The sequence below is a fragment of the Ostrinia furnacalis genome, unplaced genomic scaffold (assembly GCF_004193835.3).
Source record: "Ostrinia furnacalis isolate ACB-3 unplaced genomic scaffold, ASM419383v2 OfSCF7395, whole genome shotgun sequence".
Taxonomy (NCBI): domain Eukaryota; kingdom Metazoa; phylum Arthropoda; class Insecta; order Lepidoptera; family Crambidae; genus Ostrinia; species Ostrinia furnacalis.
The window spans coordinates 1-65,821 of record NW_021137634.1 but is presented as its reverse complement, the minus strand read 5'-3'; the positions used below and the strand labels follow the sequence as shown (position 1 = coordinate 65,821).

General features: G+C 40.6%; 1 protein-coding gene across 1 annotated transcript; it reads left to right on the top strand.

Moving 5' to 3' along the window:
• The first annotated feature begins 18,420 nt into the window (after positions 1-18,420).
• Positions 18,421-19,092, top strand: LOC114364398 (uncharacterized). Its single transcript, XM_028320545.1, has one exon. The coding sequence runs from the start codon at positions 18,421-18,423 to the stop codon at positions 19,090-19,092; it is 672 nt and encodes a 223-aa protein (XP_028176346.1).
• Positions 19,093-65,821: the final 46,729 nt, after the last annotated feature.

The following is a 65,821-nucleotide window of genomic DNA, read 5'->3' as shown; positions in this document are numbered from 1 at the left end:
AGAAAGACTATCGGCATTTAAGCGCTCTCTACCAGCCACTGACAAATGGGAAACAAATCGAAAAACCACCGAGTGCGCGGAAATTCCCCTGGGCGACGAATGCAGTGACTTCAAAAGTTCAAATCGTGAAATCGGAAATGGCAACCTCAGTATTAAGATGCATGTTCATGCATGAAGGTTGATGACCTTTGCTTCTCTTGCGCATTTTTTGACAGAGAGCACACTGTTTCTATCCATGACACACAATTTTGACTCCACTAGTTGCAGCGTTGGTATCTGTCCCACGGAATCGAGGGAGCGAAACGTGTTCGTGTATTTTCCTTTAGTAGATATCATCGACCCAAATCGGTCGGAAGCATCATATTTAAATTGTAGACACGTAGGTGACACGTTACGTGCGAAACGATGAAGATAGGTCTTCAGATATAAAGATTTGGCTCCATGTTGGTATTACCTGTATCTGGAGTGAAACCATTTTCAAACTAAGTATAAAAACCTCAATTGATAGTAACCTCAATACATAATGTAGGTTGGAGTTTCATACCTACTTTAATTTTACTCAAGAACATGCAGTACTTAACTGTACAAGTAAAATCAGTTTTATGATTTTGCTGCAAAAATATAAAGTTTAGTTTTATGTATCTGTGCTAGGGGGTTCACTCAATGCAAACGACCTGCAAACTGCAATCCGTTCAGCAATAGGTGAGCACTAACTGGCCAAGTGCATGCCTCGCGTGCTTTCGTATTGTTTCACGTTACTCGAGTCGTTATTTTTACTCCTGACACTTGCGATTTATTTTCAAACCTTCCGTTTTTACAATTAGATGACGTATGTAAATAAAAAAGTTACGTCATTTTAGTTGTTTGTTCGTATTAAGTCAAGTATTGTATTAATTTTGAAATGAAAGTGTAGGTACTCGTAACTGAAGCTTTCGAATGAGATAAGTTTTATCTATCTTTGGTGCCCAATTCTGAATCAAACCCTCGTTATTTTCATATCCACGTAACGTACACGTAAGAAGATGGAAAACGAAAGAAACAATGACAAAATCATGCTCACATCGGCCTATCCCATAACAGGAAGATATTACATCCTGTCTTATTACGTCTGCTCCGGATCGGCAACAGATGGCGGTAGCAGCCAGTGACTTGTCCAATATCATTCACAAGAAGCAGCGAAATTTCTCCACCGACGGAGGCTTTCAATAAATTTCGCCGTCCTTCTTACAAGAAAAATATTTTTAATTAGGACTTAACGCCCACTCTCCGCATTCAATCTTGACTACGCTTTTCCAATTTCTTTGGGAATGATTTTCTTTGTAAACACCTTGTTTTTATCTGCTACATTGAACAGAAATAATGTGCGTACATGCATTTGCTTACGAGTATTGGTATACGCAGAAAGTAAGGCATCATTATATTTATGCATGGTTGCCTTAACGTATGCAAAATTTATATTGCTTAATGGAAATGGAAAATTTATTTTAACCCATACACGAAATAAATAATAAGCAATTAATTTTACAAAATTAAATATCAGATGATAGAGATAGTAAAGAAAAAAGTTAATTAATTAATGCTAGTAAAGTACCAGTTCACAACCAAATCAAAATCACACAGATTGTTGTTTAACAACTCCACAAATCTACTAACAAAATACTTGATAGAACCTAAACAAATAGCATATGCTATTCATCCAACATTTTGTTGCTTCAACCTCATTTTACCACTTTGCATGAAATATTGGCATTGTTTTGACTGAGAACGAAACAACACAACTCCTCAACGTCAACTTTCAAGTTCCTCGCATAAACAAAAACATCTCAATTTGTTTTCCAGTTTGCCAATATTTCGTGAAGGGTCGGAAAACGGCGGGTCACTTGAGATTTATGTCAATTGTATAGAAAAGTTAGTGCGTCAGTTTGAAAAGATCACTCGCTTAGTGGATTCAGAGGCGGAATTCCATCTGAAGAAAAAAATACGTATGAACAGTAGCTTCTTCTTGCCTATAACGCGTATGCTTAAGGTCTACTTGTTTTGCTTTTGATTTCAGTTCTGATGTTTGGTCAGCTAGAATTCACAAAATGAAGTCTGAGCATCTTATTGGAGCCAGAAGTTAATGGTCATTCGTTTTGTCTTTTTCCCAAAGTGAATTCGTCAAGTTTGGGCTTAGTGTAGGTGATCCATTAGTATCTTCCTTGTTTTCGTTCCGTTAATTTTTTTTTATCTGCCACGTACCTTTACGCATCTTTAGTTTACGTGGTAAAAGCGTTCCTTCTGTTTAAATCTAGTGTATGTCCATAAAGAATGTGACTCTTATGTTCGTGTCTAGGGTTGGGTTCCTAGTATTTCCTTTCCTCACGTCGGAATTTACCTCTATCTAAGCAAATAAGAAGACGCCACTATTTTTATCACATTCAAAATAAAATTATATTTTTTCAAAAGTCACACCTGCTTATGCCCAAACTTGAATCTGACTTGCAAATGCTCGTATTAATCTCACTTAAAGCTCTTAGCGGGATTTGAACTCGGAACCGCCTGGAGTTGCAGTCCGCTACTCGAACTACAAGGCCATGCAGCTGTGTTACTCATTATCATTTACTGTAAGCCAAGAATTAATGCGTGAGCCTATAACGTGTACTGTACAACATTCTATGAGTATTTCTAAGCAGTATATTTATGGCCAATACCATACGTATTATTAGGCAGAGAGCATGAGTGCGTCGCGAGCATTAAAGGTTATTTATGGTGTATTACTGTGCGGATGCCCTATGGGATTTTCCATCGGAAACATCTTGAGTCAAAGTCAAAGTCAAAATTTCTTTATTTGTTTGGACTAATAAATAGTTCTTACAAATCGTCATTTTGCTCTTAAGGAGCCTCTACATGTCTCATAATCTTTTTACCCTACCAGCGCTTTGAGACCAACATTTGGCAAGTGCTGAGAAGAAGCGCCGCAACAAACTCAGTCACCACTGACTGCCGGTTAATATAAATAAATAGTAGTAGTAGGTACATTCGATTCAGGAGCAGTTCACTGAATTTACCATGCATTCTTGAACAATCCGACTTTGTCTAATGATGAAGTTTATGTTCATAAAAAAATATATGATAAAGTAAATAGTTTTTTTTTTCGTCAAGTCGTTCAGTATCTGTTAGTCTTTAGTCTACTATCCCAACACTACGTCACATCATAAGCTTAGGTCATGAGAGGTCTCCACATTTTTGTCATTCTCTGCCGCTTTTTACTGAAGTAGAGTCGATGCTAAACTTTATCCCGATTAATTCTGTGGCAAATGCAAAAACAATCCAGCACATGAGCTTTCCAAAATGTATTATTAGATTAGTTTGTTTCTGAGAATACGAGGAAAACGGCGAATAGAGTGATAAATGCCATATGTATGAATCTCAGATAATCCTATTAAGTCTTAATCACGCTATTGCGTCACCGGACCCACATGTTTTGTTAACAAATGGAATATAATACAAAAATACAGAACTATTAAGTAAAACGTTGAAACATAATACTCGGTTTGTCGTGGCTAGCGGGTCGGGTTTTCGTTTTGTGTCGCAGAGGGATGGTCGACAGACGTATCCAAAAATAAACAAATAAGATAAGATAAGATAATACTTTATTGCCTCGTTTTTACATGCTTTACAAACAAAAAAATTACAAATACATGGCCGATCAATTAAAATGTAAAAACGACATAACACAAAATATCTTCTCTAGAAAATTAAAACCACTATAAGACTACTCAGCCCAAAAAAACTGTAAAAAATAGTTTATTTTATGAATTTTAGTTATAGATAATTAAAAGGTAAACCCCTGAAATTTTTAAAGATAACTCGCCTCTGCTCCCACAAAAATAACGTTCCATTCCGTATCTAGCCGTGCAAACGAATTACCCAGAGTAGGGTAGTATGAAACTAATCGCATAACATCACCGAACACGGAAAAAACGATTAATTGACTACTCAAGCGTTCAGAGGGAAAACACGGCTGCTTTTCCGCGATGAGACGAGTCATAACTCAAGGCACTTTGACCCGTATTACTAAACGATATACTCAGTCGTGACACTTTTTTAAAAGAGGGGAAAATGTCAACGCTGAACTGACGTTCTTGCTCGGGAAAATTGGACGGTTATGCTCAAACTGCCCTAAATTAAAGTCCGAATATTAATCGATACTTAAAGTTATAACTGCGGTCGCGTGCTACCGCAAACTGTTTTTCTAGAAGTCCTACGCAATAATACTATTTGACTATTTTACCCAGTTAGTTTTTACGGATTTCTCTCGTAGTTGAGAACTAAAAGCCATCTACTTTGTACTCACAGATGCGCGCGTAATAATGATGTTCTTTATAAAACTGGAATTGGAGTCTTACTTTATCCTAACACCCTAGCTCGGCTTACAGGGTACAGACTTTTATCACCTAATCTTAACTAGACTGTACTAAAAAGAATATGTATTTGATATTTAATCAAATAAGACAAAATTAAGATATGAAAAAACTAAAATATGAAAATTGATACTATTTTTTGACAGTTTTGTAAATCAATAATGCATTTAAAATACAGTACTTACTAATCTAAGAAAATTATATTCTCATAATTTAATTTTATAATATGTACTACGATTAATCCTGATTACCGTTTTGTGATACGGGCCGCAGCAAAGTATCACTCGCTGTGTGCTCCTAGTTAATACTCAATCTAATTTTCTTAAGCTAAACTTAAAGCTGGCTTTCGGATAAGCTAAATGATAAAAGTTGACTTCCCTCGGTTGTAGACTTAGGGAATTTCTTTGTCAAAAAAATTTGGCCAAGATTTAGTACAGAAGTATAATTACTTATGTCGTTTCGATTTTATATTTCTTTTACTTGTCAGTTCAAGTGTGGTATGCAATAAGAAGTATCTCTATCTATCTACGAGCATCTGATGAGTAGGTACCTACTATATTTTGAGTACTGAATACCTACAAAATATATAGTTTTCATCAATAGGTAGTCATCATCACTATTTAATTGAATGTAATGCGGCATCCACAGACGTGCTTAATTAACGATTGCATTAATTAGCAGTAATAATGAGCATTTCTGTGAAAACATAAAGCCGTGGTTAAGACCCACTCTATTTAAGTATTACTTAAGTTATTCCTGTAGTTTTATGACGGGTACACGTTTTATATCCCAAATAGGAGTAGTGAGCTATCATAATTTCAGCTCACGGACACCTTTCCACACGCAAAAACTCTTTTATGCTGATGTTAGTGATGTTACGAATATTAAAAGTACTACTTTCCAAAATTGGTCCCATTTGACGAAAATATCTGACACTGGCATTGGCATCTTTTTTAATGTCGGTTCAAAAGGAAGCAATATTTTTAGTGAAAGAACAAATAATATTTTTGGCCAACTATAACCTTCTTAACACAGCTTTTGTCCAGCAGTGGACGTCTTTCGGCTGAAACGAACGAAGTTGTATTTTCTTTTACACCCAGTTGATATGGAAAACAATAGATAGATGGTAGCAATGAAGGAGCTACTTATTTGTTTGGTCGACATAACATTCAGTGTATTTTGGTAACATATTTAAATCCCTCCTGTGACATTTTACATATACCGGAGATGAGATCGTAACATCCAACTTCCAAGAGTCTTCGCGTGAGCCATGAATACAGATCCGTATCTCTAGCACGAACAACTTTTGTCTTCGAATCGTTTGCGTATTCGACAAAATTTGGGCGAAGGCTGGGCTTCAATTTCAACGATAACGTGATGATCTAGATTGTCAAAATTAGTTTTGTGCTACCATTTCTCATACTAAGTTCATTTTGTACTATCTTTGCGTTTTTTGTATTGTCTATGAATGTATGTCTTTGAAAAAGCTGCCCAGGGGGTCGGCCAAGAAACACGAATAAAACAAACTCAGTATTAAAACTCAGTCTTTTAATGATCTACCTTTTCCTACGCATAATAACACAGTTCTCTTTATGTCAGGTCCACAGGGGCATTGTTTAAGTTTCCATATAATTCTTGATGGCGATTCGAATATGCAAACGTTTCGTAGTCGAAAGTTTTTCGTGCTAGAGGTACCGTAGAATGTGAAGAGTTGCGGTTTTGTGGTTCACTGATGTCTTTATGTCCTACAAGTAATACAGTGAGCTTACAAAATTGTGCTTTACGAGCATATGCAACTTTGTAGTCATATTTGGAGACAACGGGACGCGAGTAAGCAGAAAATTGAATGGGATCTCTACTAGGAGCTTTAGAAAACACGAGTAGGTACTCTAAGATTGTAATTAAGAGTTATTTTATAACTGCTTGAAACTGAGTAGGTATGTCAGGCATTCCGTAGCATCTTTGAATACGGTAATAACTTATCTATTTTAACCTTAATTGAACAGTCGTCAGTTTATAAAGGCGATATTCTATAATCATAACTGATAAAATTCGACATTACAGTACCGACAGTAATTGTTTGTTAGTCAGTACGCTCTGGTAGCTACCAGTAAAGTTTTTTAACGTAATTATCTAAATTCTACTTTTAAATAATAAAAAAACTCAATGTTGGAGTTAGTAGAGTAAATAAATTGCTACTGCATGTTTATTACAGCGAATCTTAAATCTTCTCTATCTGTAATCAAACCTAATGATTACCTCTACTAGTTTAAAACAGATTTAGGAACATTTAATTAAATTAATTGTACGCAGAATTAAACTGTTCCCAAAACAGTTAGCTTTAGCGTCGTACTCGTCGGAACAACTAGTTTAACTAGACTAGTGGTCACCGCGGTTATTCCCCGACCAAGTTTACACAAACGTACGCAACTGGAAGGAATTTGAATCAAGTATTTATGTAAGTTATCAGAAATTTTAGTCGTTGCCACGTAGGAAAATTTTTTTTACAAACACTACCACTGCTTCGGGTTGGTTCACTTATACCTTTAGCTAATGCTTTGAGACAAGTAGCTCAAGAAACTCTGTCCCATTATTGGCAGCCTGAAAAAAGCGCATTGAATTTATCTTCCCTCTTTCGTTCTCCAAACGATAGTTGCTTACTTTTCTATCGCACAAAATTAGGATGTTTGCGACGTGTTTTGAAACGAATACCGTCTGTTCATTCCGAGTCAAGTTTCAAAGAATTTTTGCAGCAAAGCAGGAATTTTTCGAGTGCATCTCTGTCTTGTGCAGTCCAATTCGGCCACCGCACGAAGTTTAAGTGCGATTTCGGGCGCTCGGTTAACGTCACTCGACATACGCTCGTAGTTAGGTAGGTACGTTTAACTCGGTTTACTTAGGGCTGCAAAAATAAAGAAATAATAAAAATTCCAGATTTTTAAATCACATTTTTAGTTAAATTGTTGTTACAGCCAACAAAAATCTTTGTGAATTTCCTAATTGGAATAATATGTAATTATGGTATTTTTTGTAGGTACCAAATAAATATTTATAATGCCCATGAAAATATGTAGTTGTTTGGTTCTAAGTGAATATACCTACATAGTAATAAAGTACCTAACGAAATAGAAAATAGATTGCATTATATGGATTGATGTATAAAGAGCAGTTCACACAATATTTCCTACACATTTATTCCTAATGGCGTCCACTTTTCTTTAAAATAGGGAAATGCATTTCAGTATACAATAAGGAAAATTATTGTTATTCAGATGCTGGTAGCCCTATTATATTGCCCGCAGTGACCACAGTTCGTTCAAGTGGACGCTATTTCTTTATGGTTACGTAGTTCTGCACAGACGTTTATACAAACATACTCTAGAAACATATGTTTTTGTAGTTAGGTGGATAATCTACGTATGTATTCGTATGAGTAATTACTTTTCATGTTTTGTCAGACATTTGGATAATTGAGCTAGGACTAATACAAACGTGGGCAGAACAAAATGTGCCTAAATAGTGCAGTCTTTAGTTTAACCGACCACAAAAAGGAGGTTATCTATTCAACAAAAGGTAAATCTACCTACTGATAGATTTGCAGTGTCTTTTCTTTCATTTATACTACTAAGTAGGTGGGTACTTCATTAAAAAACTAGTTTTTGTCAATTTTAATAAACTTCAAACCCTCGTTAAACAAATAATAAACACTTTAGGTGCCAAAGACCCTAGGTATTATGTTTTACACCGTTGCTGATAGCGTGCTCAATAACGAGTTATTTGCTCGTATACGTACAACAGACGTGAACAGGATCCACTTTGATAAAAGCCTCTGCCGTAAGTTCGGTGTTAATCAATTTCGACACCACAAGACGTGTGCTTTTCTATTTATACGTAGCTACTTAAATGTTCTTTAAAATATCTGATGAACAAATAGACACTTGAAACACTATAAATTTGCACCACCTCTGATGAAAATTGAAACATCTTTAGTTTGCATCAATATAATTTAACAATCCTACTAATATTATAAACGCAAAACCCAACCCACAACCACCACTTGAACGGATTTTTAAGAAACTTTACAGTACATATTATTCTTTATAACCCATAATAACATATAGGCTTTAATTTATATCGATCTGTGACAAAAGCTAGTCTTTATAAAATGGACAGTGTTGTCCATAAAATTAATTGTCAAGTAAAAAAGGTGCATTAATTTATAAATTTCAACAGATTATTATCATATTTTTGTTGCAAAAAGCTCTAAAATAGTATCTTGGCACGGGCTACAGACAGATACATTTATTTACACTTCAAACTATTGACATTTTCGCTTCTATAGTAGGTACTCTTAAATCTCCAAAGTTACTTTTAATGTGGACCATAAAAATTTTACACTCCATTGAATTCTGCTTTACAGTCCACCTATTTTATAGCGTGTGATGTCACACGGTCTCAGCTTCGCGAAAGGAGGTCAAAAGTCGGGGGTTTTCATAACAACTACAACGTTGTTGTTAAAGTTTGATATTCATGTACTTTTAACTCTCTACCGACTTAATTAACAATTCTATTGTGTTTACAGGACTTTGAGGTAATAATTAGTTGTGAATGATGACTGTTAATGAACTGAAACTCGGGTTTCTCGAATTTTCAGCAAAACCCTACCTACTCGACTAATGGTTACATAAAACATACTTAAGTCCTATAGTAGCTGAAGTAATGATTGAAAGATTTAAAGTACGTATTTTAATATAATTTCACATTTATTTTTATCACTTCATCAACGAAAGCAGGTTTATTTATAGAAGCTGGGCACCTTTAAGTCTGCATCGTCATAACACGAGCACACTTTAATTGCCATTTCTTAAAAACCTACGCATTAAAATTATCACAGTCACGCACGATATGAATGAGTCATATTGAATACCGTTTTCACAAACACGCGTCGAATTTATCGCTATGTAAACGTGTCTTCAAAATCGTTCCATTTTTACGACTCCTCGAATATGCCGAAGCCATGAATACAGAAATGTGTCACAAGTGAAAAACTTTATTCGTAATTTGTGCCGATCTGACAGCAGCAAAAAGTTTACTCGGTCCCCTGAGTGGGGCAGTAAGCGTGCTTAAATGGCAGCCAGACGTCGCTTGCATAAATTCAATCGCTGCTATTACACGCAACGTTATAAAAGCTACAGATTTACGTACAATGTTGCAAGGAGTCTTCCAACGACTTGGCCCACTTTTAGCTTGGTCCACGGGCCAAGTATTTTAAATGGTTTTTCTTCCAGGGACTTGGCCCTATGCTAAGATTCTAGAGAAGATTTTGGTTGATTTGGTGTTCATTTTTTTAATAAAACATTGAATGTTGGCCCAGTCACTGGAAGAATAAGTAATTAAAAATTCAAACCAGCGACTTGGCCCGTGGACCAAGCTAAAAGTGGGCCAAGTCACTGGAAGACTCGTTTACAAAGTAAAAAGTAATGTGTGTAGGTGGGCGAAAAGTAAAATAATGAACTTCTTATTTTACTTTCATAGTGATATAGATTTTCACGTGTGTGAAGGAAACGTATTAAGCCGTACGTAGTCTTTAATTTCTGGAAAAAATATAGAGTACGCTGTTCATATATGAGTAGAGGGCGTTTAAATATCACGACATTGAAAAAGTATACAGGGCTTTTAGTAGCGACATAAATTATTATAAAAATTTATCATGTAATGTAAGTACCAGTAATAAAATTTATCAGGTCGGTAATGAACTAGGTAGTATCAACAGTTATCATGATTACAAAAACTGAGATAAGTGGGAAACTATTTCCATACGTGCCAACAAAGCGACAGTCCTGCTAGATAAATAAAAGTTCAGTTGTTTTCGACATCGATAACACAAATATAACGTACACGTTACGTATACATAAAGTATACTGAACATAACGTGTATGAAGTATGAAGTAGACTTCACATTCCTATTTTAACTACTTTTAGCCAATTCCCGCGGTCCTAATTAAGTTTTTTGTTCTTTTATGGTGATTGTATCACCAAAATGTTGGGACAAAAAGAAATTAATAATAAATAAAAAACTTACATTCTGTCATGTGAACGAACATACTGTAAGTACTCGTAACTACCTACAAAGTGTTTTATTGTATTTCATTCTTATTGCCAAATGTTTTTAGCAGGTCAATACTCGTAGGACCAAAAAGAAACAGTCTGTTTGATTACCCACTGTCCGGAAAGCGAATAGGTACCTATTCGCTGTAAAACCTTTTCTTACAGTAGGTATTAGACGATAAACCACTTCGCTATAAGATTTTTTCGAGGATAGAATAAACTTTATGGACACTTCCAGTGCTAGAAGGTTTACATTCGTACGTAAACATTTGCGTAGCGTATAAACTCGGTCCAGCGGCCATTGTTCGCTTGAATCCGAAGGAAAGATGTTTCACACTTAACGCACTGGCTCTACGCTTTCATGAGTTATAGCCCTATTATTCTGCGAAGACTTTAATGGTATTCGTTTAGAAAAAGTGGCTGAGTTGAAGTTATTACATTACACGTTTTCGGCGCGGATAAACGCAATGTTGCCTTCGTTAAATTTTGTTTTGCGCGGACTTTAAGTGGGATATTCGAATAATTTTTTGGATCGTAATAATCTTGGAAGAAATTCAAAGTCAAATTGTACCAACTTGAATTTTGGTAGGTTTGTGAATTTCAGTTTGCTATGAAAGATGCTAAGTAACTGCTGTAGGCATTTCTCATTACATTGTTTTCAAAAAGGAATCAAAACCATTCATTCATTTCAATTTCAAGGAATAGTAAGTGGCAATCTAAATACAAGAAAAACAATTCATACCTATGCAAAAAATATCTATTTGAATATTTACGAACACATTTTATTGCACAATCATTTGCAGTTTTGTCATGTGACTTGCATAAACTCACGCCATAACATGATAAATATTTTTATTGGTATGTTTCATTATAAACTTGCAGAGAAGTTCAACTCTTTCGCACACGTCATCAATCATACCGCGTGGTGGAGCAGTGTAGAGTGCCAGCACTTAGTGTGGCATACGTCACACAGAATGTAGTGTTGCCATTGCCAGCTAGCATTTGGCAATAAAACTGTAGAATTCTTTTAGAGTTGCTTTTTCTACAAGAAAAATGTTGGGATACACAGTAAGTGAAGAATTGTGACTAGACAATAGTAAAGTACACATATAGAACATTTAAGTACTAAGCATACGAGTACGTACCTAACAGTTTAGAGCAGTGTTTTTCAACCTTTTTCATGACACGACCCCCCTAGCATGAAAAAATTTTTGGCGACCCCCCGACCGTTCGCTTTTTTTTCATGCATTTTATAATGTTGCAAAGATGTTTGTAGGGACCGAATACTTCAATCCACACAACATTTGCATAATTAGATTTCGGATTAATCTGTCTTTATAAGAATTTTTTTTTACTGAGGTAGTTTTTACGACCTCTCGTGACCCTCCAGGGGGTCGCGACCCACAGGTTGAAAAACACTGGTTTAGAGTAACTTTTTCTACAAGAAAAATGTCTGATACTCAATAAAGTGCGACTGTGATAAAAAAATTAAGTTTAGATGAATGTGTGTTTATTTGATTATGTTTATAGGTTATCTAATCTAGTACTAACTCTGTTTGGGGCTATTATGTAATAATTGTAACATTTAGAACAATTATTTGTATTAATTTGATAATTGTCGCCGACCGCAACCCGGTCGCGACTACTCGGTCGGTTTAATAGATCCCACAATAAAATGCATGAGAACGTCCAGGCTATGGGACCGCAATTGCTGACCACCATAAGGTGTAATTTATATTGCAGCTGTTTTTTCTTATAATAAATAAGTAATTATTTACAAGCTTGCAAGTAATGATACAAATATAGAATAACTAGCGGCTGCCCGCGACTTCGTACGCGTGGATCCCGTTTTACCCCGTTAGGGATGAAGTTTCGTAAAATCCGTTCTTAGTGAGCACCAACCCCCATGCAAGAGACTCCTAGCACTTGTAGTTTTTGAGATTTCGTGATAAGTGAGTAAGTCAATCAGTGAGCTGTCGCTTTTATAAATAAGTATAGATAGTTGGAAGATAATTAAATAAAAATGTTAAAATTGCTATAATTTCGACAATAGTGTGATAATGGTGGCAGACCAAAAAGATTTATGAGACATGCTCATGCGTAAAGACTCAATTATGGTAACACCTTAAAAAACTCTCTGGTTTTAGTAGTATTTAATCGTATTAGTAATAAAAATCTTAACGAACACTATTTATGGATAGCACAAATTGAAGTTTTATAAAAATACCAACTCTTTCCCAGAAGAATGGGATAGAAGTGAAAGAAATCACGGCATTCAGTTAAATAAATGAAAGGGGAGCAAACAAAGCTTATTAACTATGACAAAAAGTAAACAGCAGTCGACATCAGCATGCCCGTGCTCGTAATTAATGAATATGAATGAGCTAAATTTTTGCTCGCTGCCCTCCATGCGAATTACTTGGACCAAGTAATCAGTCCTACACTGGTTGTCAGTTTGGATAAATCATTTGTTTTGTTTAATTAAATCACATTTGATTAACCATAAGATGAAGTATTAGATATTTTTGAAATAAAAAAAGGTTTATGTTACACTCTTTTCAACCGACTTCAAAAAAGGAGGAGGTTCTCAATTCGACCCGTATGTTTTTTACAACAAATAATTTTATACTCGTAGGTTCAAATATTTTTCCTATCATCCTGCATTTTAAGCTAATTAAAATGGAGGATCATTAAAGGTTATATTACTGAGATTTAAGACCTAGTGTTTCATATAAAAATAAAGGAAGAAAAGTCTAGTCAAGAATATTTGCTAAAAATTATAATCCTAAGTAACTAAATCCAAACTTTTTCCAAGATTAACTGACAAGATTATCTGCTACACAAAAATCATCAGCCATCTCATAACACTATACGTGTCCAACGAAACGTCATAAACAATATTCAATACTTGCCTCGCACGTAAAGTTTGGGGCAGCAAACACAGTACAGTCGCCGTGAGAAGTGAGAAGTGGCGCGGTGAAGCAGCGCGCGGCCGACTGCTACGCGCCGCGGTGGCTCACTGCCGCCTTCGTGGTAGCCGCGACGCTACGCGCTACGAACGGTGCAAGAACTGAGATGCTACGCGGTTATGTACACTGCATACAGGGTGTATATGTTNCGCAGGCGCCCATAACTTAATTTTTAAAGTTTACCACCTTCCTAGCCGCGACGCTACGCGCTACGAACGGTGCAAGTACTGAGACGCTACGCGGTTATGTACACTGTATACAGGGTATTTCCCGTATCTGATTCGCAGGTGCCCATAACTTAATTTTTAATTTGGAAACTGATAAAAAATCACCCTATATTTAACAACTAGCTGTGCCCCGCGGTGTTACGAAAAACGTAGCCTATTTGTTAATCCAGGGTGTCAGCTAACTTTATGAAATCTCTCCAGCCGTTTAGACGTGAATAAGTAACAAACATACCCTCTCACACACTCACAAACTTACGCCTTACAATAATAATGTGATGGTATGCACGCACGTATGATACGCACTACGAACGGTGCAAGAATACATTGAGATTTGAGATGCTACGATTGTATTTATCGTCTATAGACTGTATTTTTAACAATAGAAACACTTGTAGTTTCAGCTTATATTCAGTTCTAATAATGTTCGCACCGCGAAGCTTATTGCTGCTTTTCGTAGTAGTAGCAATAATATCGTATGGGAAAATTATGCGATTTACTATGTGAAACAATTACAGTTTGGACATTTCACTAATTTACCCCGAGCATCGAGTTAAACNTATATAAAAAAATGTTGAAAGTCTAATTCGCAGGCGTCCATAACTTAATTTTTAAAGTTGACCACCTTCCTAGCCGCGACGCTACGCGCTACGAACGGTGCAAGTACTGAGACGCTACGCGGTTATGTACACTGTATACAGGGTATTTGATTATTTAAATTGAGAATCTGATTCGCAGGTACCCATAACTTAATTTTTAAAGGTTTATAATTATTTTCGCGTACTATTATGTCTACAAAGCGTAGATAACTGTGTATACGTATTTTTCAATGAACGAAGCAAATTATCCACGTGAGCCAATTTTGAAACCGCGCACAGCGATTAATAATAATGAAATATGAAAAAGAAAATTTGTTTTCTTTACGTAAATCGATTAAGTTAATGATTCTTAGTCGCTCCTAAAAATTTGGAAACTGATAAAAAAATCAACCTGTATTTAACAACTATCTGTGTGTTAATCCAGGGTGTCAGCTAACTCTATACCAAGTTTTATAAAAATCGCTTCAGCCGTTTAGACGTGAATAACTAGCAAACATACTCACTTACACACTCACAAACTTTCGCCTTTACTTATAATATTAGTGTGGTGTGATACTCGCTAAGAATGGTGCAAGAATACGATATAGACTGTATTTTTAACAATAGAAACTCTTGCAGTTGCAGCTTTTATTCAGTTCTAATAATTTTCGCACCGCGAAGCTTATTGCTGCTTTTCGTAGTAGTAGCAATAATATCGTATGGGAAAATTATGCGATTTTCATTGTATTTTACTATGTGAAACAATTACAGTTTGGACATTTCACTAATTTTCCCGGAGCATCGAATTACATCGTCAGGAGTCTAGGGAGCGTAGAGTTGGTTTTTGTAACGGTTGTTGCATTTAATTAGTATAATAAGTTTTCTAGTTAAATTATTCCAGATGCGCTTAGGTTACTTTTATTCGATTAAATGAAATCAGTAGTGTAACTGAAATCAACAAACTTGCGAAAAAGCCGTAGATAAACGCTATTATAGTTAGTAATATTCCGTACTCTACATTTATCAAATACGTATCGTGAAAGGCAAAAATATGTGTTGTGCGTAATTAACCAATGAAATATCATCCAGATAAGTAAATCACACGCGGGTTGCGATAAACGTAATCCGTTAATGTAACCCTTCAATCAGATTTCATATTTGAACATTAAATTGGGAGGAGATTAGTAGCGAATCGTCACAATCAAAATAAATCATCCAACTCATTTCATGTGAATGCTAACCTTTCACTTTCATTATTATGCCGAAGATTACCTAGATAAGAATAAAGATCACAAAAAAAAGACCATAGTAAGCTAACCTCATTCAAACCAAACATGACCTTCATTAGTTGGTTTTTATGGGCGGCGAAGTTGTAGATCCTGCAAGCTTATCCAACTACTTAGGAGTTGCAGCGATGGGAACGCGATGTGAGAAACGTCCCGTTACCAAACCAATTTCATAATAAGCGACACATTTCTTTATTAGCAAATAATGTTGCTTACTGTTCTGGTAAAACTGTATTCAGCTGGGCAAAGCTGTTTGTTTTGGTCTTCTTATAACCCAAAATAATGTATGTGAGTCCATTATAAATGTGTGTTTTCATCAGGCCAGAGAAAGCAAATTATTCAAATGGGTTAATTATTATTTTATCTAAAGGATATTTTTAATTACATACAAAAATTCAGCGCATGGTGGTGAAGCTTAGAAAAGAAAAACTAATACTAAAGACGAATTTAATGCAGCACTTACAAGACTCGACTAGACCTGTTTAGGTTCATACTTACCCTATACTATAATATTAAATTATTAGCAAGTAATACTTATTACATTATTGTATTTCACATAAGCGTACCTACTGCAATGTTGAGAATCTTGGAAGCGGAGAATCGCGAGTGACAGCTGTGACGCTCGAATGCGTACGTCACAAAGCACGTAACAGAACATCCATGCCCATTCAGCATAATAAATTATTATGTAGTCGGTACATTACCTGTATGTAGGACAAGTACCTACTTATTTTTTTACTTATTACCATAATAACTCTCTTAAATATAAACTTCAAAGAAAGAAGAAGCGATCCGGTAACTCTACAAATATAGGTACTCAATCAGTCCAAAAGTTCATACAGAATTTTCATTAGACCACTGGGTATGTACCACGTGGCAATTCAAGTTATTAATGATACAATTTTATTCTTCGCAGGCGTCTTACGTCCATGATTTATTGCTCAATGAGTACCTACTTACTCACTGAGTGGGTATTGTCACTGGTGAAAGAACATACAAAACAGCCTAACCCATATTGCAACGTGCCCTACATCACACCTCTTCCATGTAAATAATAAATAAAAGCAAGTAACTCTCACCGTGGGAAAATCTTAAAAGCCAAAGGAAATTATTCATGGAAATGCCTCCAAATTCGCGACTTTTGCCCCTCGACGGAGCTCAATGGCGATTTAGCACCAATTGATCTACGATTTGTAACTTTTATTTATCCTACACTCACTTTACAGATTTGGAAACTTCCAAGATAATGGAAGATGCAAGAAAAGTTGGTGCGATTGTGAATTTGATGTATGACCAGTTAGCCAGTTGGTACCGCTACCGCAATTTGACAAATACTATTGTAAGGGGTACTACCCATCTACGTTTATGGTTGCATAAAATATGCATAGTACATAATACATATAATCAAGTGTGTATAAATGTATACTATACCATAAATGATAAAAACAATAAAATGATAGGTACCTACAAATATAGCAAACCCTAATTTTTTTATTAAATACACAGTGGTTTTAATTGCAAACTCAGTTACCAAAACGAAAAAGATTTCTTTTAAAGATAGTCTCGTGATTCTATTAAAACATTTGCAACAAACGCTGAGCTGATTGCCGCTTAGAGCCGGTGAAAGGGTGTTTGCTCTCGGTAAAAAAATATTTTTCTCTCTCCAACTAGAAATCTCGTTTGTAAAGTGATTTCATAAAATACAATCATCTCTAGACTTACCTAAACAGCTGCTTGTTAGTGCTGCAAAAGTTTTTCAACAGAGAACAAAACTTCTTTCAGAACAACGGTAAAAATTGTGTTTGTTGAAGAAATACAGTTTGGTAACGATGAAGTAGAGTGCAGTTTTTGTCGTCCATTAATAAAGTTGCCGAACTAAAACGCTTTTTAAAATAATGATGAGTTACACAAGAATCGATAAGGACATTTTATTATTTTNGTTAAAAAGGGAAAGACCAACGGGAAAGCTGGTCAAAAGCCGACTCCTAAAAACCAGCAGAAAAGGACGGCTCAGCCTAAACAGGTGAAAGCACGCCCACCCAGCTCGGCAGCAGTGGTACTGTCGGTACAGCCTGGAGCTGCGGAAAAGGGCGTCACATATGAGAAAGCAATCGGTGAAGCCAAAAAACGGATCGATATTAGCGAATTGGGTATCGAAGCTGTTCGCTTCCGTAGGGCGGTCACCGGCGCCACGATAATAGAGGTCCCCGGGGCCACTAGTGACGCAAAAGCGGACTCCCTAGCTGAAAAGCTCAGGGCTATTTTCAAGGATGAGGATGTGCGGGTGTCCAGGCCCATAAAATGCTCCGAACTACGAGTTTCGGGCCTGGACGACTCGGTCACGTCAGACGAGGTGGCGGCTGCGGTGGCGAAACTTGGAGGCTGCCCAGTCGAAGCGGTGAAAGTGGGAAACCCTCGCCGCGACTATACAGGACTATTCGCTGCCTGGGTGCGTTGCCCAGTTATGGCGGCGAAGAAAGTGGCAGAGGGCCGCCTCCTGGTCGGTTGGGTGGCCGCCAGGGTAAGGCCTCTGCCAACTAGAGAGATGAGGTGCTATCGGTGCCTTGAGGCCGGCCATGTTCAGGCTGTGTGTCCGGCAGAAGTGGACCGTAGCCGCCAATGCTTTAGGTGTGGACAAATTGGCCACGTTGCGGCGACCTGCGAGAATGAGCCTCACTGCTCACTATGCGCAACAGCGGACAAACCGGCGGGACACCGGGTGGGCAGTAAGGCCTGCAAAGCTCCTGCCACAAAGATTAGTAGGAGGGCGGCGGCAAGTGCTAAAGGCCAGCCAAAGCCATCCCATCCCACCGACGGTGGGCCCGAGGAGGTGCACATGGCTGGTAGTTAATATGGCCCATAGATTTCTGATGGTGAACGTCAACCACTGCGCCAGAGCTCAGGACCTCTTACACCAGAGCATGGCACAGTGGTCGACTCAAGTCTGCATCGTGACGGAACCGTATTTCGTCCACGAGCGGGATAACTGGGCTGGTGACTCGAATGACAAAGTCGCGATTATTACCAACCCAACAGCCGACTCTCCACCATTTGGTGCAGTTCGGAGAGGTCAAGGCTGTGTAGCTGTTCTCGTCGGAGAGGTGGTGATCGTGGGAGCATATTTCTCGCCAAACCGCTCCATCGCCGAATTTGAAGCGTTTTTGGCGGAAACTGAGACTTTGCTGTCTGGGTGGGGTCGTCCCCACCATGTGATAGTAGCTGGGGACCTAAATGCCAAGTCGGTGGCGTGGGGCTCCCGCATAACCGATCTACGCGGCGAGTTATTGGAGGACTGGCTGCTAGCCAACGGGCTAGTTGTGCTGAACCAGGGGACGGCCGAAACGTGTGTGCGGATGCAGGGCGGGTCGGTTGTGGACGTGACGTTCGCGAGCCCCGCCCTGGCACGCCGTGTCCAAAGCTGGGAGGTGCTGGAAGAGGTCGAGACGCTGTCGGACCACAAGTACGTGCGTTTCGACATCTTCCCCGATCGACCGGCGCCTGTAGCTCAAGCCGTTCCCCGTTAGAGATAGGCCCACGGTGGGCACTAAAGCGCTTGGACCGTGACACACTAGTGGTCGCAGCACTGGTTGAGAGCTGGTCGCCGTGGTTGGACGATACTGAGTCAGACCGCGAGGTCGAGTGGTTCCGTGAGGCCATGACCCACGTGTGCGATGCGGCGATGCCTAGAGTAAGGGCGTTGCCGGCTCGCACTGCAGTGCACTGGTGGTCTCCGGAACTAACTCGGCTCAGAGAGGCGTGTGTTGCGGCAAGGCGCTGCTATTCCCGGCACAGAAGAAGACGTAACCGCGATGAAACGCGGGATAGTCCGCTTTACGCGGTATACCAGGACGCAAAGAAAGCGCTGAGGGGTGCGATTGGGGCGGCCAAAAACGCCGCCTGGGAGGAGCTCCTCTCCACTCTTAACCAGGATCCGTGGGGGAGGCCGTACCGGCTCGTGATGAGCAAACTACGCCCGTGGACTCCCCCGCTCACCACCACCATGGATCCTGGTCTTCTGCGCAACGTTGTGGAGACACTGTTCCCCGAAAGAACAGAACATCAGCCTCCGGTACACTTCAGCTCAGTGGGAGCTAACGCAGATGAAGCACCGGAAGTAACCGAGGGAGAGCTGGGAGCGGCCATCTTACGCCTACAGGCGAAGAAAACTGCTCCTGGCCCAGATGGCGTACCTGGGAAGGCGTGGGTGCTAGCACTCAAAAATGGAATGGAACCTCGGTTTCGGGCACTCCTTACTGCTTGCCTGAGGCGAGGTCATTTTCCTCGGCAATGGAAAATAGGGAAGTTGGTGCTCCTCAAAAAGGGAGGTCGACCTGCTGACTCTCCGTCGGCATATAGGCCGATTGTACTTTTGGACGAGGCGGCCAAACTGCTTGAGCGTGTCATCGCTATGCGCCTCAACAAACACCTTGAGGATGCAGGTCCGAACCTAGCGGACAATCAGTTTGGCTTCCGACGGGGAAGATCAACAATTGATGCCATAGAGCGGGTGAGGGTCCACGCTGAAGACGAAGTAGAACGCGGGGGCTGTGTGGTGGCGGTGTCACTAGACATCGCCAATGCGTTTAACACTCTCCCCCACGCATGTATTGAGGAGGCACTTAAATTCCACGGATTCCCCTTATACCTGCAGCAAATCGTCATGGATTACCTAAGAGCCCGGGAAATAATCTTCCCGACCGCAGATGGCTGGGGCAGGAGGCCCGTGGCGTGCGGTGTTCCACAGGGTTCGGTCCTTGGTCCGCTCCTGTGGAACATCGGGTACGACTGGGCCATCCGGGGCTCAACCCTGCATGGTGTAGGGGTGATTTGCTACGCGGACGACACCCTCGTAACGCTCAGTGGGAGCTAACGCAGATGAAGCACCGGAAGTAACCGAGGGAGAGCTGGGAGCGGCCATCTTACGTCTACAGGCGAAGAAAACTGCTCCTGGCCCAGATGGCGTACCTGGGAAGGCGTGGGTGCTAGCACTCAAAAATGGAATGGAACCTCGGTTTCGGGCACTCCTTACTGCTTGCCTGAGGCGAGGCCATTTTCCTCGGCAATGGAAAATAGGGAAGTTGGTGCTCCTCAAAAAGGGAGGCCGACCTGCCGACTCTCCGTCGGCATATAGGCCGATTGTACTTTTGGACGAGGCGGCCAAACTGCTTGAGCGTGTCATCGCTATGCGCCTCAACAAACATCTTGAGGACGCAGGTCCGAACCTAGCAGACAATCAGTTTGGCTTCCGACGGGGAAGATCGACAATCGATGCCATAGAGCGGGTGAAGGTCCATGCTGAAGGCGAGATTGAACGTGGGGGCTGCGTGGTGGCGGTGTCACTAGACATCGCCAACGCATTTAACACTCTCCCCCACGCATGTATTGAGGAGGCACTTAAATTCCACGGATTCCCCTTATACCTGCAGCAAATCGTCATGGATTATCTAAGAGCCAGGGAAATAATCTTCCCGACTGCAGATGGCTGGGGCAGGAGGCCCGTGGCGTGCGGTGTTCCACAGGGTTCGGTCCTTGGTTCGCTCCTGTGGAACATCGGGTACGACTGGGCCATCCGGGGCTCAACCCTGCACGGTGTAGGGGTGATTTGCTACGCGGACGATACCCTCGTAACAGCAAAGGGTAGAAATTATAGAGATGCGGCCATCCTAGCGACGGCAGGAGTTGCCCAGGTGGTGGACCGCATCCGAAAATTGGGACTAAAGGTCGCCCTGAACAAATCAGAGGCGATCTGTTTCCACGGGCCTAGGAAAGCACCGCCAGCCGGGGCGAATATCGTTGTGGGTGGCGTCTCCATCGGTGTCGGGTCGACTATGAAGTACCTGGGACTGGTCCTCGACAGCCGGTGGAACTTCAAGGCCCACTTCAGATATCTCGCCCCAAAACTCATGAGGACGGCATCGGCATTGTGCCGAATTATGCCGAATTTGGGAGGCCCGCACATGGGGTGTCGTCGCCTCTTCGCCGGGGTCATTCGATCCATGGCCTTGTACGGTGCTCCTGTGTGGGTAAACTCCCTTCACATACGGGAAAACATGACGGCACTTCGGAGGCCGCAACGTGTGATGGCAATAAGGATGGTGCGTGCCTACTGCACTGTTGGCCGGGAAGCGGCCTGTTTGCTTGCTGGTACCCCTCCCTGGGAGCTCGAGGCCAAAGTGCTGGCGGAGGTTTACCACCATACTGCTGACGCAAAGCGCAGCGGCAACCCGCCGGCGCCGCGGGAAATCGAGCACTGGAGGGAGGAGGCCCGCAACACTATTGTGGACGAGTGGTCGGTCTGTCTGACGGAGCCCAACGCGGGTCACCGGACGATCGACGCACTGCAGCCTTGCATGCGAGAGTGGCTGGAGCGGCGTGGCCGATCTCTCACTTACCGGATGGTGCAGGTGTTGACCGGGCACGGCTGCTTCGGTAGATACCTGCACAGAATCGGTCGTGAGAGATCAGCCGATTGCCACCACTGTGGTAACAGTGACGACACCGCAGAGCACACCGTGGAAGTGTGCAATGCGTGGGCGCCGCATAGGACAACACTCCGTGCGGCAATTGGACAGGATATTACGCTGCCGGCTTTGGTTAGGGCCATGGTCGGCGGCGATNAAGTTATAGAGATGCGGCCATCCTAGCGACGGCAGGAGTTGCCCAGGTGGTGGACCGCATCCGAAAATTGGGGCTTAAGGTCGCCCTGAACAAATCAGAGGCGATCTGTTTCCACGGGCCTAGAAAAGCACCGCCAGCCGGGGCGAATATCGTTGTGGGTGGCGTATCCATCGGGGTCGGGTCGACCATGAAGTACCTGGGACTGGTCCTCGACAGCCGGTGGAACTTCAAGGCCCACTTCAGATATCTCGCCCCAAAACTCATGAGGACGGCAGCGGCACTATCTCGCATCATGCCGAATTTGGGAGGCCCGCACATGGGGTGTCGTCGCCTCTTTGCCGGGGTCATCCGATCCATGGCCTTGTACGGCGCTCCTGTGTGGGTAAACTCTCTACACATACGGGAAAACCTGACGGCACTTCGGAGGCCGCAGCGTGTGATGGCAATAAGGATGGTGCGTGCCTATAGCACTGTCGGCAGAGAAGCAGCTTGTGCGCTTGCTGGTACCCCTCCCTGGGAGCTCGAGGCCAAAGTGCTGGCGGAGGTTTACCACCACACTGCTGCCGCAAAGCGCAGCGGTAACCCGCCGGCACCACGGGAAGTCGAGCACTGGAGGGAGGAGGCCCGCAACACTATTGTGGACGAGTGGTCGGTCTGTCTGACGGAGCCCAGCGCGGGTCACCGGACGATCGACGCACTGCAGCCTTATGTACGAGAGTGGATGGAGCGGCGCGGCCGATCTCTCACTTACCGGATGGTGCAGGTGTTGACCGGGCATGGCTGCTTCGGTAGATACCTGCACAGGATCGGTCGTGAGAGATCGGCCGACTGCCACCATTGTGGCAACAGTGACGACACCGCAGAGCACACCGTGGAAGTGTGCAATGCGTGGGCGCCGCACAGGACAACACTCCGTGTGGCAATTGGACAGGACATTACGCTGCCGGCATTGGTTAGGGCCATGGTCGGCGGCGACNAAATTGTCGTTATAGTGAAACTATTCACTGATTGAGCATAGCACAGTGAGTCACTATACTAGGTCACTATTTAAAATATTGTTAATTTATGAATATCGAGAAATGCGCGATGTGCACGTCTGCACTCGTCGAAAGTCCAAACAGTGATCCCGTGAGGCCATGCGAGTGCGAGTGGTTCCGTGAGGCCATGACGCACGTGTGCGATGCGGCGATGCCCAGAGTCAGGGCGTTGCCGGCCCGCACTGCAGTGCACTGATGGTCTCCGGAACTAACTCGGCTCAGAGAGGCGTGTGTTGCGGCAAGGCGCTGCTATTCCCGGCACAGAAGAAGACGTAACCGCGATGAAACGCGGGATAGTCCGCTTTACGCGGTATACCAGGACGCAAAGAAAGCGCTGAGGGGTGCGATAGGGGCGGCCAAAAACGCCGCCTGGGAGGAGCTTCNTATTTAAATAATTATATATTTCAATAAATTATATGATTTCACTAACGATATTGCTAAGCGGTGGTTATTTAATGTTATTATAGGATGCACCCGACTTGGGGTGCGATGGTGAGGGACCTCCCCGTGGTGCATCCCGGGCAACGTCCGCGTGTTCTGTCACGCGGGCGGCTGACTCCTCACCGGCGCGGCAGGTTGCGTCAACTCGGCGGGCCTGTCGGGCGACCCGTTACCCCCCAACGGAGGGGGGCCGGGGGCCTCGGCTACGGAAGCCGGGGCCAAGACGAGGAAAAGTCAGTAAAACCCTCAAACGTCAAGGTCTGGCGGGGGCCAAGGAACGATATCGGGTCCTATTAGGCTCGATATGGTCGGTGGAGTAGCACCGGCCGTTACCCCGCCCGGGAAGTTGGTGGGGCAGCTGCGCCCGCAAGCAGTCAAAAACTATGAACGGTGTTGGCAAAAGTTATATTCACCAGGCGGGTCCCGGTTCATCCGGGGAATCCCGCCCCGCCGCTTCGGCGGCGGGCTGCCCTTCGTATCTGGGGGGGGCACCCACCGTTTCGCGGCTTCGGCCGTGTTGTGAGGAGGAGGACTCTGTAAATAGCGCAGGAGTTGTAAATAACAGTGTAAATATTAGTGTGTGTGTAGATGTAAATACAGAAGGTGTAAATAATGTAAATATACAAGAGGAGAAGAGGGAAGAAACCGCGGACACGCTCGGTGTGATGGAGCTGCGCGAACCGCGAGTTGTGCTAGAACGGGTCGACATTGAGTCGGACTCCGCATCGGCGGTCTCCATGAACTCGGTTGGCTCTGACTCGGGAAACGAGCGTACTAGGACGAAGTTTTGGACCAGGAAGCGAAGTTGGGAGAGAAACTCTGCCGCTTCGGATTCGGAGAAAGACGAGAGCGCCCCACATCGAAAGCTGTCAGCGGGGAAAGCTCCTCGAGGCCGAGGCCGACCGCCAAGGGGTCCATATTCGGTTGCATAAAAAATATTGTCATAATTTAAGAGTGCATAAAGTTTTTTGGCATACTCATCATTTCGCATAACGTTCATACAGAATAATTCATAAGGCATATTTTTTTTGCCATAACCACTTTTATTATAATAAAATCGAGCTTTATATAATATAGATATTTTAGTATATATTTTTTCTGTATACTTGTTTTTTTAATAACGATTTCTAGGCATAACATTTATTGGCATCTAAACCAATGCCATAAATATTATCATTCATAATATACAAAATACCATAATTTTAACAAATCCCAACTAATATTATAAATGCGAAAGTAACTCTGTCTGTCTGTCTGTCTGTCTGTCTGTCTGTTACGCTTTCCCGCTTAAACCTCGCAACCGATTTTGATGAAATTTCGCATAGAGATAGTTTGAGTCCCGGGAAAGAACATAGGATAGTTTTTATCCCGGTTTTTGAAACAGGGACGCGCGCGATAAAGTTTTTCTGTGACAGACAAAAATCCACGCGGGCGAAGCCGCGGGCGGAAAGCTAGTATGAAATATAAAAATGTTATAAGTTAACAAATATAAATAGACAAGCAAGCATGCAAACAAGCATGCAAGCAAGCAGCAAGCATGCAATCAAACAGCAAGCATGCCAGCAAGCTGCAAGGAAGCATGTAAGCATGCATGCAANGGAGGAGGAGTCTGTAAATAGCGCAGGAGCTGTAAATAGTATTGTAAATAGAGTAGTGGATGTAAATACAGAAGGTGTAAATAATGTAAATATTATACCTGAGGAGAAGAGGGGAGAAACCGCGGACATGCTCGGTGTGATGGAGCTGCGCGAGCCGCGAGTTGTACTGGAACGGGTCGACATTGAGTCGGACTCCGCATCGGCGGTCTCCATGAACTCGATTGTCTCTGACTCGGGAAGTGAGCGTACCAGGATGAAATTTTGGACCAGGAAGAGAATTTGGGAGAGAAACTCTGCCGCTTCGGATTCGGAGAAAGACGAGAGCGCCCCACATCGAAAGTTGTCAGCGGGGAAAGCGTCTCGAGGCCGAGGCCGACCGCCAAGCACAGGCGAGTATGTTGGCAAGGCCAAAGCACAGGCGGCGTTCAGAAAGGCCAAGTCTGAATTAGAACGAGAGGAGCTTCGGCTTGCAGCCGAAAAGGAAATAGTGGACCTGACGGCTCAGGCGCGGTCATCTAGAACCAGCGCCGAAGCCAGGATTGCCACTAAGCAATCAATAGAAGAGAACGAGACGGTTCACGGCCTGCTAGAACGCGTTCAGGCCGGGATTGATCTCGTGCAAAAGGTGGAAAAGAAGTCGGGTCGTCTCCAAGGTCCGATGCAAGCTGCGCTTAAAGAAGCAGTAGTCATGATTAGGGCAGCCACTAACACCCTGGCCACCCGCACGGTAACGGAGGAGATCCACGACCTTCAGGCTCAGAACGATGTCCTGAGGGCGGAAATAGATGACATGAGGAAGGAGATGGCCGAGTTAAAGGCCCGACTCCGGGCGAAAGCCCCAACGGATGTGACCTCGAAAGAGACGCCCCCCTGCAATATGGAAGAGTTGGCGTCTCATATTCTTAGTGTGACAACGGCGAGGATCAACGCCCGAATTGAAGGGCTAGAGCCACGCCTGAACCCAGAGCCGAGGCTTCGCCCGGCTCTGGCATTTGAAAGAAGGCAAAAGGAGGCCCCTCTACAGCCTCCCCCCCAAACCACGACGACACGTACGCAACCGGAGACACTAAGAGAGACGGAGAAAAGGCGCTCTCCTTCGGCTGCACAAAACACACCTGCCCCAAGGCCTAACGAGGTCCCGAAGGGCAAGGCCAGAAAGAAGAAGGGGAAGAAGAACAAGAAGGCAGAATCAGCCCCAGTAGAGACTGCTCCACCCGTTCCCCGCACGCTACCACCAGCACCAGCCTCGATGAAGGAGGGTTGGAGCACGGTAGTAAAGAAGGGGAAAATCAACGGGAACGCTGGCCAAAAGCCGCTTCCAAAAACACAGAAGAAGAGGACAGATCAACCTACCTTAGGGAAGTCACGCCCACCCAACTCTGCGGCAGTTGTGCTTTCTGTGCAGCCCGCAGGTATGGAGAAGGGTATAACCTACGAGAAGGCGATAGGTGAAGCCAAGAGGCGGATTGACATCGGCGAACTCGGTATCGAGGCCGTCCGTTTCCGTAAGGCTATCACCGGCGCCACAATCATTGAGGTCCCCGGGACCACAAGCGACGCAAAGGCGGACACCCTGGCTGAGAAGCTCAGGGCCATATTTAAAGAGGAGGAGGTGCGGATCTCCAGGCCCACAAAATGTACAGAACTCAGAGTGTCTGGCCTGGACGACTCCGTTACGCCGGATGAAGTAGCGGCTGCGGTGGCTAAGCTCGGAGGCTGCCCAGTCGAAGCTGTAAAGGTCGGGAGTCCCCGCCGTGACTACACTGGCCTTTTTGCCGTGTGGGTTCGCTGCCCAATCATGGCGGCAAAGAAAGTGGCAGAGGGCCGTCTCCTGGTCGGTTGGGTGGCCGCCAGGGTGAGGTTCCTGCCAAGTAGAGAGCTGCGGTGCTTCAAGTGCCTAGTAGCGGGTCACGTCCAAGCGGTGTGCCCGGCAGAGGTGGACCGAAGCCGCCAATGCTTCAGGTGCGGACAGCTTGGCCACATCGCGGCGAATTGTGAGAATGAGCCTCATTGCGCTCTGTGCGCGACGGCAGGCAAACCGGCGGGACACCGGGTAGGCAGCAAGGCCTGCAAGGCGCCTGCTAACAAGATAGGAAGGAGGGCGGCGGCAAGTGCCAAGGGCCAGCCAACGCCATCCCAGCCCACAGTTGGGCCCGAGGAGGTGCACATGGCCGGAGATTAAATGGCCCACAGGTTTCTCTTGGCGAATGTCAACCACTGCGCCAGAGCTCAGGACCTTTTACACCAGAGCATGGCGCAGTGGTCGACCCAAGTGTGTATAGTGACGGAGCCATACTTCGTCCAAACACGGGATGACTGGGCCGGGGACACCGAAGACAAAGTTGCTGTCATCACCAACTCGGCAGCAGACTCCCCGCCATTCAGCAGAGTCCGCAGAGGTCGAGGATGCGTCGGCGTCCTAATCGGAGACATGGTGATAGTGGGGGCGTACTTCTCGCCAAACCGCTCAATCGCCGAGTTCGAGGCATTTCTTGCGGAAGCCGGTACCTTGTTGGCGGGATGGGGTCGCCCTCACCACGTAATCGTTGCAGGGGACCTCAATTCAAAGTCGGTGGCGTGGGGCTCCCGCGTAACTGACCAACGAGGCGAAATGCTGGAGGACTGGCTGATGGCCAATGGTCTTGTGGTAGTGAATCGGGGGACGGTGGACACGTGCGTGAGCATGCAGGGCGGCTCAGTTGTGGACGTGACGTTCGCGAGCCCTGCCCTAGCGCGCTGCGTCCAGAGCTGGGAGGTGCTGGAAGAGGTCGAGACGCTATCGGACCACAGATATGTGCGTTTCGACGTCTCCCTCGGCCAGCCTCCCCCGCGCAGCAGCCCAAGCCGACCCCCGGAGGAGATTGGCCCACGATGGGCATTAAAGCGCATAGACCGAGATACCTTAGTGGTCGCGTTAATGGTGGAGAGTTGGTCGCCGTGGTCGGATGATGCAGAGCCCGACTGCGAGGTTGAGTGGTTCCGGGAGGCTATGACGCGCGTGTGCGATGCGGCGATGCCCCGAGTAAGGGCGTTGCCGTCCCGCACAGCCGTGCATTGGTGGTCCCCGGAACTAGCTCGGCTCAGAGAGACGTGTGTTGCGGCAAGGCGCTGCTATTCCCGGCACCGCAGGCGACGCAACCGTGACGAAACGCGCGATGGTCCTCTCTACGCAGTCTACCAGGACGCCAAGAAGGCTCTCAGGGGTGCGATAGGGGCGGCTAAGAACGCCGCCTGGGAGGAGCTCCTCTCCACCTTAAACCAGGATCCGTGGGGGAGACCATACCGGCTTGTGATGAGCAAGCTGCGGCCGTGGACCCCCCCACTCACCACCACCATGGATCCTGGTCTTTTGAGCAGCGTCGTGGAGGGTTTATTCCCTGGTAGAACGGAGTACTCACCACCAGTTCACTTCAGCACAGAGGGGGTGAATACAGAGGAGGCACCAGAAGTGACGGAAGGAGAACTAGGGGCGGCCATAATGCGCCTCCAGGCCAAAAACACCGCCCCTGGTCCAGATGGCTTGCTAGGAAAGTCGTGGGTTCTAGCCCTAAAGAATGGCATGGAGCCTCGTTTCCGGGCGCTACTGACGAACTGCCTGAGACGAGGATACTTTCCCCGGGAGTGGAAAACCGGGAAACTGGTTCTCCTCCGGAAAGAGGGCCGGCCAGTGGACTCCCCGTCGGCATACAGGCCAATTGTGTTACTGGATGAGGCTGCCAAGTTACTGGAACGCATTATCGCCACCCGCCTCAACCGTCATCTTGAGGGGACGGGTCCAAACTTGGCAGACAACCAATTCGGCTTCCGGCGGGGCAGGTCCACCATTGATGCCATCGAGCTGGTGAAGACCCTTGCCGAGGACGAGGTTGCCCGTGGGGGTTGCGTAGTGGCGGTGTCTCTAGACATCGCCAACGCTTTCAACACCCTCCCTCACGGGTGCATTGAAGAGGCACTGAAATACCACAGGTTTCCAGTACACCTACAACATATCGTGCTGGACTACCTCAGAGCACGGGACATAATCTTCCCGACCGCGGATGGATGGGGCAGGAGGCCCGTAGCGTGCGGTGTTCCACAGGGGTCGGTACTGGGGCCGCTCCTGTGGAATATCGGATATGACTGGGCCATCCGCGGCTCAACCCTGCACGGCATAGGGGTGGTATGTTACGCGGACGACACTCTTGTCACCGCTAAGGGCAAGACTTTTAGAGACGCGGCCATACTGGCGACCGCAGGGGTTGCGCAAGTTGTGGACCGCATCCGAAGGCTGGGACTGAAGGTCGCCCTGAACAAGTCAGAGGCGATCTGTTTTCACGGACCGCGGAAAGCACCGCCAGCGGGGGCGAATATCGTTGTGGGTGGCGTCTCCATCGGTGTCGGGTCGACTATGAAGTACCTAGGACTGGTCCTCGACAGCCGGTGGAACTTCAGGGCCCACTTCCGATATCTCGCCCCAAAACTGATGAGAACGGCATCGGCATTGTGCCGAATCATGCCGAATCTGGGAGGCCCGCACATGGGGTGTCGTCGCCTCTTCGCCGGGGTCATTCGATCTATGGCCTTGTACGGTGCCCCTGTGTGGGTAAACTCCCTTCACATACGGGAAAATCTGACGGCACTTCGGAGGCCGCAACGTGTGATGGCGATAAGGATGGTGCGTGCCTACTGCACTGTCGGCCGAGAAGCAGCTTGTGCGCTTGCTGGCACCCCTCCCTGGGAGCTCGAGGCCAAAGTGCTGGCGGAAGTTTACCACCACACTGCTGCCGCAAAGCGCAGCGGTAACCCGCCGGCCCCGCGGGAAATCGAGCACTGGAGGGAGGAGGCCCGCAACACTATTGTGGACGAGTGGTCGGTCTGTCTGACGGAGCCCAACGCGGGTCACCGGACGATCGACGCACTACAGCCTTGGATACGAGAGTGGATGGAGCGGCGCGGCCGATCTCTCACTTACCGGATGGTGCAGGTGTTGACCGGGCATGGCTGCTTCGGTAGATACCTGCACAGAATCGGTCGTGAGAGATCGGCCGACTGCCACCATTGTGGTGACAGTGATGATACCGCAGAGCACACACTGGAAGTGTGTAATGCGTGGGCGCCGCACAGGGCAACACTCCGTGCGGCGATTGGACAAGACATTACGCTGCCGGCATTGGTTAGGGCCATGGTTGGCGGCGACACCGGCTTTGACGCAGTTCGGTCATTTTGCGAGACCGTTATGGCCGAAAAGGAGACGGCTGAAAGGGACAGGGAGGATGATCCCTTCTCTGATCCCATACGCCGAAGAAGAGTTGGTCGAAGGCGACGGGCTTTTGCTCGCCAGCCTTGATGCTAGTCATTGTTTCTGGTCATAGAGTAGGTTAGTTGGTCGCCGGCGGACAGGCTTTCTACACCTGGTTGCTGGCTTCAATTGTAAATAGAGTAGGATAGTTGGTCGCTGGCGGACAGGCTTTCTACACCTGGTCGCCGGCCTTAAATGTATATATGTAAATAGTTTTTTTGTACAGCCTGTACATACTGTAAATATAGTCTCCGGGTCTAGAGGTGAAACCACCCATTCACCTCTACAAAGTAGGCAGTGGTCCAGAGTTGGGTCTGCATTCGCGGACAAACTGTGTTGGCAGGGGCAATCGGGAAAGGCCTGGCTATACCGCCATCCCCCGCCACACAGAGAGATGGAGACTGGTGGATTTTTAGTGGGTAGGCCCCGCCCTTCTGGCGGGGAGAGCCCCACATAACCCGTCGCCTGACCCAGCGGGTATGCAGTTTTATGCATTTTTACCCCCTTAAAAAAAAAAAAAAAAAAAAAAAGGTTAGGTTAGGTAAGAAGAAGCGATCCGGTAACTCTACAAGTATAGGTACTCAATCAGTCCTAAAGTTCATACAGAATTTTCATTAGACCACTGGGTATGTACCACGTGGCAATTCAAGTTATTAATGATACAATTTTATTCTTCGCAGGCGTCTTACGTCCATGATTTATTGCTCAATGAGTACCTACTTACTCACTGAGTGGGTATTGTCACTGGAGAAAGAACATACAAAACAGCCTAACCCATTATTGCAACGTGCCCTACATCACACCTCTTCCATGTAAATAATAAATAAAAGCAAGTAACTCTCACCGTGGGAAAATCTTAAAAGCCAAAGGAAATTATTCATGGAAATGCCTCCAAATTCGCGACTTTTGCCCCTCGACGGAGCTCAATGGCGATTTAGCACCAATTGATCTACGATTTGTAACTTTTATTTATCCTACACTCACTTCACAGAATTGGAAACTTCCAAGATAATGGAAGATGCAAGAAAAGTTGGTGCGATTGTGAATTTGATGTATGACCAGTTAGCCAGTTGGTACCGCTACCGCAATTTGACAAATACTATTGTAAGGGGTACTACACATCTACGTTTATGGTTGCATAAAATATGCATAGTACATAATACATATAATCAAGTGTGTATGTATACTATACCATAAATGATAAAAACAAAAAAATGATAGGTACCTACAAATATAGCAAACCCTAATTTTTTTATTAAATACACAGTGGTTTTAATTGCAAACTCAGTTGCCAAAACGAAAAAGATTTCTTTTAAAGATATTCTCGTGATTCTATTAAAACATTTGCAACAAACGCTGAGCTGATTGCCGCTTAGAGCCGTTGAAAGGGTGTTTGCTCTCGGTAAAAAAATATTTTTCTCTCTCCAACTAGAAATCTCGTTTGTAAAGTGATTTCATAAAATACAATCATCTCTAGACTTACCTAAACAGCTGCTTGTTAGTGCTGCAAAAGTTTTTCAACAGAGAACAAAACTTCTTTCAGAACAACGGTAAAAATTGTGTTTGTTGAAGAAATACAGTTTGGTAACGATGAAGTCGAGTGCAGTTTTTGTCGTCCATTAATAAAGTTGCCTAACTAAAACGCTTTTTAAAATAGTGATGAGTTACACAAGAATGGGTAAGGACATTTATTTTTTTNATATTCTCAGCGTAACAACGGCGCGGATCAACGCCCGAATTGAAGGGCTCGAATCGCGCCTGAACCCAGAGCCGAGGCTTCGCCCGGCCCTGGCATTTGAAAGACGGCAAAAGGAGGCCCCTCTACAGCCTCCCCCTCAAATTGTGACGTCACACACGCAACCGGAAACGCCAAGAGAGACGGAGAAAAGGCGCTCTCCTCCGGCTGCGCAAAACATACCTGCCCCAAGGGCTAACGAGGCCCCGAAGGGCAAGGCCAGGAAGAAGAAGGGGAAGAAAAACAAGAAGGCAGAAGTAGCCCCAGTAGAGACTGCTCCACCCGTTCCCCGCACGCTACCACCTGCGCCAGCCTCTATGAGCGAGGGCTGGAGCACTGTCGTCAAGAAGGGAAAGACGAACGGAGATAAGGGGAAAAAGGCGCCCTCTAAGGGCCCGAAAAGGACGGCTCAACCTGCCCAGATCAAAACGCGCCCGCCCAGATCGGCCGCTGTGGTGCTGTCTATACAGCCCGGAGCGACCGAGAAGGGCGTTACGTACGAGAAGGCGATCGGAGAAGCCAAGAGGCGCATCGACATCGGAGAGCTTGGCATTGAAGCCGTGCGCTTCCGCAGGGCCATCACCGGGGCCACAATTATCGAGGTTCCCGGGGCCACTAGTGATGGTAAAGCAGACGCCCTGGCTGACAAACTTAAGGGCATCTTTAAAGACGACGAGGTGCGGGTATCTAGGCCCGTAAAGTGCTCGGAGATCAGAGTATCGGGCCTGGACGACTCAGTCACGGCGGAGGAAGTGGCAGCCGCTGTGGCAAAGCTGGGAGATTGCTCAGTGGATAACGTGAAGGTTGGGACCCCTCGCCGCGATCACACTGGGTTGTTGGCGGTGTACGTTCGGTGTCCCACGGCGGCTGCTAAGAGCGTGCTGGAGGGTCGTCTTCTTGTCGGCTGGGTTGCCGCCAGAGTAAGACTATTACCGAATAGGGATCTGAGGTGTTTCCGATGCCTCGAAGCGGGGCACGTCCAAGCAGTGTGCCCGGCACAGGTGGACCGCAGTCGGCAGTGCTTCAGGTGTGGCCAGCTAGGACACATCGCAGCACAATGTNCATTGCGCATCATCTTGGCGTCTGACAGAAATATGGATATGAAATCAGTCCCAAACTCAGTCGACGACCGATTCACTAGTGTTTTGCTGAACTAAGCTTCGTAACAAAATCGAATGATTTGTACAAAACTTATTATTTGGTGCTGTAGAAATATTCAAAGTGGTTGTTGCTTAAAAGCATCACTGCCAAATGAAGGGTTAATGATGGTCACCCTATTGCAACAATCATAGTCGAAATTTTATCAATTGAACGAGTTGCCAATTTGCCTTCGGCATTTCATAGAACAGCGAGCGTTTGTAAATTGACGACGCCGTTTGTAAAATGCGGAATCATACAATTTGCCTGCGACATAGACACTGTTTATGTATAAGCCCACTATTGCATGCCGTGGCAACCTACAATTAAGGCAGCACTTAGATTAAGTTAAATACGTTGTAAATATTGATTGTCTTCCAGTGTATGTCTTGTTGGTTGTCCTATTAAATAAATAAAATAAATATTTATAGCAACACAATGTTTAAAAATAAAATTTTTCAAAAACGATCAATTTAATCGATTATGTCTATTCTAAATGGACATCCCTATTTGGTAGTCAAAAAATTGTCATTCATCATCACCTTTTCTCTCTCACTCACTCTTGCTGTGTTGCTGTCTTGCTTGTATAAGGTGACAATCGTTAAGTAATTTCACATATAAAAATCATTATTTCATTGCTTGGGGGTCTTGGGGCGAACGATGTATGGACGCAGAACAATATCCTTTATTTTCAAATTTAAGCAAAAAGCATTCTGTGGTTATAAAATACCTATGCTTATTTGCACCTAGTTTATCAATCACCATGTTAATTCCATGCTTTCTATCCAGTCGACTGCTCTAACGACAAGGGTGGGCTGTCGTTGAGATGACAGCGCGAAAATCGTCGGCATCCACTAATTATGACCCTTATGTACCACTATATTGACAAAGTTCTCCGTCTTCGTACGCGATATTGGAAATTTGGCATCTACCATCGGCTGATCTGACATTAGGCGTAGTCTGGCTTTGTTATTCAATTTTCAACTGTATTACCTTGACAATCAGTTCAAAATTGATTACTAGAAAATTATTTGACAGACGATTTCTACTCTCGACAAATGCATTTGAATTAGCCCACTGTTTTTACTTTCTACAGATTGCGTTACCTATTTTATTCTGAGCTCTCGTTCCCCGCAGATTTTTTAATCTATCGTTACAATTGCTTTACTTATTTTTCTGATTAAAACAAGTAGTTTAAAACCAGCGCCAAAAAAGAGGGCCATATTTGTGAACGAAGGAGTCGGAGTCAAAGTAACTCATATTGGTATGTAACCCTGCTATTCAAACTGTCGCACGCGCGTGTGTTCACACAATTTTGACTAGCATCCTGCTTAAAAATCTTTAATCTATCTATGAACAGCTTTTGATATCTTCAACCTTCAATCAACTTCTGTCCCTGGCCACTTGTATCCAGTTCATTCCAGCTTGTTGCCCGATGTCATCTGTCCATTTTTGGGCGGTTTTCCTCTGCCGCTGGTGAAATCTTTAATTAGGTACTTTTATTTCTTGTATAAGAATTTCAGAAAAACAGGTTCTTTTCTTACAAGTAAGCGAGCGTGTCGCAAATACCATTTTATCAATTTTAAAACCGTATCATGGATACACGTTACAAAATACTGCACTGTTCGAGATATCAGATATCGGGTGTGCCATAATCCCCATTCTGTACGAAATGGGGCAAATGCAACAATAGCCCGATCGTCCGACGGGCGTTTGTTCGCTAGCCTCCCTTATACGCTATTGTGTACTAAATGTAGGGGTTTCGTGAGCGACTTGAATTTTGTTTAACTGTAACATAATTTTACAACGAAGTTTTATGTTCGATCATACTTAGCGTAAATTAAGCTGAGCGTGTATTAATTATTATGATGAAATACCAGGCTTCGTGGTAGAGCCTGAAATAAAAAATATCACGTTCAATCTTCAACAAATTATAGCCAAACAAGAAAATATAAAAACATTTCAGTACCACCCACATTGATTACATGTAAGTAGCCTAAAATCTTTCAACAGATAAAATTCCAAATCACGTAGGCGAGAGCAACGCGTAAACCGATAGCACCGCGCTCTATCTAAACCTCAAAATGCCGAAATTACAAATAAGGCCTAGAAAGCATTCGTTATTAATAGAAAATCACGATTTCATTCTTCACGAATTCTTGAAAGTATCCGCCAAGGACGCTGTATCCGTCATACATTTAGGGCCAAACTTATTCTTCAGTTAAAGTTAACTAGCGATTGTAAACTCACACTACGCCCCCTGGACTCTTAAGCGTGTTTCAAGTGAAGCTTGCAACAAGCTAAAACAATGACGTGTTCTGCCACATCACACCTAAATCTAATTTACCACGAATCCTTTATAAAGTTCAACAAATTTGACATTCGAACTGCTTAACCGTGAACCTACCCGTTCCTATTTCCTGCAGTTTCCCGTCAAAAGCGCATCGAAGGCCAGCGCAGTTTTATTGCATGCCAACTCGAACGCTCACAATCGGTGCATTTTAGATCGGGATCGAATGCCGCCATCTTGGAATGCGTTCCTTGCTTTGGCATGGCCTGAGGAGTACAGCTAAGACAGGGCGAATAAAATACGTGAGAGTACACGTCATGCTAAACTTTTCGACAACGAAAACTACTGCTAAACTTTGAGTTTTTAAGCAGCTTTCTAGGTCAGTAGAGTTCTAGGCTTGTGTTACAATGCCCGTACGTTATTGCCCGTTAAGAAGCTCGGCCTTTCAGAGTAACTGACATAATAATATATGTACGACTCTTTCTAGCGGACTTTGCTCTAAAACCTACCGTTTCACAATAGGGTTATCATTGAGTTCTGTACTACTAGAGGCACAGGTGACCAAAGAAACGTCTTCTGAGTACCACCGACCCAGTTATTTTGTCGAGCAAGGATCAAGCAAGGCATTCTACATGCCTTTGCAAACTCCAAAAAATTGATGGTTCTATTTAAAAACTTTTATCCACTCTTCGCTTCTGCAATAGTGCTATACTCAGTTTTCTACCTGCATTTTTGCTTGCTAATTAATTTTTCTTCTACTGAAGGACTTCGAGACGGCGCTTGTTACAGCCCGCACCACCCCCGCATACCCCGCTACACCACCGAGCACATGCGGCCGCCGCTCCGACTGATTACTGACCGATATCTTGCCCGCGCATTTTTCTGATTTCATGGATTTTTCCATGAAATTTTTAAATATTTTTTTTGGCATCAGTGTCGTGGATTCTACCACCCTTGAGATGGGCGTTGTTTTATAAAGCCAAACCCTGTATAGCAGTCATGACTGATCGTTATTGTTCCAACTGTTTTCCCTGGCCTACCTCCCGGTGAAAGTTGATTCACAAATATGCGCGGTATTGGCACGGTTTTCCACTCCCAATCTGCTTTGCGATTGGCATTTAAAATTGCGACGTTTGCTTTCGTTGGATATTGATGGTTTGACATTCACGGCATGCTTATCGAGGTCACGATGGAATTTGTTAGGAAAAGTTTTGCCTAGTTTGAACCCATCGAAGGTGCAAAAAAGATTTTACGCGAGTACGCGTTTTAACTTCGGAAAAGGTCACACATGCATCAGTCTTTGCTATTAAAATGATTGGGCAAATAAAGGGAAGGTACGCCCCGATCTTATACACTTGAAACGAGTAAAAGTACTGTAATTACTGACTTTCTTATCTTGAGAAACTTTTAAACTTTTACTATACCTACCATTTCTCATGTGAATATAACCACAGAATAATAATACATATATAACTTACTTATAACGATCTCGGAAAAAACTGTATAACGAGTCAAACAAGCAACATTTCGGATCCCTAAATGTTACGACGAGAATCTTCCATTAAACTTTAGTATGTTTCTAAACCTACGACCTGAAATTCTTGTATCTAATTTTCAAACCGATTACACCCTGTTTTGATTAAACCTTATTTCGAAAGGCGAAGGTTTGAAATAAAAAATAGCATTCGCGTTTGAATGACAGTATTATTTTAAGAGGGTCGATGAACGTCTACGCAAATCGTAGATTGGTGTAGACTGCGACTACGGCGTAGCTGCTACGAAATACTACGAGGGTATTGCTACGGAATTACGCTCTCGTAGGGCTAAGGGCCCTCGCCCACGGCGACTTTTTGTAGCGATGCAGTCGCGCTGCTGTAGCGCATTAGTAGCGCGTTGGCATCACTTCTGTAGTGCGTTGCAAATGCGACTAACACGCGTTAGTAGTGACGCTGTCGCTCGTTTACGAAACGCGCGACAAAAAGTCGCCGTGGGCGATGGCCCTTAAAGCATCGTAGTTGAGTGACGCGTAAAAATACGGTTTTAAAAGTTTAGTAATGAAAATAATTATTATTATTAGGTAAAAAGTGAGCTGTAGGATTAATATTGTGATGATTCTGCGACTTAAGTTGATTTTTCTACTAAACGCCAAAAAGTTTTCAAATAAGTAATACCTTAATATGCTTAGGTTTAAAGAACTTTATTCTCATAAGAAATTTACATTTCACTTATAATGAGATACTAAAATATTTAATAAATAAGTTACAAATTAGCCACTGGTACTAGTAGCTGCTAGCCTGCTATGTGTATCTTAAGTTTCTTTTTAAAAATATGTAAACTTTCACAATCCTTTGATTTTTATACAAAATATTTATCTATTCATTTCTTAATCAAAAGTTCAATGAATTAATTTGATAGGAATTTCAAACGTAGTTTGATTCACAAAATCCCGGATTCTAACTAAACTCACAACTTAATTTTATACTCATTTTGTTTCAATCCAAATCTGCTAATTTTAGTGTTTTAACGAAAACTTTATGGTAAATTAATGTAATTAAAGCTTGTTACATGAAAATAATCCCCTAGTTTTTAATGAAGCCAATTTGTGAATTTAAACTCTAGACATTTTTCATCGGGTTCATAACATCAGGTTTAAAAATGGCGCGCAATTTGCTCTTCAAATTAAAAAATGTGGTTCTCTTTTGTAGTTTAGTGTTGCTTATCAATACTATCGATAAACTGATTTGGAAGACTTTCCTACGATCTAAACCGTAATAAATCATCATCGTCATTTCAGCCACAGGACGTCCAAATCCGAACGTAGGCCTCTCCCAAAATGGTAAAAATAATTTGAATAGGAAACATTTTAATGACAAAAAAACGAAAAAGAAATCAATTTTCACAAAATGAACAATAATGTGGGGAAGAATCACGACTATCTTTAATTTAGGCAAATGGAGAATCTGGCTTTAGTATAGTCACACTTTTACCCCTAGATAACAGAGGTAGAGGCGGACACGCGTGTCGATAGAATACTTACAATCGTTATAGTCAGAAATAACTATCAAATCAAATTCAAAATTCAAATATTTTATGAAAATTCAGTACAAAGGCCCTTTTCAGGGCAATTTTACACGTCCCAAATATACATAGAACGTATCATATCGATGGTTTATGCATCACTATTGTTGCTGTTATTAGTCAGACTTGATTAGTTTTATAAGCTAACTTTCTTTTAACTACCTTGTTCTAACTTAAGCGTTGATTGGGCTTTTAATTTCGTTTTTGAAAATAAAATACAAGCGGGGTTAATAATGAAGTCTATTATTATCTATATCTATCTATACTAGTCTATACTAATATTATAAAGCTGAAGTTGTGGAATAAGACGCTCAACCACCATAAAGAGCTATGGTGTTGATGCATCTAATTTGCACAATCTTGGTTTGTCTATATATACTGGGCAGGGTAAAAAACTTCGTCACCGCGATGCAGGATTGTATGCGCGGTGGAGTTTGCCATAGTAAGATCGTAACAGCGCCATCTATTGGTACGGTTTGTAGTGGCGCAATTTATTAATCACAGTTTGTTTATTTGGTTGAACGCGCTAATCTCAGGAACTACTGGACCAATTTGAAAAATTCTTTTTGTGTTGGATAGTCCGTTAATCCCTGAAGGCTTTAGGCTATATATCATCACGCTAAGACCACTAGGAGCGGAGCACCAATGAAGAATGTTTCAAATCAGTGATTTTTTTCCGTTTGAGAGCTGACGCTGCGTAAACGGTTAAAGTTTCGCATANAATAATAAATCGTTTATTTGCTCAGAAACATGGTAACAAAATGGTCGATAGAAAATGTCAAGTCCAACATGTTTTGTCCAGGGTAGGCATGCAAATTTTACAAAATTAGAATCTACATATTAACAATAATAAATTAATTAAAAAATTGAAGTCATTATAGGTACACAAATCAATCACTCAGAAATTCTTTGACAGTATAAAAACATTTATCAACTAACCATTCATAAAGACATTTTTTAAATTGGTTTACATGCAAGTCAGTGATAGAGTCTGGAATTTTATTAAAAACTTTAATGGCCATTATAAAACAGTTTTTACTGTAAAGGGTAGACTTTATAGCCGGAAATTTAAGCCTGTTAGGATGTCTTCTACTATATAGGTTATTATGACTATATGTCGTGAAAAAATAGGGATGTTTTTTTACAAATAATCCCAATTCATAAATGTATAGGCATGGCAGAGTTAATAGGTTCAGCTTTCTGAACCAGGGCTTACACGAGTCCAAGTACGAGTAATTGAATCATTCACTGTGTTTAAACGATCAAATAGTATTCAAACATTTAGATAATAACGTTAAAAACCATTTAAAAATCCTATGAGAACTTTTTCGACTTCTACACGGACGAAGTCGCGGGCAAAAGCTATTTGTAAAATCATCATTTCAGCCATAGGACGTCCACTGCTGAACATAAGCCTTTGTAAAATAATTAGACTAAATTATTAAAAGTGCCTACCCAAAGTCATTATTCCACGCGGACGAAGTCGCGGGCACAGCTAGTATATGTATATAAAAGAAAGTCGTGTTAGTTACTTCGCTTATAACTCAAGAACGGCTGAACCGATTTAGCTGAAAATTGTCCGGGAGGTAGTTTAGAGCCAGGAGAAGGACATAGGATACTTTTTATCCCGTTCGAAATTAAAAAAAGTCTGCTTATTTATTGCCATTAAGGCGGGTCAGCTAGTTTAATATATTTTCTCTCTGTTATATTCATCCTATAATAAAAAAAATATTATTACTACAAACCAGTTTTATTATTTGTCCATTCAAGCTGCGCTCTTACTCTAATAAGATTATAAGCTTGCAATGTTGCAATGTACTATAGATGGCAGCATGATTATTATATTAGATTACCTTTTGTCCGCGGCATCACCCGCGTGAAATTTAGTTTGTCACAGATCGTCATCAATAACCTATATGTTATTCTGGGTTTTAAAAAATAATACTGTAAAGTTTAAACAAAATCCGTTCAGTAGTTTTTGTGTGAAAGAGTAGGTATCAAACATCCAAACTTTCGCATTTATAATATTAGGTAGGATAATATAGTCACACATAAGTTCAATTGTTTATCACACAAATTAAATTAAATTATATAAATTACAATACTCCGAGGATTCGAACCCAAATCCTATCGGCCAGACGTTCAATGTCCGAAACAAGTAAATAGAAGTCTATTTTCGAGGAAAATCATAATTACATATACAGAGAATTATGAGGAGCAGGCCAATGACTCGATACATCGTAATATAAATGTACATTATGCTTAGTATTTTTTCTGTCCTGGGTCTAATTTCTGACGGCTTTCAAGTTTTAATAAATCAGACACAAAAATGCAGTGCCCGACAGGGTCCATAATGATATATTTAGCTTTAAGCCTTATCTACTCTATGTTGCACTATTGTGATGCAAATAAATATCTTTCCATATATCTATCAAATACATAGGTACGACACAAAACTATTATTAAATTATAAAGCTGAAGAGCTTGTTTGTTTGGTTGAACGCGCTAATCTCAGAAACTACCGGTTCGAATTGAAAAATCCTTTTTGTGTTGAATTCCCATTTATCGAGGTAGCTTTAGGCTACAGAAAATCACGTCACTATCAATAGGAGCAGGCATCAAAGAAAAATGTTGTGAAAACGGAAAAAATATTGTGTCTATTTTCACGCGCACGAAGTCGCGGGCATAACTAGTGATATAAATACTTAATTATTCTCTAAAAACCAATCATCATGATAGAAGTAATTGCATCAGAACAACATGAACATTCTACACTAAGTTGAAACAAATTAATTTTATCACAAAAATATTATGGATATTTTGTTTTAATTCGTTAGTAGGTAAAATTTTACAGAGAAAATTTGCTTCTCTGGAATCTCATCACGTATACTCATTTAGTTTTATTGCAAGCTAATTTAAGTGCTTAAAGTGTGTTGAACTTTTATTTCACAGTTTCATATGTCTGAAGTTTCAGGCTGAGTTGCACCACCTAACTTTAACGGTAACTATGACGATAACCGGTGCTTTTTGTATGGAGTTTGACAGATTTTTGACGTTTGTCAAAGTTAAAGTAAGATGGTGCAACCCACCCTAATTGAAGCTTAATCAAAGCTTGTGATTAATTTTACTTATAAGCTACATTTGGTGTCTCTTGCTAAGTTGTAAATAACTTTCAATTCAAGAGTCAATAAATAAATAAATAAATCTTTGGACAATTTCACACAGCGCCAGCTAGCCCCAAAGTAAGCAACTTAATGCTTGTGTTATGGGTGCTAGCTTAACGGATATACTACGTATATACTTTTTTTTTTAAATACATACATATTATACATAGTAACACCCAGACCCGTCACAGAAATTAAAATTCATCATTTCAATTTCTGCCCGGCCGGGAATCGAACCCGGGCATAGTAGTCCGTTCTGAACCACTACACCAAACGGCCGACAACAATGTCACATTACCTACCTAACTATCACCCTTAGCACAAATCAACGAAATATTGTAGCATTAATTAATATAATTTATACGAGTATTACAATCGTATCTTCGCTCCATTCAAAATAATGTGACAAAGAGCATAAGCTCCGCCTATTTGCATTTATTTATGTACCATGTAAATAAATCAAACAATATCTTTTAGCAACATTCAGTCTCCACTACAGGTGCATGACCCTCTCCAATTTATCAAAGGTAAATAGAGAATTGGCATGGCCGCCACCAACCGGCCATTGTGGAAATCATTGAGGGAGGCCTATGTTCAGCAGTGGACGTCCTAGGGCTGAAATGATGATGATGAAATAGAGAATTCGTCCTACACATTCTAGGCTGACTAGACAAGTTGAAGGGGCATGATGTTTGCATATTGTCCATAAGTCGCATTTAACGAAATCCAGAGAAAAAATGAGAGTGGTTTTTACTCTTCAGAAATCACACTGCAAATCTCCTACGCTCATATGTATTCCCACGCAGTTTCATCGCAGCTGAATGCACATTTCTAAGCTGTGACCTTCTTTTTTCCCAACAGTTTCACAGTGCAATAAAGAATCTGTCCATATAAAGTACGTGTCTTTTGCTCGAGTAAAGTAACAATTTATGCATTCAAGAGCACGCTGAGATATGTCTAGTGCAAATCTCGCGAACTTGGCGCGGCCCCAGGCGCGACAAATGGATGAAAGTGTGTACACAGTTCAGGGTAGTATAGTATTTCTATTCTGAACAAAATTTTACTAGGACTACGACACTACGATAAACTTGACCTTCATTATTTTGACGATTAAGCTATAATTTCTGGCTGCACAGGAGTCACAGCGGTGGGAACGAGAGATGGGAATGGTCCCTGTTAGTTGGACTATGAACTCCTTCTATTTTCTTCAGTTAAAGTTTCCTTCTCTGTCAGCACCTTTAGGCTAAGCAACAATATGCTAAATAGAGCCCACTGATCAACGTATGTCTCGAAGATACAAGACATATAGCTCTCGCTTTTTTATCGTAGATTGTCAGTCCATCTAGCTTGAAGGGTGTTCTAACTAACCTTGACCAAATTATAATTGACGACCTGCTTAAATTGAAAAGTTTACTTTACTACTAGTCAAATTAATGAATTTTAAGTCTACTTATGGACTAAGTAAATCGTTAAATTTTTACTACCTACTGTATTTACGTGTGTACTGTGACATGTGTTTGTTTCAGCCGTACTAGGATTCCTGAATCGTTTTGCAGGTAAAATGTTTCCTTGTTTGATGCGATAGGTGGATCTCTTGTAGACACATAATTTGTTGGCACAGCAATATTCCCAAGCTATGTTTATGCCAATTTAATTTGACTTTTGAAAAGCGTCTATCGCTTGTCAGAAAGATCGCTGCATTTAAAAGAACGCGTCTTTACATCAAGTCTAAAGTGTACTGTAATATTTTGTAGGAGCATTGGTACACATATTCGTGTGATTTTCAAAAAGGCGTATGTTGGCTTCGTTATTAAAACAACGCTTCCTTATCGTATAGTAGTAGCCAATAGTAGGTACTTAATATTTTAATCACTTAAGTTACTTTTTAGGAGGAATATCATGCAGTATTTGGTATCCTGAGGGCTGAGTGTGAGTTTTTTTCAAACGCGCTCACTACCTAGTGAGCGCGTCAAAAAATGACATCAAATGTATGACTTATTGTACAGCGCCCCTAGCGGGAAACTTTCAAAAATTAAAATATTCATACATTGTAAACTCACACTCAGTCCACCGTTCTTAAAAACCATAGGTCTCGCAAATAATAATAGTTTGTGAGAGCATAAACATTTGTCACTATTATGCTGATTGCTGACCATGGCAAATGGAACATGTTTGATTGATTTGACAGGGTCCCTAGTAATAAGAACTATATTTCCACTGATAACCCATCCCAGATATGCTAGTTATTGGCCTACCAGGATCGCGACTCTGCAATCTCAGAACCAGGGATGTTATGGACATGAAGTTTCGGTTATACGATTACGGATATAAGAATAATATTATACCGGTTTCGGTTACGGTTACGGATATGAAATCATTTCGGATTATCCGAAAGTTTCGGATATTTCGGTTACGGATATTAAAATTTTAAATGTAAAATTCAAATATCAAGATGCTGTGCAACCCAAATAGCCAGTACTGTGATCCGTAGGTTCCGACCTATGACAATGGTAAAACAGGCGGGGATATCAGATTGTGCCAGGGAATGCCAGACAAGTAACAAATATTAAAAAACATTAAGGTTTAGACTCCGCCTTTATCCGAAACTTTTGAATCGATTTCAGTTACGGATATTTTTTTATTTCGGGTATCCGATAGTTTCGGTTACGGTTACGGATATCCATAAAATCCCTGCTGAGAACCTTTTTCTGGACAAAACGTACATAAATCATCGCGTGCGCAGCAATAAATAGTTTCCAAGCGAGTGAGTGCTCGGCGTAGGCCTTGTAATCGGGTTCATATCAGTTTTAGTAAAGCGACTTTAGCAAATGGATTTTAGGAGTCCTTTATTTTACTTGGGAGGACCTTTTAGGCACAATTTTAAAAGAGACAGCAGCCTGAGAGGTAATTATTTCATTCATTTTTGTCACACAGAAAAGAATAAGATGAACTGCAACTTTCATCCCTATGATAAAGCAGAAATGATAAGAGAATAAACCTATGTATTACTGTTATTTATATCTCCAAAGAACAATAATTTCCATACATTGTTAACGATAAAGAAACAACTTGCTAGTATTATTCCAAACTCAGGCTACTTATCTAAATATATAAAAGGAGAAACTGACTGACTGACTGACAGATCAACGCACAGCCTAAACGGCTAAACGTAGGCACTTGAAATTTGGAAGGGACGTAGCTTAGGTACCGTAGAGGTAGAGAATTCCCGAAATTCCCACGTGAACGGGAATTAGCGGGGAAAACGGGATTCACGCGTACAAAGTCGCGGGCGGCCGCTAGTTGAAACTATAATAAAAAATAGTGAATGATTTTTTTACGTTTCTTCTTGTATGTACCTACTTAAAAATATCTTGCAGCAGTGAACGGGATAATTATAAAAAATGTTATGTTAGAATTTATGTAAATGAGCCGGTTTAGTACGAAATTACTGAAAATATATTAATTTAATGACGTCATACAGCGTTTTCGGTTCATTGATTCAGAAAGAGTCGATACAATATGCTGTGCATAATCAACAATAATCAATTGACGGGAACGATCATGACAAATTATAGCTGGAGCTATGGAAGATATCAATAATACAGGGTGGAAACGATAATTGATCCCGCTCTATTATTTCTAAGCTTTACAAGAGATATCGAAAGGCTGGAAACATTGAATTTTCGGATAGATCCAGTTATTTTTGTTCGATTGATACCGTATGATAGTGCTCGTGAAGCACGTTCAGGATAAGTAACCAGTTTTTGAATATCGTGTATAGTTTATAACTAATCGAGTGAGATCACTTATCTTATCGTTACCACCCTGTATATTGTTTTTATTTCATGTTCATAATTATGATGTTTAAGTAAGTCAAGTTCAACGGTTTCAGCAATGGGTTTCGAATTCAAGAGAACACTATTTTGATCGTTGACTAATCGACTTTCGTGCTAAACTTAAAAGCTTATGTACTTAAATAACTTACTTTAAAGTAGCTTAGTTGAACGTGACTAATAATAAGTTTTATTCGTTTTCTAGTGCAAACTACAAGCTCTAGATATTTTGTGTCTATCTAATTAGCATTATTAATTCGTTCGTTCGATCGTTTCAGCCGAAAGACGTCAACTGCTGGACAAAAGCCTCCCCCAAGGATTTCCACAAAGACCGGTTCTGCGCCGCTCGCATCCAGGCACTTCCCGCCTTTTCCTTCCTTCACCAGATCGTCAGTCCACCTAGTGGGAGGCCTGCCCATTCGAGCAATATTACTATCATTGTTAGCGACGCGTTCATAATATTATTTTTAAGTGTTAATTTGTATTGTTTCTCAGTGTACTATTCATTGCTTAAACCCATATCACGCAAATGTATGTAAAACTGCGGTAGTTATAAGTTTGTTTTTATTAAATATTGGAGGGTATTTTATGGCCCTATTTCTGCCTGTCATAAGCGACAGTTGAGAATGAACCGTCAGTTCAAATCGATCCACGAGCGGCACCGCACGCCGCCACAGTTGTAATAGGTACTTGGAATAAACGCGATTTCATACAAACGTTCGTTTTTCTCCGATTCGCACCTACGATTGCCAACAATTATAGTTCAAATAACTCATTATCTACAGTATTTTTATATCAAACAACCAGGTATTAGATCAAAAAGTTGTAACACTCGACAAAAAGCATTCGTTAATGAATCGCACATTCGCTCGAAACATTTGTGAGCGTTCGCATCTCGTTATTTGTTAACTCGAAAACTTATGTCGGAAAATTTGTAACAACCTTTGTTAATGTGAGTACTTAAAATAATACGTCAAGTGAAATTTCGTAAAGTTGAGTCGTTTTAATTCTTTGTTTTGTCTCGACGTGCTCTGGCTTTGAAGGTGGTGTTGGTGTCTATAGCAACTTATAAGTACAGCATAATGTAACTTTGTCTGTCTGTTTGAGAATTGTTTAAAAAAATCGCTGAAATAATTATATTTATCATCATCACCATTAGGTATAATAAGTATTATCAGCCTTAAAACATTCACTGCTGAACATAGGCCTCCCCCAATGATTTCCATGAGGTCGTAGGTCCACCTTGTGGGTGGACGTCCTACGCTGCGCTTACCGGTAAATGACCTCCACTCCAGAATCTTGCTACCCGATGGTACACTTATACAATGAACTAATTTTATTAGTGTCAATCATTTATAACGATGGTGTCAAATATTTGGGTATACATAGAACTACATAGAGTCATTTTGAAAAAAAAAACCATAGAGATGAAATAGTGGACGGTATTTGATACCAATTTCGGTATAGAGCTGGAGCTGGAATGGGACAAGAAAAAAAAGAGGTTCCTTTTTCAAAAATACTGAAACTTAAGGGGTGTTTTTATTTTCTTTCTTTCTAGATATGAATTATGGTATTGGTTATAAAAATGATAACTTTTTAAAAAAATAAAACCGACTTCAAATGCGTGAACACAAAAAAAAACTAAAAATTGAAAATATTGCGTATAAAAAAGTTCATCCCCAATTTTCCACCCTTGGGGGTGAAATATTTTCTTCAAATTCGCATGAAACCACCCTTTTGATAATACCTATTCAACAAAAAAATAATCGTTCAAATTGATTTATAATCGGCGGAGATATTGCGTATAAAAAAGTTCATCCACAATTTTCCACCCTTGGGGTTTTTTTTTTTCTATTATTAAATTTAAATGGGACCACCCTTGAGGTATTACCTATACGCAGAAAAAAGATTTGTTCAAATCGGTTCATAATTTGCGGAGTTATCGCGTAACAAACATAGAAAAAAAAAACATACGGGTCGAATTGAGAACCTCCTCCTTTTTTTGAAGTCGGTTGAAAAACATGATATGCGAGAAAATTCACAACTAGAAGTTAGTACTCCAAAAACCTGCAAAGCTTACATAAATCACTTATCAAACTATATTCATAGAGAAAAACGGACATTTCATATACGCGTCATAGAAACTATTCTAAAACCGTTCATACATTTATTCATGAATTGTCTCGATTGCTGCTATTGTCATACACGATTTACCAACCAGGCCATGCATCTCCGTTGATCCCTAATTCTATACAATACGAATGAAAGTCGCATAACGCGTGGCTGGTCTAAATTGGCATTTCATAAACAAGTTTGAAACCTATTTGCAGTTAGAGAAACGCTTATTTCACACTGCGGAAAGGTTAAATTTGATTGTGTTAATGTTTGTTTAAGATTGTAAGTTATGAAGTAGTCGTTAGGAGTTCTTTCGGTGGATTTTAGGGAGCGCCCTACGGAATATAGTTTTGATAGCGAATGGGCCTACAGCACCTTTAGGATATTTAAACATTATCCAAGGCAGTGAGATTCTATTGTTTTTAAAATGGGAATTACTGTATGTTCATTTGTGAGGTGAGATACAGGTCAAGAGCTTCCTCAGTGTGGATTAAAAAAATACAGGGTGGAAACGTTAAGTGATCTCACTCGATTATTTCTAAACTATACAAGATATTGAAAAACTGGTAACTGATCCTGAAAGTGATTCATGAGCTCTTTCAAACGGTACCAATAATAGGGAACAGAATAAACTCGATCTATCTGAAAATTCAATGTTTCCAGCTTCCATACTAAATGTATGCCAGCCACACAATATTAGAAGTGTAATTTATTTAATTTAATAATAAACTCTTAAATTAAACTCGTAAATTGTATTCTTATTTAAAATTATTCATGGAAAACATTGGTTTTAGGCTTTACTTGCTATAATATTGTCAAGAGATGAGTGTCATGACTGTGGTAGTACTAAATGTATGGAAGAAAGAAACATTGAATTTTTGTATAGATCCAGTTTATTCTGTAACCTATTATTGATACCGTTGGATAGATCTTGTGAAGCACTTTTAGAATCAGTAATCAGTTTTATGATATCATGTGTAGTTTTTAAAATAATGTGACTTTACCAAATGTATGGAGGCTGGAAACATTGAATTTTCGGATAGATCCAGTTTATTCTGTAACATATTATTAATACCGTTTGATAGAGCTCATGAAGTACTTTCAGGATCAGTAACTAGTTTATTGATATCTTGTATAGTTTAGAAATAATCCAGTGAGATCACTTATCGTTTCCACCCTGTATATTTATTAGCCCAATATGCCACTCATTGAACAGTGTCCCACTTTTTGTACATTGATAACTAAGCCACAGATAAATTACTTACGGTCTTGTTACTCTGAATTATTCAAATTAATTTTAGGAATACGTCTACCTGACACGTAATAAGATGATCATTGACTTAATTACATTCTTCGCTAAATGAAATGCAATTAAGTTCAATGAAACGTCTTGATACTCGATACAATGTTGATGAAGATAATTTAATCACAATTTTTTACTCTACTTTTTACTCGTGTATCTTTTCTACTGTACGTGTACATATTTATCGACATTTATGTTGATTGAAATATCGATAAATATATCAATACTGAACATCACTACTGCTAGTTTATTTAAAGCTCTGACTTGGGGGAAGAATAGCGCCATCTGTCTTTATTTATAGTGGAAGGGTTTGGTCACTAGCCGGTTATGTAGAGCTTTTGGATCGCTTTAGAGCTAGAGCCTGTACAAAGTCAATAAATAAGGGTGCATAGAGTTTATAAGGTACTTCGCACTCGCGTGCGCAATATATGGGGGCATTTGTCTAGTGCTGTCAGTGGGTCTATGAAAATTCAGGCGTCACAAGTGGCGCTGGCTTCAGTTGATAGTTTAAGCTATTTAAATTACAATGGCCCTCATATTGGCTATATTAAAACTTCATGATATTTATTTTGATTAATAAATCAACTAATTTAGGTAATACCACGACATGGATGAATTTCCTATAAAATACTTGTACATTATAGGCATTCCAAAGCATAATTGCGGTTTGTTCTATCGTTTATTCAATAGGTATATCTAAAATATTGCACGGATCAATTGAATCAATGAGATAGTCAATTAATAAGTCTTCAATAATCATGAAATAACATAATTATTATAAATACCTCTCCATCGTCTTAATTTTAGGCATTATTATAAAAGTATGTCCCTTAGTTACCATAAGTTACTAATTGACCCTAGATACAGTTCCTAGAAATGTCAGATTTTGCGAGAACACCACGATAAAAAAAATGAATCCTCAACCACGGAGGAACTGGCTATCTTACCTCTAACTGCCGTAATACAACAATGCTATTAAGCCATGTATTCATTAGGCAACATTTGTTGATAAACTATTTATGACTAGTGTGAAACAAGTTTACCATAAACAGGTTTCTGAAACTTAGCCGTCCACACTTGCTCTCCACTCATAGCGGGGAGCACGGTAACATGTATCATTATAATAAACAATGTTTTATCACCTATGTTTATGGAATGTTTATAAACTGTTTACAGAGATGATGAAACATTATGAAACATTGCTTATGAACAGTTTATAAATAGTGTTTATCAACAAATGTTGCCTAATGAATACATGGCTTAACATTTTTGTTATGGCAACAGACTTAGGTAAGATGGTGGTAGCTAGTCAGGCGGACTTAGAACAAGCCCTACCACCAACCAAACCGAATAGAAAAATGTGCTCCCACTGGGAATCGAACTCGGGAGCTCTGAGTCTGAAGCAGGTGGTCTTACCACTAGACCACAGAGGTGGTTTATAGTTAGTTTGAATTCAGACATTACATTCCTCTCTTAATAAATTATGTAATTTTCCATGCGAGCTTTCAAGGATTTATCATTCTGGATGCGGTTTGCGGTCAGATCGACAAAGTTGTTCATACATGATGCGCTTTGCATTCAAGTTGACTTGACCGCAGACCGCAGAACGCGTGGCAAATCCTTTAAAGCCAATTTACCCCATTCAAGTTTCAGTTTCATAAAAAAAATGCAAATAAAAGTAGCAGGGATGTACCAATAGATCAACATGGAAAGCATTGGGGGAGGCCTATGTTCAGCAGTGGACGTCCTATGGCTGAAATGATGATGATGATGATGAAAAAAATTGCATGATTCGTTCTGCAAGAAAATAGTAAATTAGTTCTATCATTTAAGCGTGAAATGTAACAGACATATATACCTACTTTAATTAATATACTATTACTACGGTTATGAAAAAACAAGGAAAAAAATAATATGATGCCAATCAAATGTCCAAAATGGCGCCTGTCAAGTGTTAAATATTACCTTCTTACCCTGATTTTCCGCAGATTGGTCCAAGACAAGCCCTTTAAGGTAAGGTTAGGTTATGTACAGTCACGGAATGAAAAGGTTCGTCAGTTTTCAAATTGATTCCTTCAACGAATCGCGAGCACATATTACCTTTTGAAACTATGTTACAGAATAATCTCGAGTTAGAGAAAATAATCTTTAACTGTTCGTCTGTAAAGTTCAAAATTTTTCAGATCAAAGTTGTTTGACGATTTATCTTGTCAAGATTATTGTGATTGATAAACTAAAACCTTCTTGTTGGTTCAACCTGCCATTATTATTTCTATTAAATAAAAAAAACTACATTTTGTAACATTGCATGGGATATAAAATTAAACAAGCAAAACCTTATTCGTTAGCAAACGTCATATTTATTTAAATGTTAGCAGCACTGTTTCTTGCACTGTTATGTTGGCAGGTTTGACTCTTACAGTACCTAGTGCAAGCGAAAACCGACACTAAGGTGTTGAACCTTTTCATTCCGCGACTGTACCTTACCCATAGACATTATATCAGATTAGAAAGAATTTGTAATATAAATCAGAAGACAAATCAAAGCGGATCCTTTATTAAGTTCTATTATTAAGATAAAGTAATTGCTCTTCAAAATAAGAAGATTTCAATCTAAATATAGAATAGATTTGTTTAGGTAGCTGATAAATTAGTTCTCGTGAAATAAATAATAACAATAACTTCTTAGAATAATCCAAAGTAATTTAATTGTATGTAATTTCCCATTTAATTTAATCCAAAGAAATAATATGGTTTTTAACTATATTTGTGAATAACTTTATTTTTGGGCTACTTTATTACCTAGATCTTGCGATCCAATTACTAGATATTTTAATGTCAAAGATTAGTAAAATAGTTGCTTTTCATTTTTATCCTACTAATATAATAAATGCGAAAGTTTGGATGTCTGGATGTTTGTTACTCTTTAGCGCAAAAACTACTGAACGGATTTTGATGAAACTTTACAGTATTATTGTTTGTAACCCAGAACAGGCCTCCTACTAGATGGACCGACGATCTGGTGAAGGTCGCGGGAAGAGCCTGGATGCGGGCAGCGCAGGACCGTTCATTGTGGAAAACCTTGGAGGAGGCCTTTGTCCAGCAGTGGACGTCATTCAGCTGAAACGAACGAACGAACCCAGAATAACATAAAGGCTATAATTTTTAACGATCTGTGACAATCTAAATTTCACGCGGATGAAACCGCGGGCAAAAGCTAGTTAAATTATAGTAATATTAGTAATTTGTGTACTACAAATTAGTAATACCCTTTTAAAAACAGTTTGTTACTATGCATTACGTTTCAATTAAAATCGGCTTGCCTGGCTATCTACCAGCATCTTACCTAAGCTTTTCGATATAACAACAATGTTGTGACCCGGTAGTTGAAGGTAAGATAGTTCGTCTGTGGACTCATCCACAAACAATCTATCTTACCTCAGATCAGATTAGATCAGATAGAATCCTCAGATTCTATTATCATCATCATCACTTCCCATGCAGGCAGGCCAAGAGTTTCCTCATGGACCAAAAAGTTTTTCAACCCGCCAGTGTTTTTCCATCACATTCCTTCCAATCCAGTTCATCGCTCTCTTCATTACGTAAGCTTATTACGGCATACACGAAATATGATTCGCTAAGTGAAAACAAATGGCTCTATTATTTCGTATGAGCCATGATTATTTCGATCACGTACTCCGCTCCTTTACACAAACCGCGACGGCACGTAAATGAAAATGATTAGGTTATTTTATTGGGCGACTAAAATTGGTATTTTGGATTAGGGGGTAGTTGCGTAAGGCCGAATAGATTAAAGTTTTGAACGTTATTGTAATAGGGCAGACAGAGGAGAGTTGCAATAGAGGTGGGTTGTAACAGTCAATTTTTCTGAACCTAGACTATACAGGGTGGAAACGATAAGTGATCTCATTAGGTACTTCTAAACTTTACAAGATATCGATCCTGAAAGTGCTTCACAACCTCTATCAAACGGTATCAATAATGGGTTATAGAATAAACTGGATCTATCCGAAATTTCAAAGCTTCCATACATTTAGTACAGCCACAGTCTATGGCACTTGATAGCAATTTGTGGGTGCTCTAATCGTAAAGGAAGCAGGAAGGCAATGGATGCAGGTCGCTACCAACCGGGCAACATGGAAAGCATTGGGGGAGGCCTATGTTCAGCAGTGGACGTCCTATGGCTGAGATAATGATGATGAAGGTGCTCTAAGTGGACTACGCCTTAGAGCCTGTCTAGATGACGCGTATTTACTCGCGAGTTTCGAATCGCTCGATAGTGAGGTACCTACTAGAGGTTCATACATTCTATCCACATGCAGTCCGCGTTTCGCCTAAGAATCTCAATCGCGCGATTCAAAACGCGTGAGTGAAAACGCGTCATCTGTAGGCCTAAGATGCGCGCCACGATAAGTGTTTTTAAAGATTGTAAGGGTCTAATGCTCGTTTTCACCATCAATCCCTAATTTTTAAGTGACCCATATGAAAACAAAATTCCTGTTATGTGTTACCATAGGGTCACTTAAAAATCAGGGATTGATAGTGAAAACGGGCATAAGGCTGGGATGCACCATCTTACTTTAACTTTGTCAATCGTCAAAAATATGTCAAACGCCATACAAAAAGCACCGGTTATCATCATAGTTACCGTTAAAGTTATGTGGTGCAACTCAGCCTAAGTGTTCAAATCCAAATTTAGAAATTAGTTCTCGTTAAGCACGTAAATAAAGCCTCCCCATAACGATGCTTGCCGGAGATTTCCGCAGCATCGGTCACGTCTCCCAGACCTCTAATTGTGCCATTTCTTCTTCCCGTCTTATTAACACTATCTCTTATTTGTGCAGATAAAACATACATATGGATGACGATTATTGGTGATCTATTTCATAAAAATTGGTGTATTAATAAATAATTAATATCTAGGTCAACATCATCATCATCTCAGCCATAGGACATCCACTACTGAACATAGGCCTCCCCCAATGATTTCCACAAAGGCCGGTTGATAGCGGCCTGCATCTAGCGCCTCCCTACTGTTAAAAAGTCGTCGTAGATTCTAGGAAAATTAAAAGATATTTGCAGATTTGATAAATTATGTGCCTTCACTATATTTTTTTTTACATTTTAAAAGAGACATTATTTAAAAATTGAGTGGGGTTAAATCGCATGCATTTCGCATACCAAAAATGTATTTTTTTTAAATAATTTTATTAAGATTGTAAACTTTCGCGCTCCATTATTATTAGAATAGATATTAGCGTATCCCAACGCGACATTTTTTATGTAGTACAGTCAGCGTCAGCGTCAAATAGTTCGTGTCGTGACACCCAAAGAAGCTAGTACACCTAAAGTGGTAGCTAAATCCTTTTAAAAAAAGGATTCTATGAAGTAAACGTTTTATAGACAAGAGCGCGTGGATTTTACCTGCCTAGCTCGCACTTATTGCGTGTCATGTAAGCTATAAATCCCATCAAAAACAATACTTGTCAAAAAAACCAAGTCTCGCAACTCAGTTGTTCTACGGTAAAAAGTTGTGAGATCCATGTAATACCAAGTCCAGGCCAGGAAATCTTTAACGTTTTACATAAATTAATTGACTTGGCCATCGCACTAAATAATTTAATTTATACGTGTTTTCATGCGATGGCCAAGTCAATATATTTATGTAAAACGTTAAAGATTTCCTGGCCTGGACTTGGTATTACATGGATCTCACAACTTTTTACCGTAGAACAACTGAGTTGCGAGACTTGGTTTTTTTGACAAGTATTGTTTTTGATGGGATCTCATTTCTTTTTGTATTTTGTAGACAGCAGTTATGTATCTAGAAAACTGGACCGAAATTGAAAAATTTTACTCGACTTGGCGGTTGCACTACCGTGCCCCCAAATATTTTAGTTTTTCCTTGATTCATACACCAAACACTACTTATATTCCAAATTTGAAGCTTCTAGGTCTGCTAGAAGTGCCTTAGAATTTTGATGATCGGTGAGTCAGTCAGTGAGTCAGTGAGTGACAAAATTAATAAACTTTGACCCGTTATAATTCTTAAACTACTGGTTAAAATTGAATGAAATTTGAAATATACCGTGTCTTTACAATGCCTGCATGGTTACTGAAAATTCAGTCTTCTAGTTTAATCCACAACGAAGTTACAGGGGGTCGAAAATGGCCTGAATTGCTTCGAGAAAAGGATGGTACGGCCGTGCCGCTTTTTTGCTCGACTTGGTGGGGGCACTGCCGTGCCCCCAGATTACTGTATTTTATTTGAAAAAGATGCTGACTGCTGACAAAGGTGACTGAGTTTCTTTCGCCACTTCTTCTCAGCACCAGCCCATAATAATATGTTGTCCCGAAGTGGTGGTAGGGCAAGCTATATTTGGGACGTGTATTAGTGCCCTAGAAAGGACCTGTCTACTCACGGACATTGCCCGCGGGCGCCGTGACCGGAGGGAGCGGCGAGCGTTCGGCGAACGAACGAGCAATGTTCGGTTCGCGAGCGAACATAGAAGAAGACGATCCTGACGCACTCTCTTCAACGACTTTGCACTAAACGGTCTCGATATTATTGTAAATTTATACCGAATAGATAGACAATTTTATACAGTCCACTCTTTCATTTTATTAACTCACTATCGAAGTAACAGGGCCTATGTACTCGTACTATTTGAATTTTGAATTTTAGCCAAAAAGTCTTTGTTGAAATTGAAATAAGGTTGTGTTACCAACGTATTGGTCACTTTGGGTGTCACGTATTTAACGCTGACTGTACATAGCGTCCTCTTTAATTAATAGGTTTCTAGCAGCTGTATGTGCTTATTAGGTAGAAACTCGCTGCAACGTCACAAAGGAATCGCAACTGATTGGAATCGTAATTAGAAAGAACATTTAATTCCCGAACCTATTTCTGGATAGCAGTTACATTTTATATTGAACTAGCTGTGCCCGCGACTTCGTACGCGTGAAAACCCGTTTTTGCAACCTTTTTCATTATTGCTCTGCTCCTATTGATTGTAGCGTGATGTTGTATAGCCTATAGCCTTCCTTGATAAATGGGCTATCTAACACTGATTTTTTTCAAATCGGATCTGTAGTTCCGGAGATTAGCGCGTTCAAGTAAACAAACAAACACTTCAGCTTTATAATATTAGTATAGATGGCACTTACAGACTTACAGGGCAGATCTGCCATCCTAGACTGCATCTCACTTAACACCAGGTGCGATTGCGGTCAAATACCTGCCTTGTCTTGCATAAAAAAAAAATACGTAAGAACGAATAAAAACAGAGAAAAATGCAATTATGGAAGTTGGAAATTAGAACTGCCTGTTAGGGTATATCTTTGACATCAATTTAAACAAAAAATAAAACTTTCAGACTTTTTTGATAAGTACATTTTTAAAGCTAAGTTGCACCAACTTACTTTAACCGTAACTATAACAATAACCGGTGCTTTTGTATGGAGTGAATTATTGTGATAAAAAAGAAAATAATCTTCAAGGCATCTCAGACAGAAACAAAGATTAAATAAAACCGTGAGCAACAATAATTTTCACTTTACACCCGGTTTTTAATATCGTAGAATTTTTCTGAATAATAAAAGTGAAAATTTAAATCGTCCAGATAGGGATGGTTCTCCTTGCATTTTGTTTGGTTAGTCCAATTTTTTTAATGTGATTGTTTATAATACATTTTTTTATTATCTTTTTCTCTTGTGAATTTACATGTAATTTATCACATTTTCATGAAAGTAGGTAGTTTTAAGACTTTAGCTTCATTAATGTTTCCATCAACACCTTTTTTCGTGCATTCCTTTTTGACCGACTTCAAAAAAAGGGAGAGGTTCTCAATTTAGAAAAATACCATTATTTTACTAGTTGGAAAATAAAAGCCAGTAAGTACCTAGAATAGTAGTTTATAAATATTTTTTCTGCCGAATCTTGTTTTGCTAAAACAAATTGTACCTAGTTGATGGTATAGATACCATTCGTTTAACAAAATAGAACTTACTTCTAGCAAGCATAAAGTATGAATTTGAAAACACAAACTGTGGGAGCCCTAGACCTCTACACAGATGGCCACGATTATCACCCAGGCGTGTGCGCAAAACTGTAATTTGTGCACAAACTTTTATGCAGATTGCAACGGCCTGTAGCCAGATGTTACGTGCGTCTACGTGTAAATATATTTGCATCGGAATTTAAACCATATTACAGCTGAATAACTTACATAGTGTACGCATTTTTGTGCTCGTGAGTGTAGTCATGTTGATGGTAGATATCGTGGAATGTGCCTGACTGTACCTATAGGGATGTTTCAGTAGAATTTAAGAGAAGAGGAGGGAATAAATCTTACGTAATCTTTTTAAATACAAACTCAAACTTTTTATTGATATTTATTTATAAGTCCATTAATTTATAGCTCTTATATCTTCATGTGCCAAACAATATTAAGTACACATAGTACAATCTATTCATAATTTGGTTTGCAAGTAATAATTCTATAACACAATCCCAAAAACGAAGCAAGATCTTTGAAAATATAAATAAATTCATACAATAGTTCTAGGGGAAAGTAGTACGAGATGATCCCCTTAAGCGTTTAAATAATTTAAACGCTTTTTCGCTGGAGCTGTGTTGCATATATCACTAATAAATTCACCTGCTTCATCACCCTCTACCCCAGCACATGCTTTATGGCCCCATTTTCCACATGCATAATATTTTATCCATCCTTCACCCTTGGTATCGCTTGAAAACTTTTCTGTTCAGTACAGCCACTCAGTATCATCTTCTTCAGACTCAGGTGAGTTATATGAAGTTCTCTTTCTTTTATTTCACTTCCCTTTACTTACTCCATTGACTTTTTTGTTTTAATTCCCAGGGATCATCTCGTACATATAGGAAGGGATCATCTTGACCCAAGTCCTACTTTTTGTTAAATATTTGCTAAAATAATCTACAAGTACGCGTCCATGTTTTTATGGCCAAAATATTAAAATTAAACATAATAGAAAGCCTAACAACAACAGTAATTACATTTAACATTGTTTGAATAAAAGCAGCATAAGCTCAAAGTCATGCCTATTTTAGATCAAAAGTACACAATTTATCTTTTTTCTGGTCAAATTCGATGTATCGCTCACGCCACCATTACGATTTGACTGAGGCGGGGAGGTGTCCAGAGCTATGTTTTACCAGTGAAAGAAACTAAATAACATTAGTGGTTTCAGCACAATCGTAAAGGATCATCTTACCCCAGGGGATCAACTCGTACTACTTTCCCCTACCCTTTGGTCGAGGGAAGCTCGGATTGGCCGGATCAAACTCCCCTCACCCCGCGCTTCCCTTGACCAAAAAGTGGTAGGGCGCGTCCTTGTGGATGAAACGATCTATAGTCATTAGGTATTCAAAATTCGAAACTGACAGGTCTCATTCACAGTTGAAAATGACCTATGGCAGGGTACTCCCCTGTCATGTACGAGGTAACGTAGCACGTCGTAACGTAGCATGTACCGTGTCCAACCTTCAAGTGAGTACGGCTCGTCCACGGTCATCGCATATCTAGCTGCGAGCTCCTGAATCCTACTGCGAGCCGCCTTTGTGCTCGCAGTGATACCTGCAGGTCGCTGCGATCTCCCTGAGAACCACGCGCGAGCGGGCTCGTGCCTATGTACTCACTTGATACAGTATCTGATACATTACAATGCTACACGGCTAGATGAGTACCCTGCTTATCGATCCACGTTTATACTCGACTATTAAACCATAACAAGTATTCGATAGTACCATTGTGCCTCATCATTATAGAGCTATAACCTAGAACTAGCCCTGCGTATCTTGTTTGACAGATATTTGTCAAAGTGGTAACTAAATTATCTCAGAAGATTATTCAATTTGGTTCAGTTAAGTTAGTTAGCATTAATTAAATTAATTAGGTCAGTGATTCACTGATGAATGCTTCACTGGACATTTAATTGTAACATTAAATTTACTAGTAACAATATTACGAGTATTAACCCGAAATCCTATCAGCAGCATTCATTTTAAGTAGGTATAGTATTTTATGTAAAAAACCACGTCCTCTTTTCAATGTACCGCACTGCAAGACGAGATACGCGAGCAATGCACCGCTATCACGTTTGCCGCGAGTGTATAACCAGTTCTTCAGCGAGATTGACCTATTTACCTATAGCAAGGTAAAATTTAGATTACAAGCCATTAAAGTGCTAAAAGATGCCTGATCAGTGGGTGGGCCAAACACACACACACACACACACACACACACACGAACACACAAGGAGCATAATGTGTATATGTTTTGTGTTTCATTTAATGTTTTAGTGTCAGCATAATTTATTTTATTATTTTTAATTTATAGTTATGTGGTTATGGGGTTATCTAAACGATTCGACATTTCCAACTCAATATGATATTCTGTGGAAATCTGTAATTAGCTGTAAGTTTTATTCAATACTAATGTATAATAAATTACCATAATGTATCGCCGTTGATTTCCCAAATAAATAAAATAAATAAATAAAAAATAAAAGTCTAAAAAACAGAACGACTCTAAGAAAATTAGCCATTATTCTGGTTTTTTTTTTTCAGATTTTTCAAGCCAACAGATCAGTTTTTAGAGGCGCCCGGGCCCTATTCGAACAAAAATTGGCACTTTAAACTTTCGTATTTTGCAAACGGATCCCTAAATCGAGAAAAAGTCTTACAAATCCCTAAACCATTTTAAAAGACCTATCCAACGATACCTTACATGAAGGAGAAAAAGATGAAAAAAAAATCATCCCCACTTTACCCCTTAAATGGTTTCTGTCCGTTATAAAGGACATGTCAAACAATTGCCTACAGAATCTAAATTAAAGCAATTTATCGACTTTCAAGGGATATTTTATAAAAAGCATGATATTTTATGTGAAACACGGGGCAGTAGTTCCATAAAAAACCGCAAATTTTAAAAATTAAGACAGTTGAATAACTGCAACACCAAGTTCAAGTTTTCGCTGTTGATAAATATGGCAACACTGTGGGTATTACACTTGTTCTTGTGCTTTATTGACTGATTTTAGAATATTAACGAATAAAACTGACGATTATTGCCAAAACTGTAAAAAAATATCGATTTTTTTTCATTCATTTCAAGGTTACAAATGTTATGTCACTTAAAACGGACAACGCCATGTATCAGTAATAAATACTCATGTTGATTTTTAGACATTTTTACCCCATTTCCCCCTTTTAGGGGTTGAATTCTGAAATAACCTGAAACACGTGTTTATTAATTTATCCATAGGAGTACTCCTGTGAAGTTTCGAATTAAATAGTGCAACTAATTTTGTTTCGCCCTACAAACTTTGGACCCCCATTTCACCCCCTTAGGGGGTAATTTTGGAAAAATCCTTTCTGATAACACCCTTAGACCCTAATAAGGAACCTACATGCCAAAATTTGTGTCTTTATACCCACCGGTTTGGGTTTTATGTTGATATATCAGGCAGTCAGTTTCTCTTTTTATATGTCTGGGTATTTTTTGATAAATTTATGTAAAATCAACAGTAAATAGTCCGGATGGATTGCAAAAGGCGCTGGATTAGCCAGAGGCTGATTATCAGGGATTCCTGTATTGTTATTAATAAAAGTTGTTTTACGTTTGTTTTCCTAAACTGGCAATGTCCGCCCTAAGTGACATGGATGTAATGCTAAATAATTGGCAATGTCCGTTTTGAGTGACATGTCATAACTTCTATACTAATTGAAATTTTTTCAAAAAGAAAACATTTTTTTCTTAATCTATCAAAACAATACCTAAATCCCAAATTTGACCATTTTTGAAGCAAGGGTTCAATGAGTGCCAATTTAAGGGTTACTGAGCTACCCTAAAAAAAAATTCAAAGTTTTATTTTACCGTTTTGTCAGCGTGATTAATATACATACCTCCACAAAATTACAGCTCTCTAGTGCCAACAGTTTCCAAGCAAAACCTCGGAAAGACAGACAGACATAACGAAACTATAAGGGTTCCTTGTCAGGACTATGGAACCCTAATAAATGGCAATTTAAACTAATAATCAACGCGAGTTTACCTTTTTATAATATACCTAAGGTACGTGATTACTGAAACCAAGATTTGTGATAATCTATAAATTGGTCTCGAATAATAACCACAAACATCATGAAAGCGCCATCTACTGGTGAGTGTGTATGCAGTCTCCAATAGATGGCACTGTGCTCTTTTAGATCGCGCTATCATTTGATTTTTTCCCGACTTTGAATACAAACAAAGATTGATCATTAGCTCACTTGAACTGTTGTATAACAATAATTTTGGAAAGCGTTTACTTCTTAGAAAGTGAACGTTAGTTAATACTATACGGGGTGGAATTTTGTGATGCCTCCTAGACTAGAGGAAAAATACCCATAATACTGTAGATTGAAAATTTAACTTAAAGAAAATATTCCTTTATTTTTGAAAAGATCTAGGTACATAAATGCATTCAAATATATTCGAAAACAAACTATCTACTGGTGAGTGTATCAGGGATGTTATGGATATCCGTAACCGTAACCGAAACTTTCGGATATCCAAATTAAAAAAAACCGAAACCGTAACCGTAACCGATTCAAAAGTTTCGGATTTAAGCAGTTTTAATTGTTTTTTTGTATAGCATTATTAAATATGTATTTAAGGCATAACAGCCAGATTTACCTTTATAATGCCATCTAGTATTAATTTTTATTTTTTTATCACTTTTTATATTCGATGTAAAGTGTGCGGCCATGAATGAACCGTGTTGGACAACTATTGCAAATTGCGTTCTAAAGCAGTCTCCAATAGATGGCACTGTGCTCCTTTCAATCGCGGTATCATTTGATTTTTTCCTGACTTTGAAGACAAACGAAGATTTTTCATTAAATTCACTAGAGTGAGCCCGCCGTAGGCTGGACTTTGGTCCAACACCGCGGTGGGCAACCCTCTAGTTGGGTTCGCCACTGATCGGGCGCCTTATGCGCTCGATAAGGCCCGATCGCGAACGTCAGTCTGCGACCGACGCGGACGAGCCTGGGCTTCGCTTCGCGAAGCCCACACTCGGCCTCGTCGGCACGCGCACCGACGATCGCCAAACGGCTAGAGTACCTTCTGTACTCGCCACTCTGCCCGGTGAAGTTGGAAAAGCTCTTCAAGCTACCAGCGCGCGTCCCTTCAAAAAAAAAAAAAATCCACATTAACCTAAGTAAGCTGTCTTGTTAGCCGTGTCGGAGTTTCTGCTTTATTTTAATTGCGTTTAAGTATTATTTTAACATTTTCACTTGTTTTAAAATATCACCAAGGCAGTGTAAATTAAGCCCAAATAACTTTTGCTATGTTTGTGGTCAAATTATATTGTCAAAAAAAAAAGAAACCAATCACTAAGACCGTAAAATGGGCCTATTTCTATTACTTTTCTCGGTAACAAACCTGATAAAAAATGGGTTCCTGGTGTAGTGTGCGAAAATTTGAGAAGTACATTATTGCACTAGGCTGCAGGAAAAAGAATAATTCGGCACCCCAATGTTATGTAGAGAACCAACAAATCACACTAATGACTGTTACTTCTGTCTCACTGAAACTACAGGTTTTAACAACAAAAACCTAGAACATACAATATCCTGATGTTGCATCAGTCACAAAACCTGTGCTGCAATCTGAAGGAGTTCTTTATCCGTCATTACCCGTAATTCCAATAGGGGAAAGATGCTTGGTATTCATTTAAAGCAGTAGTGAAAAGTTTCCTGGGAAACTATAAATTTATCTGAGAATTATGCAGAAATTGTTTCCAAATTATTGAGGAATTACCAATGAATGGGTGTGAATAAGTCGTTAAAAATTCATTTTTTACATTCTCACCTCAATTTTTTTCCTGAGAACCTGGGAAGCGTGAGTGTTAAGCATGGCGAAAGTTTTCACCAGGGTTTGAAGGTTTTTGAGGAAAGATACCAAGGAATTTGGGTTAAAAATATGTATGCGGATTGCTGTTGGTCTATAATAAGGGAAACTGATACTAATTAGTATAAAAGTAGGAGTAACACGACTCATTTTTGGTTGTTTTTAGAGATAAATGTATAAAAATGATAAAAATTAATATAATCAATATTCTCAAAATTTGACGTCCTAATTTTTTTCTAAGTTCAGTTTTTAAGTAAGGGTTAATAACTCTAACGATACATATCAGTTTCATCTCTGGGTAAAAAACCTTGTAAACTAGTGTAATTTAAGGTTGTCCAACGTAGAAATGGTCTAGCATGAACAACTTTCGTTTGCATATTCGATACTCAATCTTCGAATTAAACGATAACGTGACAATTTTGATTCTCAAAATAAGTTTCTATATCTCATACTAAGTCCACTTTACGACACGTTCACAAAGGCGCTGTTATAGTTTTCGTACTAAATTATTTTAAAGATCACCTCAAATTGTGAGGCTTCCGGCGACTGGGCCCGTAATTAACTGGGACCGCGGTTCCAGTCGCCGGATACGAAAAAAATAAATAATATTCTTCCGGCAACTGGGACCGCTCGTAAATGATAACTGAAATCAAAAAATGTACAGTCAAACGAAAATTTTTTAGATGTAATAATTGAAGAAAAATCCTTTTTAATTTAAAAACATCATTTTAATAATATAAAATATTTATTTAAAAACGGCTACCTGACCTTTAAATCGACGAGACTTTAGTCAACTCATACTGCTCAAAACTTATACCGCGGGATTAATTGTCCACATGAATACTTTTATTATTTTTCTTTTGTCATCTCATACCGCTTGAAAGAAAAGATAAAATACATATCTTTAAAATAATTTAGTACGAAAACTATAACGGTGCCTTTGTGAACGTGTCGTAAAGTGAACTTAGTATGAGATATTATAGTTGCACGAAACTTATTTTGAGAATCAAAATTGTCAAGTTATCGTTTAATTCGAAGGTTGAGTATCGAATTTTTTCGAATACGCAAACGATTCGAAGATCTACGTTGGACAACCTTAAAATTATAATAAATGAGGGCGCCACTGTCAATAACGGGTTTATTTAAGTTTTTTGCCATTGAATTTGTCATCACAGAATCGTGGGTATAGTAATCACGTAAACATCCACTTGTAAAGAAGTGAACGTTTTCAAAAATTGAAAAAGTCTCTTAAGTTTATATTTTATTAGGTGAAAAATCTTCGTTTGTCTTCAAAGTCAGGAAAAAATCAAATGATACCGCGATTGAAAGGAGCACAGTGCCATCTATTGGAGACTGCTTTAGAATGCAATTTGCAATAACAAAAGATCATATTTTATATTTAAAAAAAAAAACCAAGCTATGGCGTATAATTTTTTCCCCAGCAGACACTTTTATTCATGAATGTACGTACAAATATTTCGAATTATACGTCATAGCTTGTTTTTTTTTAAATATAAAATATGATCTTTTGTTATGCCTTGCAAAAGGTGCTATTGATTACTCCAGTTGCAAGATGGTGTGCTATTTTTTGGTTATAAGTTGGATTACATTTATTTTATACTAGCTGACCCGGCGAACTTTGTTCCGCCTTAATGGCAATAAATAAGCAGACTTTTTTTTAATTTCGAACGGGATAAAAAGTATCCTATGTCCTTCTCCTGGCTCTAAACTACCTCCCTGACAATTTTCAGCTAAATCGGTTCAGCCGTTCTTGAGTTATAAGCGAAGTAACTAACACGACTTTCTTTTATATATATAGATTCGTTGAATTATTTTAGGTGATTTACCATATAGTTAGGTGATGAATTTTTGTAAGCTTTTGATGGTCTCTTAAATTCTTTTTTAATTAAAATCTGTAAGATTGTATGGTTCGACATTGAGCATGGAGGAAGCAATTTCGTGATTTTGTCGTTGTATTACAAATCGGGGACATTGTGTTAATAGGTGCTTCCACGTTTGAGAGTCACTTCTCATCGGCGACTATGTGAAAGCGGTGCAAATATGATTTGTGATAACCGTGGTTGGTTAACACTTAGGTCATGGTTATACTGATTTAATAAAAAAATCTGTCGTTTGATTTATAGTACTTATAGTAGATTTATAGTGGATTTATAGTAGATTCTAAGGGGAAAATAATAAGCATTAAAACTATGTTGTACTACATAAATGAAATTCAGTAAATAATAATTTATTTATTGGTAGAAAATGCTTAAAAAGTTCAGTCCAATATTAGTATTTGTATTAATGTATGTAAAAATGGCCTAGCTTAATCTACTTATTGCTAAGCGCATAGTATAAAATCATGTCTAAAACGAGTCAATGATATTCATATAAATAATTTAGAATTTTTTTCGTGTGACTGTACCGATTTTGGCTTAAATAATATATTTTTCTAAGTGAGTGAGTGAATGAGTGGTCCCAGTTGCCGGAAGAAATTTATTATTTTTTGCGGATCCGGCGACTGGGACCGCGGTCTCAGTTAATTGCGGTCCCAGTCGCCGGAAGCCTCAAAATTGTCACGTTATCGTTTAATTCTAAGGTTGAGTATCGAATTTTGTGGAATACGCAAACGATTCGAAGACGAAAGTTGTTCATGCTAGAGGTACAG

What these genes read in the sequence shown, in the direction of transcription:
- LOC114364398 (XM_028320545.1), top strand. Translation starts at nt 18,421, where the DNA reads ATGGCCCATAGATTTCTGATGGTGAACGTCAACCACTGCGCCAGAGCT.